This window comes from Coregonus clupeaformis, chromosome 29, assembly GCF_020615455.1.
Source record: "Coregonus clupeaformis isolate EN_2021a chromosome 29, ASM2061545v1, whole genome shotgun sequence".
NCBI classification, from domain to species: Eukaryota; Metazoa; Chordata; class Actinopteri; order Salmoniformes; family Salmonidae; genus Coregonus; species Coregonus clupeaformis.
In genome coordinates, this window is record NC_059220.1 from 31,468,999 (window position 1) to 31,541,087 (window position 72,089).

The 72,089-nt window shown below is 42.1% G+C and overlaps 1 long non-coding RNA gene across 3 annotated transcripts; it reads left to right on the forward strand.

Annotated features, from left to right (window-relative positions):
- The first annotated feature begins 30,242 nt into the window (after positions 1 to 30,242).
- LOC121545036 lies at positions 30,243 to 47,246 on the forward strand. Of its 3 annotated transcripts, none has more exons than XR_005996188.2 (6): positions 30,243 to 30,337; positions 37,617 to 37,743; positions 37,962 to 38,106; positions 42,721 to 43,152; positions 43,905 to 44,088; positions 46,617 to 47,246. It is a non-coding gene; the product is annotated as an uncharacterized LOC121545036 (long non-coding RNA). The 3 variants fall into 3 exon arrangements; XR_005996186.2 differs by lacking the exon at positions 30,243 to 30,337 and adding an exon at positions 36,670 to 37,060; XR_005996187.2 differs by lacking the exon at positions 30,243 to 30,337 and adding an exon at positions 37,071 to 37,479.
- Positions 47,247 to 72,089: the final 24,843 nt, after the last annotated feature.

Below are 72,089 nucleotides of genomic sequence, written 5' to 3' on the forward strand. Positions count from 1 at the left end.
CCATCGAGAGCATCCTGACTGTTTGCATCACCGCATGGTATGGCAACTGCTCGGCCTCTGACCGCAAGGCACTACAGAGGGTAGTGCGTACGGCCCAGTACATCACTGGGGCCAAGCTTCCTGCCATCCAGGACCTCTATACCAGGCGGTGTCAGAGGAAGGCCCCAAAAAATATCAAAGACTCCAGCCACCCTAGTCATAGACTGTTCTATCTGCTACCGCACGACAAGCGGTACCGGAGCGCCAAGTCTAGGTCCAAAAGGCTTCTTAACAGCTTCTACCCCCAAGCCATAAGACTCCTGAACAGCTAATCATGGCTACCCGGACTATTTGCATTGCCCCCCCCTGTTATTTTATTTTACTGCTGCTCTTTAATTATTTGCTATTTTTTAAAACTGCATTGTTGGTTAAGGGCTTGTAAGTAAGCATTTCACTGTAATGTCTACACCTGTTGTATTCGGCGCATGTGGCAAATAAAATTTGATTTGATTTCTCTATGATACTACAGGCTCTCTGCTAAGGAGGAGTGGGAGTGAGCAGAGAGTCGTCCACCTAAGAGGCATCGCTATAGATGACAGGGGTAATGTCATAGTAGTCAACCACAGCGCTGGAGAGGTGGTTGTTCTCAGTAGTGAGGCGAGGTGGCTGGGCTGGGCTGCCAGAGGGTTGACAGGACCTCAAGGACTGGCACTGAGTAATGACAGGGTGCTTTTCATTGCAAACAGCCAGAACAACAAGAACATTATAATATTCCCTTATCAATATGAAGATACAGTAACTAATTCTAGCTTTAAAAAAACATTGACTATCACTAAATGCACTAGCACTTTTTAAGGACATGCACTATAATAAACCTACAGCACAAAAGCATTCAATAACTCATTTTGATTTATGAGCACAATGAAATATCTTACTCATAAATCTTCATCATCATCCAATCCAGAGTGTCCATGTCCCCCCTATAGGAGTTGAAAGGTGAGTAAGCAATATAGATGGGTATGTCGCAACAACTCTACTGCGGCATTGCTTTGGGAAATGAATGGTTTCTGGAGCCCTCATGCAAGGTAATAATGGGGCCCTTCGCTAGCCTAGTGCAAGAGAGAAAAAGTCACAAATCCTGTAAAAGTACATGTAAACTGGGGAAGAGCCCCGACCAGGTACCTGAGTATATCTCCCTGCTCTTCAATTTCATCAGCCACCTCTTCACACCTGCAACAATGATGTGAAGAAGCCCGTCATGCGCAGGGCAACGTTACAGTAGCCCTGAAACCGGTCAAGGCAAGGCAACACACTAAGGACCTTCACACAGGAGACTGCCAGTAATACAGTGGTTAACATACAGAGCAGCAACAATATTAGATAATTTGCTTATATAAAATCACCACCCATCCTAACCCCAAACTGAACAACATTTAAAATACCTGTTACAGTTTCAAATAAGCAGAAGCCTTCTGCAGTAGCATTGACTACACCCATCAGCATATATTTACACTCCCAGCTGAGAGGAGACAGAAACAGCAGGTCTGACAGTACGTCAACATCTGTCAGATAGAAGACTGTGATACTCCAGGGACCATGCAGACAGATATGAACCCCCCTCACCCCTTGCTGGCTGGCTGACAGTGCATCTCCCCCTGTCCTTCTCCCCAATCTGCCTCTGCTCTGAATTATGTGTTTGGCTGGGGCACCTGCTTTTACCTGTGTTCGTGTCAGGTAAGATACAGCAATGCTTCTGCAGGATGCTCGGCAGCACCTGTGTAGGGAGAGAGAGAGAGGGATAAAAAAAAATTAACAGTTGTGTCACAGCAGAATGGATGGGTATTAGTCCTGGGAGAGCATTCAGCCATACTATGGCCTACAATTACAGCAATAGGCAACAATTTCTCACCTCATTTGTATGGGCTGAGAATGATCCTCATGTTTATGTAAATGGTTATGTTATGAAGCCTTTGAATTATGCAGTAAGCCGTGAAATTGTGGTCCAGATACAGATGTGTGTGTGGGTGGACCATTTAATTCTGAGACAGTATTTTATCTAAACCTTGGCAGAGGTGGATTTAGTGGTGTGGAGAGGAGAATGTGATAGGATAACAAGTATCTAGCAGTACTGCTCAAATGGAGGAATAGAAGACCATCTGATCATTTAATCTGATGTGTTCACTACAAGAGTGAAGAAGCCTGATTTAGAAGCATTTTCTGCTACATCAACAGTTTGACAGGAAGCTATGGAACAAAAAAATAGAACAAGCACTTACTGTAATAACGATAATTTTTTTTTTTTAAATAAATAAAAGAAAAAACAACTATATACAGTGGGGAAAAAAAGTATTTAGTCAGCCACCAATTGTGCATGTTCTCCCACTTAAAAAGATGAGAGAGGCCTGTAATTTTCATCATAGGTACACGTCACCTATGACAGACAAAATGAGGGAAAAAAATCCAGAAAATCACATTGTAGCATTTTTTATGAATTTATTTGCAAATTATGGTGGAAAATAAGTATTTGGTCAATAACAAAAGTTTCTCAATACTTTGTTATATACCCTTTGTTGGCAATGACACAGGTCAAACGTTTTCTGTAAGTCTTCACAAGGTTTTCACACACTGTTGCTGGTATTTTGGCCCATTCCTCCATGCAGATCTCCTCTAGAGTAGTGATGTTTTGGGGCTGTCGCTGAGCAACACGGACTTTCAACTCCCTCCAAAGATTTTCTATGGGGTTGAGATCTGGAGACTAGCTAGGCCACTCCAGGACCTTGAAATGCTTCTTACGAAGCCACTCCTTCGTTGCCCGGGCGGTGTGTTTGGGATCATTGTCATGCTGAAAGACCCAGCCACGTTTCATCTTCAATGCCCTTGCTGATGGAAGGAGATTTTCACTCAAAATCTCACGATACATGGCCCCATTCATTCTTTCCTTTACACGGATCAGTCGTCCTGGTCCCTTTGCAGAAAAACAGCCCCAAAGCATGATGTTTCCACCCCCATGCTTCACAGTAGGTATGGTGTTCTTTGGATGCAACTCAGCATTCTTTGTCCTCCAAACACGATGAGTTGAGTTTTTACCAAAAAGTTATATTTTGGTTTCATCTGACCATATGACATTCTCCCAATGATCTTCTGGATCATCCAAATGCACTCTAGCAAACTTCAGACGGGCCTGGACATGTACTGGCTTAAGCAGGGGGAAATGTCTTGCACTGCAGGATTTGAGTCCCTAAGCGGCGTAGTGTGTTACTGATTGTAGGCTTTGTTACTTTGGTCCCAGCTCTCTGCAGGTCATTCACTACGTCCCCCCGTGTGGTTCTGGGATATTTGCTCACCCGTTCTTGTGATCATTTTGACCCCACGGGGTGAGATCTTGCGTGGAGCCCCAGATCGAGGGAGATTATCAGTGGTCTTGTATGTCTTCCATTTCCTAATAATTGCTCCCACAGTTGATTTCTTCAAACCAAGCGGCTTACCTATTGCAGATTCAGTCTTCCCAGCCTGGTGCAGGTCTACAATTTTGTTTCTGGTGCCCTTTGACAGCTCTTTGGTCTTGGCCATAGTGGAGTTTGGAGTGTGACTGTTTGAGGTTGTGGACAGGTGTCTTTTATACTGATAACAAGCTCAAACAGGTGCCATTAATACCGTAACGAGTGGAGGACAGAGGAGCCTCTTAAAGAAGAAGTTACAGGTCTGTGAGAGCCAGAAATCTTGCTTGTTTGTAGGTGACCAAATACTTATTTTCCACCATAATTTGCAAATAAATTCATTAAAAATCCTACAATGTGATTTTCTGGATTTTTTTTTCTCAATTTGTCTGTCATAGTTGACGTGTACCTATGATGAAAATTACAGGCCTCTCTCATCTTTTTAAGTGGGAGAACTTGCACAATTGGTGGCTGACTAAATACTTTTTTTCCCCACTGTATATATATATATATATATATAAAACAAATGAACATTAAAAATATACTCTAGAAATAGAACATTTGAAAAATATAAAAAAATACATTGTAAAGTGGTTGTCCCACTGGCTATCATAAGGTGAATGCACCAATTTGTAAGTCGCTCTGGATAAGAGCGTCTGCTAAATGACGTAAATGTAAATGTAAATGTAAATGTACTATTTACATTATTTGTATGATATAATTAAGCAACAAGGCCCGAGGAGGTGTTGGCCATATACCACAAACACCCGAGGAGCCTTATTGCTATTATAAACTGGTTACCAATGTCATTAGAGCAGTAAAACTAAATGTTTTGTCATACCCGTAGTATACGGTCTAATATACCATGGCCTTCAGCCAATCAGAATTCAGGGCTGAAACCACACAGTTTATAATGATCAATAACACATTGTAGACTATCCAATGCCTGCTACTCGATTTCACCTCTATTTCATCTTTTAAAATGAAATATATGATCTAAACACAGCATAGTGAAATGACTTCCCTCAGCACCAGCAAATTCAAACTATTTTCATAGTCTAAACTAAAGCTTCTTATGTAGCATTTTCACTGAAAATAACACAAAACTAGAGGCAGGAATTGGGGTAGAGCAAATCTTGGTTAAACCAGAACAAAGATCTTGCTAATTTGGTTTACGTAGCCTGTCCATGAGATATTAGTGTAGAGCAGGTGTCACAGCAAACAGCAGGTGTCTGTTTATTGTCATGACTACTGATTGACAGGTTCATTGTCATCAAAATGACTTTCATAATAACGACCGCTCGGCGCTCTCCCATTTACCGATGGGAAGAGCAGTGGGAAGGGAAGAAATAATATTCCCTTTATTTGCTCTTCTTTGTAACTTCAAACACGTCAATCTACCAGAGTTATATCAGGTCATGCTACTGGGTATTGGATAGGCATATCTTATTTAAAACTGAAACATATCAAGTTCCAATTTGACAATAGGGAGAGTCTAGGGAGAGATGGGGGGGCGGCGGCGGATGGGGTCTTCCTGGGGCATACATCTATACATAATATAAAATAATAATATAATATGCCATTTAGCAGACGCTTTTATCCAAAGCGACTTACAGTCATGCGTGCATACATGTTATTTTTTTGTGTATGGGTGGTCCCGGGGATCGAACCCACTACCTTGGCGTTACAAGCGCCGTGCTCTACCAGCTGAGCTACAGAGGACCATCTACATTATAGAAAAAATACATATACAGTTGAAGTCGGAAGTTAACATACACTTAGGTTGGAGTCATTAAAACTCGTTTTTCAACCACTCCACAAATTTCTTGTTAACAAACTATAGTTTTGGCAAGTTGGTTAGGACATCTACTTTGTGCATGACACAAGTAATTTTTCCAACAATTGTTTACAGACAGATTTCACTTATAATTCACTGTATCACAATTCCAGTGGGTCAGAAGTTTAAATACACTAAGTTGACTGTGCCTTTAAACAGCTTGGTAAATTCCAGAAAATGATGTCATGGCTTTAGATGCTTCTGATAGGCTAATTGACATCATTTGAGTCAATTGGAGGTGTAGCTGTGGATGCATTTCAAGGCCTACCTTCAAACTCAGTGCCTCTTTGCTTGACATCATGGGAAAATCAAAAGAAATCAGCCAAGACCTCAGAAAAATAATTGTAGACCTCCACAAGTCTGGTTCATCTTTGGGAGCAATTTCAAAATGCCTGAAGGTACCACGTTCATCTGTACAAACAATAGTACGCAAGTATAAACACCATGGGACCACGCAGCCGTCATACCGCTCAGGAAGGAGACAGGTTCTGTCTCCTAGAGATTAACGTACTTTGGTTCAAAAAGTGCAAATCAATCCCAGAACAACAGCAAAGGACCTTGTGAAGATGCTGGAGGAAACAGGTACAAAAGTATCTATATCCACAGTAAAACGAGTCCTATAGCAACATAACCTAAAAGGCCACTCAGCAAGGAAGAAGCCACTGTTCCAAAACCGCCATAAAAAAGCCAGACTACGGTTTGCAACTGCACATGGGGACAAAGATCGTACTTTTTGGAGAAATGTCCTCTGGTCTGATTAAACAAAAATAGAACTGTTTGGCCATAATGACCATTGTTATGTTTGGAGGAAAAAGGGGAAAGCTTGCAAGCCGAAGAACACCATCCCAACCGTGAAGCACGGGGGTGGCAGCATCATGCTGTGGGGGTGCTTTGCTGCAGGATGGACTGGTGCACTTCACTAAATAGATCGCATCATGAGGAAGGAAAATTATGTGGATATATTGAAGTAACACCTCAAGACATCAGTCAGGAAGTTAAAGCTTGGTCGCAAATGGGTCTTCCAAATGGACAATGACCACAAGCATACATCCAAAGTTGTGGCAAAATGGCTTAAGGACAACAAAGTCAAGGTATTGGAGTGGCCATCACAAAGCCCTGACCTCAATCCTATAGAAAATTAGTGGGCAGAACTGAAAAAGTGTGTGCGAGCAAGGAGGCCTACAAACCTGACTCAGTTACACCAACTCTGTCAGGAAGAATGGGCCAAAATTCACCCAACTTATTGTGGGAAGCTTGTGGAAGGCTACCCAAAATATTTGACCCAAGTTAAACAATTTAAAGGCAATGCTACCAAATACTAATTGAGTGTATGTAAACTTCTGACCCACTGGGAATGTGATGAAAGAAATAAAAGCTGAAATAAATCACTCTCTACTATTATTCAGACATTTCACATTCTTAAAATAAAGTGGTGATCCTAACTGACCTAAGACAGGGTATTTTTACTAGGATGAAATGTCAGGAATTCTGAAAAACAGAGTTTAAATGTATTTGGCTAAGGTGTACAGTGAGGGAAAAAAGTATTTGATCCCCTGCTGATTTTGTACGTTTGCCCACTGACAAAGAAATGATCAGTCTATAATTTTAATGGTAGGTTTATTTGAACAGTGAGAGACAGAATAACAACAAAAAAATCCAGAAAAACGCATGTCAAAAATGTTATACATTGATTTGCATTTTAATGAGGGAAATAAGTATTTGACCCCTCTGCAAAACATGACTTAGTACTTGGTGGCAAAACCCTTGTTGGCAATCACAGAGGTCAGACGTTTTTTGTAGTTGGCCATCAGGTTTGCACACATCTCAGGAGGGATTTTGTCCCACTCCTCTTTGCAGATCTTCTCCAAGTCATTAAGGTTTCGAGCCTGACGTTTGGCAACTCGAACCTTCAGCTCCCTCCACAGATTTTCTATGGGATTAAGGTCTGGAGACTGGCTAGGCCACTCAGGACCTTAATGTGCTTCTTCTTGAGCCACTCCTTTGTTGCCTTGGCCGTGTGTTTTGGGTCATTGTCATGCTGGAATACACATCCACGACCCATTTTCAATGCCCTGGCTGAGGGAAGGAGGTTCTCACCCAAGATTTGACAGTACATTGCCCCGTCCATCGTCCCTTTGATGCGGTGAAGTTGTCCTGTCCCCTTAGCAGAAAAACACCCCCAAAGCATAATTTTTCCATCTCCATGTTTGACGGTGGGGATGGTGTTCTTGGGGTCATAAGCAGCATTCCTCCTCCTCCAAACACGGCGAGTTGAGTTGATGACAAAGAGCTCGATTTTGGTCTTATCTGACCACAACACTTTCACCCAGTTCTCCTCTGAATCATTCAGATGTTCATTCGCAAACTTCAGACGGGCCTGTATATGTGCTTTCTTGAGCAGGGGGACCTTGCGGGAACTGCAGGATTTCAGTCCTTCACGGCATAGTGTGTTACCCAATTGTTTTCTTGGTGACTATGGTCCCAGCTGCCTTGAGATCATTGACAAGATCCTCCCGTGTAGTTCTGGGCTGATTCCTCACCGTTCTCATGATCATTGCAACTCCACGAGGTGAGATCTTGCATGGAGTACCAGGCCGAGGGAGATTGACAGTCTTTTGTGTTTCTTCCATTTGCGAATAATCGCACCAACTGTTGTCACCTTCTCACCAAGCTGCTTGGCGATGGTCTTGTAGCCCATTCCAGCCTTGTGTAGGTCTACAATCTTGTCCCTGACATCCTTGGAGAGCTCTTTGATCTTGGCCATGGTGGAGAGTTTGGAATCTGATTGATTGATTGCTTCTGTGGACAGGCGTCTTTTATACAGGTAACAAACTGAGATTAGGAGCACTCCCTTTGAGAGTGTGCTCCTAATCTCAGCTCGTTACCTGTATAAAAGACACCTGGGAGCCAGAAATCTTTCTGATTGAGAGGGGGTCAAATACTTATTTCCCTCATTAAAATGCAAATCAATTTATAACATTTTTTACATGATTTTTTTGTTGTTATTCTGTCTCTCACTGTTCAAATAAACCTACCATTAAAATTATAGACTGATCATTTCTTTGTCAGTGGGCAAACGTACAAAATCAGCAGGGGATCAAATACTTTTTTCCCTCATTGTATGTAAACTTCCGACTTCAACTGTATATCTTTATTTATTATTTTTTATTTTTTTTGTGGTGGCCACGATTTAATGCATATAGGGGAAACACTGAACAGGTAGTCTTTATCCTGTCACCTCTGCTTCATAAGCGCCACAAATCATCGTGACCTCCTCCTCTCAGCTTCATTCATCAATTAGCAGCTCATGTCATTGGCTGCTGCTCCGTCAGGCTCCGCCAGGCATTTAAAAGATGACCTAAGTGGTTAAGTGGATAAGGAGCAAGAGAGGAGCATTGACACCAAATGAGAGGCTCCACAAAAGTGAATGATAAACAGTTTGGCCTGCGTGGATTAAACTCAGCATAATGGGCTAAGTGATGGGGATGGCTGCATGGTGCTGGCTGGCTGGCAGGACTGGCAGACCTTGTATTAGGAGGGGGAGAGACAAACTGTCAGGATGATCATTAATGTTTCACACCCAGAAAGAGGAGTACTTCTTTCTCATTTTCGCTTTAAAGCGATCGTTGGGCCTGAAGGCATATCGTCTAATTTTCATATAAACGTGTTAGACATCCATTTGTCTTTAAGCTCATCTTGGGCTGCGTACCAGAGAGAGGATTTATGTTGCTCTGCTTTAACAAGGCAGATTTACAAGAAACACAAATAGTACAGTACTCTAAATGGGACAACTGGGAAAAACATGTCAAGAATCAGCTTTAGGATGTGTTTGATGTAGACTCATTCAAATAGATGTGATTGTGGAAAATTCCAGTTGGGGGATAAATAGAAGGTGAAACTAATGAAAAAGCACAGTCACAGCTGATCTGTTATTTTAGTTCTATACTGTATGTGCTAAGTTATTTTTAGCTTCAGGTCCAATTTTAATAGGGAACAAGGAGCTGATTGGCACAGACTTTTGCTCTGGGTAGCAAATAATTACATGTTTTTTGTGGTGGTCCACAGTTTCTATAAAACTAATGAATAGGCATGCATGAAACAAGATTGTAAAAGAGAGTTTAGTACGTTACCATCGGGACTAAAGGACAGATCTTGTGAATGAACAGTCTTAATCCACTGTGCCAATGTGCTATTAAAAGGTACCATTTAGCATAAGTGCTTTCAAATCCTCTGTGCTACTGCCAATATTATTCAATGTTATATTTTTTGCTTAATTACTCTTCAGGGCTGCAAATGAAATAGAAAATAATTATTTGCCTTCTGGATGCCTCCTGTACTTCTTCCCTCATATGCCCCTGCAGCCAAAGAGAACACACAACACAACCATGTCCTGTGTTTCCAGGCAAAGCCAGCAGGTCACAGGAGAGGGCTTTTCTCAGAAGAGAGAGAAAAGATTGCATAGCGGAGAAGGTACGGAAGGTACGGTGGGATTCAAAATGGTTGGTGATCTGTTTGTTAACTTGGCTTTCAAATACTTTCGAAAGAGGGCAGGATGGATATAGGTCTGTAACAGTTTGAATCTAGAGTGTCACCCCCTTTGAAGAGGGTTTATTGATTTGTAGGGGTCCAGATTTTGCAGCTCTTTCAGAACATCAGCTATCTGATTTTGGGTGAAGGAGAAGCGAGGGGGGGGCAAGTTGCAGCTGAGGATGCAGAGCTGGTGGCCGGGGTAGGGGTAGCCAGGTGGAAAGCATGGCCAGTCGTAGCAAAATGCTTGTTGAAATTCTCGATTATTGTAGATTTATCGGTGGTGACAGTGTTTCCTAGCCTCAGTGCAGTAGGCAGTTGGGAGGAGGTGCTCTTACTCTCCGTGGACTTTATAGTGTCCCAAAACATTTTGGAGTTAGTGCTACAGGATGCACATTTCTGTTTGAAAAAGCTAGCCTTTGCTTTCCTAACTGATTGTGTATATTGGTTCGTGACTTCCCTGAAAAGTTGCATATCGTGGGGGCTGTTCGATGCTAATGCAGTACGCCACAGGATGTTTTTGTGCTGGTCAAGGGCAGTCAAGTCTGGGGTGAACCAGGGGCTATTTCTGTTCTTAGTTCTGAATTTTTTGAATGGGGCATGCTTATTTAAAGTGTTTTAGGGAGTGTTTGACAGTGATGAGGGGTGGTCGTTTGACCGCGGACCCATTACGGACGCAGGCAATGAGGCAGTGATCGGCTGAGATCCTCGTTGAAGACAGCAGAGGTGTATTTAGAGGGTCAATTAGTCAGGATGATATCTATGAGGGTGCCCATGTTTACGGATTTAGGGTTGTACCTGGTAGGTTCCTTGATAATTTGTGTGAGATTGAGGGCATCTAGTTTAGATTGTAGGACGGCCGGGGTGTTAAGCATATCCCAGTTTAGGTCACCAAGCAGTACGAACTCTGAGGATAGATGGGGGGCAATCAATTCAGATATGGTGTCCAGGGCACAGCTGGGGTCTGAGGGGGGTCTGTAGCAAGCAGCAACAGTGAGAGACTTATTTCTGGAAAGGTATGATAGAGCTCTGCAGGCTATCTCTACAGAAGATTGCAACTCCGCCCCCTTTGGCAGTTCTATCTAGATGGAAAATGTTGTAGTTGGGGATGGACATTTCTGATTTTTTGGTGGCCTTCCTAAGCCAGGATTTAGACACTGCTAGAACATCAGGGTTGGCAGAGTGTGCTAACGCTCCTTCCTGAGCGGTATGATGGCTGCGTGGTCCCATGGTGTTTATACTTGTGTACTACTGTTTGTACAGATGAACGCGGTAGCTTCAGGCGTTTGAAAATTGCTCCCAAGGATGAACCAGACTTGTGGAGGTCTACAATTTATTTTCTGAGGTCTTGGCTGATTTCTTTTGATTTTCCCATGATGTCAAGCAAAGAGGCACTGAGTTTGAAGGTAGGCCTTGAAATACATCCACAGGTACCGACTTGCCAAAACTATAGTTTGTTAACCAGAAATTTGTGGAGTGGTTGAAAAACAAGTTTTAATGACTCCAGCCTAAGTGTATGTAAACTTCCGACTTCAACATCTTTCATGGCTCAAAGTGGAGGAGAGATTGACTTCATCACTACTTGTTTTTATAAGAAGTGTTGACATGCTGAATGCACCAAGGTGTCTGTTTAAACTACTAGCACACAGCTTGGACACCCATGCATACCCCACAAGACATGCCACCAAAGGTCTCTTCACAATCCCCAAGTCAAGAACAGACTATGGGAGGCGCACAGTACTACATAGAGCCATGGGTACATGGAACTCTATTCTACATCAGGTAACTGATGCATGCAGTGGAATCAGATTATAATTTTTTTTACTAATAAAAATACACCTTATGGAACAGCGGGGACTGTGAAGAGACACACAGGCACAGACACACATACACGTGTAGCTCAGTTGGTAGAGCATGGAGTTTGTTTATTTTTTAAATATTTTTTATTCTTTAAAAAAAAAAAAAAATTGGGGGGATGGATCAGCTTAATATTGCAGATAGATTGTATCTTCTATCAATGTAATTGTCTGCATCCTTCCAATCCCCCATGTTTTTTATATATATATATATATATATATATATATATATATATATATATATATATATACTCCCCTTTATTACTTTTCAACCCCACCATCCTTTCCCTACTTGGAGTAAATTAGTGAACAACAATGCCCAGGCCTCTACTTCCGGTCTATACTTACTATCTACACCTTATGGACAGAGTTAATTTTACAATAATTCTATTATATATATATTTTATTTATTTTTTGCTCCTGAACTTCTTCTACTCTCAACCTCTCCGATCATTTTCATGATGTCCATCCGGTTTGCTTCTATATGCCATATCTTTCTAACTGTGCTCTTTCCCAAAAGCTCCCAACATACAACCTATATACTTATTATGGACACAGTATGCTTACATTTTTAGCTATCTTTGTTATAGCTATCTTTGTTTTAGCTATCTTTGTTACGACATAACTCCACCAGTCCTACCGATGATATCATTTACGAAGATTATACCTTTTTTAAACATTCTGTCAAAAAATAAAGGTTTTTTGTCAATTAGTATATTTGAATTTAACCACAATATTTGTTGCATTATTTGTTCTGTCGTTTCTGGAGGATTAAATTGAAATTGCAACCAACTTTCTATGGCTTGTTTTAGAAATAGTGACATTTGGGAGATTATTTCCTTTTCAAATAACTGAAAGTGAGAGGTTGTAATCTGAATAAAGGGAAAAAGCCCTTTCTTGAACATTGGGTGAGACAATCTTACTAATTTGCTTGAGAACCAGTTCGGATTTAAGTATAACTTTTGTATGACTGAAGATTTTAGTGATAGGTCTAATGCTTTAATATTTAATAATTTCTGTCCTCCGAATTCATATTCATTATATAAATATGCTCTTTTAATTTTGTCTGGCTTGCCGTTCCAAATAAAATTGAATATTTTTTTTTCATATCATTTAAAAAACTGTTTGCTAGGCGTAGGCAAAACCATAAGCAAATAGGTAAACTGGGATAATACTAAAGAGTTAATCAGGGTGATTTTTCCACAAATTGACAGGTATTTTCCTTTCCATGGTAGTAAGATCTTATCTATTTTTGCTAACTTTCTATTAAAATTTATTGAAGTGAGATCATTTATTTCCTTTGGGATATGTATTCAGTATATCCACATCACCATCAGACCATTTTATTGGTAAACTACATGGTAATGTAAAAATTGTATTTTTTAGTGATCCAATACGTAATATAGTACATTTGTCATAATTTGGTTGTAATCCAGAGAGGTTAGAAAATGTATCTAGATCCTCTATGAGGCTGTGGAGGGATTCTAGTTGTGGATCTAAAAGAAAACATGAATCATCTGCGTACAATGACACCTTTGTTTTTAAGCCCTGTATTTCTAATCCTCTGATATTATTATTGGATCTGATTTTAATAGCTAACATCTCGATGGCCACAATAAATAGATATGCCGATAGTGGACAACCTTGTTTCACTCCTCTTGACAGTTTAAAACTTTCTGAGAAATAGCCATTATTTACTATTTTACACCTAGGGTTACTATACATGATTTTGACCCATTTTATAAGAGATTCTCCAAAATTGAAATGCTCCAGGCATTTATATATAAACCCCAGTCGAACTTTATCAAATGCCTTTTTCGAAGTCTGCTATGAATAGCAGGCCTGGTTTCCCATATTTTCCATAGTGTTCTATTGTTTCCAATACTTGCCTTATATTATCTCCAATGTATCTTCCATGTAAAAAACCTGTCTGATTAGAATGAATAATATCCGACAATACCTTTTTAATTCTATGCGCTATACATTTTGCTAGGATTTTTGCATCACAACACTGAAGTGTAAGGGGCCTCCAATTTTGTAAATGGACTGGATCTTTATATTTCCCACTTGTATCCTGTTTCAGTAATAATGAGATCAGACCTTCTTCTTGAGTGTCAGATAATCTACCATTTACATAGGAGTGGTTAAAACATGCTAATAACGGTCCTCTTAGTATATCAAAAAAGGTTTGGTATACCTCGACTGGTATGCCATCCAACCCTGGAGTTTTCCCGGACTTAAAGTCTTTAATTGCATCCAGAAGTTCCTCCTCTGTAATTTTACCTTCACATGAGTCTTTCTGTGTGGCTGTTAATTTGACATTATCAATAGAAAAAAAATCTCTACAATTAGCTTCAGTTAGAGGAGATGGAGGCGACTGAAAAGAAAACATATGCTTAAAGTACTTTGTTTCTTCCTTCAAAATATCATTTGGTGAATTATGGGTGACTCCGTCAATTGTAACCAGTTTCATTAAGTTCTTTTTGGTAGCATTCCTATGTTGAAGATTAAAAAAGAATTTTGTGCATTTATTCCCCATATTCCATCCAGTTTGCTTTATTTTGATAATATATTACACTTGATCTTTCTTGAATAAGTTTCTCCATTTCTTTTTGTTTTTCCTCTAATTTATTCGGAGCCTCTATGTTACTTTCCGAATGCACTGTACATGAGGTGTTGATTTGATTTGAAAAAGTCGCAAAAAAAAGCATACACTGTTTCTGCCCTTACTGCACACAAGCTGGGCATCATTCACAAGTGATAATATATAATTCACAAGTCATAGGCTAATATTGACACCCATCCGACTATTCTTGATTTAATCTTGTCTTTAAATATACTAAATAATATATGTGTGAAATTTGTTTTGATTTACAATGGACCATTATCAAGCACCTGTCTCAAAACAGGGGCAGGGGGGAAAAAGACATGTCATCTATGCACTTAAATAGAGAATGGAGGATGCTTTTCCCGTGGTTTATTTTCATGCCAGCCAGGTAGGCTATACTCCTGTTGTAAAGAGAAGCAATGTGCTTAATATTAGGAAAGTTGAGAAATAAATATAGTAGACCTAGTCTATAGAAAGCTGATGGGATCCTCCTCTTTTTAAAAGAGGCCATCATGCTGTTTTCTCACACAATTGCATAGCCAGTAGAAATGTTGCACAACATGAGCTCATGGGCTCTCATGAAGTCTTTGAATCGATTTTTGATTACATTTGCCTTGATGTCAGAGTGATTAGAGGGACAATAGAGTGCTGAGTACCAGGCAGTCAGCAAGTTTGGTAGTCTAATAATGACCATCAGCATCATCAGAGCTTGGAGAAGTTACCGTGACTAAACGGTCACGTGGAATTTGACTGCCATCATGACTCAAGACCGCCGGTGTGGCGGTAATACGGTCACCGTAACAGTCCTGGGCTGGCATGGTTACACGTGGTCTGCAGTTGTGAGGCCAGTTGGACATACTGCCAAATTCTCTAAAATGATGTTGGAGGCGGCTTATGGTAGAGAAATGAACATTAAATTCTCTGGCAACAGCTCTGATGGACATTCCTGCAGTCAGCATGCTAATTGCACGCTCCCTCAACTTGAGACATCTGTGGCATTGTGTTGTGTGACAAAACTGCACATTTTAGAGTGGCCTTTTATTGTCCCCAGCACAAGTTGCACCTGTGTAATGATCATGCTGTTTAATCAGCTTCTTGATATGCCACACCTGTCAGATGGATGGATTATCTTGGCAAAGGAGAAATGCTCACTAACAGGGATGTAAACATATTTGTGCACAACATTTAGAGAAATTGCTGTTGTGCGTATGGAACATTTCTGGGATCTTTTATTTCAGCTCATGAAACATGGGACCAAGACTTTACATGTTGCATTTATATTTTTGTTCAGTATAGTATTTTACTGGGTGACTTTAACGTGAGTCAATGTCTATTAAGGTATCTTTTCTTTTACTCAAGTATGACTATTGAGTACTTTTTCGATTGTTGGTTTCACAATCATGTCTTAACTGAATAGGAACACTCTCAATAGAAATACAAGCATAGAATGTAGACTGCCAATTAAAAGAGAGCTTGGCCAGTGGTAATTTCACACAATAAGAAAGAGCGAACAAACACCCAAAATAAAAGGAGAAAAAGCCAATACAGACCAGAAAAGTAATACACTGTATCAGTTTTTTTTTTTTTCCACTGATGGCATCTCATATAAAAGGAACTGATTGCCTATTCTCTGAATGGCCATTTGGGGAGTAGAAAGCAAAAGTAATGTTTGGCCATGCCAGTGGATATGACTGCTGAATAGAAATCAGCAGCAGCCTGATTATCCCTCAATAGGACACTGATACAGCAGCTTTAACATGAACCCTCCCAGTCATAGATAACAGAGTAGCGTACATGTTATAAAAGTCTTGGGTTGTTTTCCACCCAAGACCACAAACAGGAATGCATCTCCACTGCCACACTTATTTAAAGTCTAAGCCTTTGGGGGAGGGGGGGGGGGTTCTACTAAGCTAACATATGGAATTGTCTGTCCTATATCTGAGAAATATAAGAAAGCTTATGAAATAGTTTTGATTTATTTCTTTGTGATATTTACCACTTTTTGGGGGCCACAAAACTACTTCCATTCATTTTTTTTACCGGTACCGGTACCGTGTTATCTTCAGACAATTCTTGTGAGGCTTGTGGGCGTTGTAGAGCAAAACAACCGACATGTATGTGTTTGTGAGAGTTGATGGTGGGGTCATATTAGTTTGTAGCCGGAACCGTTTGGACGCAACAGACGTTTTCATGAGAAGACCAATTTTCGGGATGTCTCCTGGTCTGACAGACAATGCTGTGGATCTGCCACCTTCCACCGCAGATCTCTAAACGCTTAGAAAAAAAGATGCTATCTAGAAGGAGAATAACACTTTTTGGTTCCAGGTAGACTCTTTTGGTTCCAGGTAGAACTCTCTTGGGTTCCATGTAACACCCTTTCCACAGAGGGTTCTACATAGAACCCAAAATAGTTAAACCTGAAACCAAAAAGGGTTGTCTTATGGAGACAGAAAAAAGGGTTCCAAAAGGGCTCTTCGGCTAAGAGTGTCGCTTAAACAAACAGATTTTGGTGGGGATTTATTTTGGTATGGTAATTACATTTCCGTGCGGCGCGGACATCGACTCTAGTAAGCTGAAGTAAGTTGAAAACTCCCCTGAATACAAGACATGGTTGGATGCACACACTGTCCCAGTTTCATTTAACGCCTCAGCACTGCATGCAGGGGAAATGCAACGCAGTTTACCAAGAGGAGGGTAGTCAACAGAAATGCCTATCGTCCCAGCAGAGACTCAGATCCACTGACACTGTCAAAGCCAGCCTCACTCATGCACGCACGCATTCGCACACACACACACACACACACACACACACACACACACACACACACACACACACACCACAATCACTGCAGCACACAGACAATTATGAAAAGAAGCAGTGTATAATGAGATATCTTGGCACAGACTACTGGTGGGTGGCTGGGGAGCAACTCTTCCTGCAGCTGAGAAGTGGAGTAGATTCAATGCATTTCAAAGTGTTTGCTACTCTCCCCTATTTGGTCCTGTTTGCTCAGTCAAGCTGTCAAGATCACTGGTGTGTAGATCAAATGTTAGATAAGTGCCATGTTTAATCAGAATCCCCTGAGGAAGTTAGAGACTTGAACCAATAAACTGCAGCTTAGTCTGCTGAGGAACGGCTTATCACGTAATGATAGTATTACAACCAGTGAACTGACTGAAAGGGACCTAAAGGGAATAGTACCATAAGCTACAGTTAAAGTCGGAAGTTTACATACACCTTAGCCAAATACATTTAAACTCAGTGTTTCACAATTCCTGACATTTAATCCTAGTAAAAATTCCCTGTCTTAGGTCAGTTAGGATCACCACTTTATTTTAAGAATGTGAAATGTCAGAATAATAGTAGAGAGAATTATTTATTTCAGCTTTTATTTATTTCATCACATTCCCAGTGGGTCAGAAGTTTACATACACTCAATTAGTATTTGGTAGCATTGCCTTTCAATTATTTAACTTGGGTCAAACATTTCGGGTAGCCTTCCACAAGCTTCCCACAATAAATTGGGTGAATTTTGGCCCATTCCTCCTGACAGAGCTGGTGTAACTGAGTCAGGTTTGTATGCATCCTTGCTCGCACACGCTTTTTCAGTTCTGCCCACAAATGTTCTATAGGATTGAGGTCAGGGCTTTGCGATGGCCACTCCAATACCTTGACTTTGTTGTCCTTAAGCCCTTTTGCTACAACTTTGGATGTATGCTTGGGGTCATTGTCCATTTGGAAGACCCATTTGCGACCAAGCTTTAACTTCCTGACTGATGTCTTGAGATGTAGCTTCAATATATCCACATCATCTTCCTTCCTCATGATGCCATCTATTTTGTGAAGTGCACCAGTCCCTCCTGCAGCAAAGCACCCCCACAGCATGATGCTGCCATCCCCGTGCTTCACGGTTGGGATGGTGTTCTTCGGCTTGCAAGCACCCCCTTTTTCCTCCAAACATAATGATGGTTATTATGGCCAAACAGTTCTATTTTTGTTTAATCAGACCAGAGGACATTTCTCCAAAAAGTACGATCTTTGTCCCCATGTGCAGTTGCAAACCGTAGTCTGGCTTTTTTATGGTGGTTTTGGAGCAGTGGCTTCTTCCTTGCTGAGCGGCCTTTTAGGTTTTGTCGATATAGGACTCGTTTTACTGTGGATATAGATACTTTTGTACCTGTTTCCTCCAGCATCTTCACAAGGTCCTTTGCTGTTGTTCTGGGATTGATTTGCACTTTTTGAACCAAAGTACGTTAATCTCTAGGAGACAGAATGCGTCTCCTTTCTGAGCGGTATGACGGCTGCGTGGTCCCATGGTGTTTATACTTGTGTACTATTGTTTGTACAGATGAATGTGGTACCTTCAGGCGTTTGGAAATTGCTCCCAAGGATGAACCAGACTTGTGGAGGTCTACAGTTTTCTTTCTGAGGTCTTGGCTGATTTCTTTTGATTTTCCAATGATGTCAAGCAAAGAGGCACTGAGTTTGAAGGTAGGCCTTGAAATACATCCACACGTACACCTCCAATTGACTCAAATGATGTCAATTAGCCTATCAGAAGCTTCTAAAGCCATGACATCATTTTCAACGTAGTGTATGTAAACTTCTGACCCATTGGAATTTTGATACAGTGAATTATAAGTGAAATAATCTGTCTGTAAGCAATTGTTGGAAACATTACTTGTGTCATGCACAAAGTAGATGTCCTAACCGACTTGCCAAAACTATAGATTGTTAACAAGAAATGTGTGGAGTGGTTGAAAAAGAGTTTTAATGACTCCAACCTAAGTGTATGTAAACTTCCGACTTCAACTGTACCTACAGATGTAGGATCTTAATTTGAGCCAGTTTGCTACAGCAGGATAATAATCGTGCAGCAACAGGAAATGTGAATTATGGATTATAATTAATTTACATTTTTGTAGGGGTTGATACATTTTTCGTAAGGGAAAATCAAGTCTGAAATTTCAAAGTTCAGAAGCCTTATTAAACCTAAAATGCACTACAAGTAAAACATGTCCTGAATTGCAGGAAAGTTCTCCTGCACCAGGTAGACTACCCCCACTTCACATGTAGATGCTTTCAGTTTCAGGACATGTGTACTCATGCACCCTAAAATGAAGATACTGTATTTTACAACACTTATGTCATGTTTGTATCACCCCTAAAGGTTCACACCCAAATATCCACGCAAAACCGCTTCGTAAAGATTTACAGTGCATCACTCACAGGCAGTTCACTGTGCATTCTTTCATGTTGAACCGTGGTCATTTAGAGTGGACAGCACTGCACTTCACTGCATATATCTGCACATAGAGATATTAAATATGTTTTTAACTGCTGGAGGTGAGATCACCAGTGGATGTCCATCTGCAGGCAGCCCTCCATATCAGAGGAGCAAGCGGTGAGGTTGAGGAGAGGTCGATACATCCCATAGACATAGCATGGTTGGTTTTGGCAAAGGCACAGGTGGCCAGTTATACAGTGCTTGTGGTGCACAGCAGGGTGAAGAGGTTGGCTACAGCATCTGAAGCTCATGTTAGATAGAAGGGGGGCAGACAGAGGCAGAGCCAACAGTTCATATCAGGGAAGAAAATAGAGCGAGAGCGAGAGAGAGACTTTCTGAATGAAGGTTAAAATGAGATGAAGTCTAGGCTAGACTTCAGGAGGAGGATTTGAACATGGTAGCCTCTCTCACAAAACAAACTGTAGAAAGACAGTTTGTAAATAGGTTATCACATTATCGCTACACAATATGACAATAAATCAGGTATAGCAGCCACTTTCCAGAATGATATGCTATGTTTTTTGGTTTTTGGTTCCAAATCCACTACCTATAGCATGCATTAAAATTTGCCAGCAGATGCTGCTGGAAGTGGTGTTGGAGGGCCAGTAGGAGGTACTCTTTCCTCCAGTCCTAGATAAAATATCCCAAGGCAGTGTTTGGGGACATTGCCCTGTGTAGGGTGCCATCTTTCGGATGGGACGTTAAAAGGGTATCCTGACTCTCTGTGGTCACTAAAGATCCCATGGCACTTATCGTAGGGGTGTTAACCCCGGTGTCCTGGCTAAATTCCCAATCTAGCCCTCATACCATCATGGCCACCTAATCATTCCCAGCTTCCAATTGGCTCATTCATCTCCTCTCCCCTGTAACTATTCCCTAGGTTGTTGCTGTAAATGAGAATGTGTTCTCAGTCAACTTACCTGGTAAAATAAGGGTTAAAAAAATATCAAATGTTCCTATTTCAATTTGCTTCTCTTTCAAGTTCAGTAAGTTCCTAGTAACCTAATATTGGTTCATCACCCCTCCATTAAGTTCCCACAGTAGAGTTGAAGTGTTTTTCTCACATCTGTATGACTGTTAATCTCTTCCCCCGCTTAGCTTTCAAAGCAGAGCAGAGCACTGCAGAGCAGAGGAGCCGACAGCTTGGTGACAGAGTTTGTTCAAGAAAACTGCACTCACATTCTCGATCTGCATCAGCAAACTACACCCACAGACAAGATAGATTACTAGGTGGACCTCCCGAGTGGCGCAGTGGTCGCAGGAGTCACTACAGACCCGGGTTCGATCCCAGGCTGTGTCACAGCTTGCCGTGACTGGGAGACCCATGAGGCGGTGCATAATTGGCCCAGCGTCGTCCGGGTTAGGGGAGGGTTTGGCCGGATGGGATTTCCTTGTCCCATCACGCTGTGGCGGGCTGGGTGCCTGCAAGCTGACTTCGGTCGCCAGCTGGACGGTGTTTCCTCCAACACATTGGTAAGGCTGGCTTCCGGGTTAAGCGAGCTGTGTGTCAAGAAACAGTGCAGCTTGGCAGGGTCGTTTTTCGGAGGACGCATGGCTCTTGACCTTCGCCTCTCCCGAGTCCGATGGGGAGTTGCAGAGATGGGACAAGACTGTAACTACCAATTGGATATCACAACAACAAAAAAGATTGACTACTATAGCTGAAGAACTGTATTGTACTAGGGCTACACGATATGGGACAATATTACCAAACAGTGCGATATTGCCTAGATCAAAACACTTGGGTGAACTGTTGGAATCATAGAAATATAACGACTTATAATAAGAAGCAAAGTGGAAAGGAGCATCGTTCTTGTTTGGAACAATCAGTTGACTGCATTTGACCAAACAGCATTAAATGTATAGTGATCTAACAGTGAGGAGGAACTATGCTGCTTGAGTGACAGGGGACGGGGCTTGGGAAGCAGCAGCTAGATGAGAAAGAACATGTAGTAAACTATAGAAACTATAACTAAACTATAATCCAGTTGTGGAAGGCTCTTAGAGACTTACCCAGAAAGACTCACAGCTGTAATCGCTGACAAAGGTGCTTCTACAAAGTATTGACTCAGGGGTGTGAATACGTACAGTTGAAGTTGGAAGTTTACATACACCTTAGCCAAATACATTTAAACTCAGTTTTTCACAATTCCTGACATTTAATCCTAGTAAAAATACCCTGTCTTAGGTCAGTTAGGATCACCACTTTATTTTAAGAATGTGAAATGTCTGGATAATAGTAGAGAGAATGATTTATTTCAGCTTTTATTTCTTTCATCACATTCCCAGTGGGTCAGACGTTTACATACACTGAATTAGTATTTGGTAGCATTGCCTTTAAATTGTTTAACTTTGGTCAAACATTTCGGTTGCCTTCCACAAGCTTCCCACAATAAATTGGGTGAATTTTGGCCCATTCCTCCTGACAGAGCTGGTGTAACTGAGTCAGGTTTGTAGGCCTCCTTGCTCGAACACGCTTTTCAGTTCTGCCCACAAATGTTCTATAGAATTGAGGTCAGGGCTTTGTGATGGCCACTCCAATACCTTGACTTTGTTGTCCTTAAGCCATTTTTCCACAACTTTGGAAGTATGCTTGGGGTCATTGTCCATTTGGAAGACCCATTTGCGACCAAGATTTAACTTCCTGGCTGATGTCTTGAGATGTTACTTCAATATCTTCACATAATTTTCCCATAAATTTTGGTTTTGGAGCAGTGGCTTCTTCCTTGCTGAGCGGCCTTTCAGGTTTTGTCGATAGAAGACTAGTTTTACTGTGGATATAGATACTTTTGTACCAGTTTCCTCCAGCATCTTTACAAGGTCCTTTGCTGTTGTTCTGGGATTGATTTACACTTTTCGCACCAAAGTACGTTCATCTCTAGGAGACAGAACGCATCTCCTTCCTGAGCGGTATGATGGCTGCGTGGTCCCATGGTGTTTATACTTGCATACTATTGTTTGCACAGATGAACGTGGTACCTTCAGGCGTTTGGAAATTGCTCCCAAGGATGAACCAGACTTGTGGAGGTCTACAGTTTTTTTTCTGAGGTCTTGGCTGATTTCTTTTGATTTTCCCATGATGTCAAGCAAAGAGGCACTGAGTTTGAAGGTAGGCCTTGAAACACATCCACAGGTACTCCTCCAATTGACTCAAATTATGTCAATTAGCCTATCAAAAGCTTCTAAAGCCATGACATCATTTTCTGGAATTTTCCAAGCTGTTTAAAGGCACAGTCAACTTAGTGTATGTAAACTTCTGACCCACTGGAATTGTGATACAATGAATTATACGTGAAATAATCTGTCTGTAAACAATTGTTGGAAAAATTACTTGTGTCATACACAAAGTAGATGTCCTAAACGACTTGCCAAAACTATAGTTTGTTAACAAGAAATTTGTGGAGTGGTTGAAAAACTAGTTTTAATGACTCCAACCTAAGTGTATGTAAACTTCTGACTTCAACTGTATGTAAATGAGACATTTCTGTATTTCATTTTCAATACATTTGAAAAAATGTCTACAAACATGTTTTCACTTTGTCATTATAGGGTATTGGGTGTAGAAGGGTGAGAAAAAAATATATTTAATCCATTTTGAATTCACAACAAAATGTGGAATAAGTCAAGGGGTATGAATACTTTCTGAAGACACTGTATATAAAGTGAAATAATAATAAATAAATGTAATGTTTTGTTAGGATGTAGTGACTGGCCTTATACTATTCAGGCTACCTGTAGTTATTCAATCCTAAAGTATAATGCTTTCTGCTGACCTTCCAAATGACAACAAATGTGTCTAAGGTTTTAATGTCTATGTCAGACTATCTTCAGCCAAGCCTTTCCTTCGAAATGGCTAGCCATGTTTTGACGGAAGACTTACAATCTCACAGACTTTTGCTAAATATGTTCAGTCTCCCCAAAAAGCTTGTCCATTTCATGTAACATCCATAATGCTTCTTATTTATAATTAATAATAACCAATAATTAGAAGTCTGCTTTCTTGGGTATACACTCCCCACAAGGGGTGCTATTGACACACACATCAAATGTTTCATTTATATTTAGTTTCTCCATTCTGTGAGACCTTAAAGATTTTGTGTGCAAATGTGATTTCCATAATGCTGGAATTGCTTGCCTGATAAAAACCAATTTTATTAGAAGTTTATACAAAGTCTTTAAGTACATAGTTAAGTCATTTGAGTACTGTCTGTGTTTTTACACTATCTCCCGAGTGGCGCAGTGGTCTAAGGCACTGCATCGCAGTGCTAGCTGTGCCACTAGAGATCCTGGTTCGTAGCCGGCCGCGACCAGGAGACCCATGGGGCGGCGCACAATTGGCCAAGCGTCGTCCAGGGTAGGGGAGGGAATGGCCGGCAGGGATGTAGCTCAGTTGGTAGAGCATGGCGTTTGCAACGCCAGGGTTGTGGGTTCGATTCCCACGGGGGGCCAGTATAAAAATGAATGTATGCACTCACTAACTGTAAGTCGCTCTGGATAAGAGTGTCTGCTAAATGACTAAAATGTAAATGTAAAAGGGCTGGGCCCGTATCCACAAAGCATCTCAGAAAAGGTCCTAGGAATCCTGTTAAAACCTGTTCTAAGACTACTCCCAGCTCAAAGTAGATTTTAGGATGATGTTAAGACACTGCCAAGACAAACTCTGAGCCAGGAGTAAGCTGTTACCCACGACAGTATGAGGTACTCCAAAAGAAACCTAGTGATAACACTCATTGACATTGTTGCAAATGATGGGGAATAACCAATCGCGATGAGGGATCGCCAGCTGTGAACTCTATAGCACGCTTCAGACAACCACGGTGAATGTGACTGTCCATCAAAATGTTGCAATGGTAAAACTTTTGATATAATTTTTGCCTGACACGATAACTTAATTAACATGTTTTTTTACCCCCTTTTTTCTCCACAATTTTGATCTTGTCTCATTGCTGCAACTCAAGTCATGCATCCTCCGAAACATGACCAAAGCCAAACCACGCTTCTTAACACCCGCCCGCTTAACCCGGAAGCCAGCCGAACCAATGTGTCGGAGGAAACACGTTCAACTGACGACCAAGGTCAGCCTGCAGGTGCCCGGCCTGCCACAAGGAGTCGCTAGAGCGCAATGAGCCAAGTAAAACCCCCCCGGCCAAACCCTCCACTAACCCGGATGACGCTGGGCCAATTGTGCGCTGCCCTATTGGACTCCGGATCACGGCCGGTTGTGACACAGCCTGGGATCGAACCCGGGTCTGTAGTGATGCCTCAAGCAGTGCCTTAGACCGCTGCGCCCCAACTTAATTAACTTAATCTTGATTATTTCCTAATATGTTGGCATGCATAATCCTTTAACAAATTCTGATATTTTGAATAATGTGATGAGCATATTGTACTGAATCATACAGTATGGTTGTTAAAAGTGGAATTTTGATTACCGTTATATCAACACACTTGTCTCTCCGTTCAACAACTCTCTAAACCACTTTTCACACAGTAGGCTAGGCATCAAGTCACTTGCCGATAATGTTGCATAAAACATTTGAAAGGACTTCCATTAATCACCAAACACATAGGCCCTACATGCTGTCAATTGCCCAATTTATAGGCATGCCCAATTTAGGCATCTTTTTTAACAAAATGATATTGCACATTGAAATAACAAGATGTAGGTTAATTAAATAATAAAAATAAAAATATGTGATTATTTATTAGCCTAGTAGATCAGCTTTAATATTGCATATATATTGTAAGTTCTATCAATTTGATTGTTTGCATAATTTCTAACCCCCCTTATTCGTTAATTGTTTTTATTTTCTCTATACTTTTTTCCCCCCTACCCTACCATCCCTACCCTAATTGGAGTAAACTAACAGACAACAATATTTTTTCTGCTACTTACAGCTATTTCGCTCACATCTATGTTACCTGTAGTTAAATAATTATGCATACAGTGGAGAGAACAAGTATTTGATACACTGCCGATTTTGCAGGTTTTCCTACTTACAATCCCTGTGTGTGTGTGTGTGTGGGGGGGTGTGTGTGTGTGTGTGTCTAAAACAAAAATCCAGAAAATCACATTTTATGATTTTTAAGTAATTAATTTGCATTTTATTGCATGACATAAGTATTTGATCACCTACCAACCTGTAAGAATTCCGGCTCTCACAGACCTGTTAGTTTTTCTTTAAGAAGCCCTCCTGTTCTCCACTCATTACCTGTATTAACTGCACCTGTTTGAACTCGTTACCTGTATAAAAGACACCTGTCCACACACTCAATCAAACAGACTCCAACCTCTCCAGAAAGACCAGAGAACTGTGTAAGGACATCAGGGATAAAATTGTAGACCTGCACAAGGCTGGGATGGGCTACAGGACAATAGGCAAGCAGCTTGGTGAGAAGGCAACAACTGTTGGCGCAATTATTAGAAAATGGAAGAAGTTCAAGATGACGGTCAATCACCCTCGGTCTGGGGCTCCATGCAAGATCTCACCTCGTGGGGCATCAATGATCATGAGGAAGGTGAGGGATCAGCCCAGAACTACACGGCAGGACCTGGTCAATGACCTGAAGAGAGCTGGGACCACAGTCTCAAAGAAAACCATTAGTAACACACTACGCCGTCATGGATTAAAATCCTGCAGTGCACGCAAGGTCCCCCTGCTCAAGCCAGCGCATGTCCAGGCCCGTCTGAAGTTTGCCAATGACCATCTGGATGATCCAGAGGAGGAATGGGAGAAGCTCATTTGGTCTGATGAGACAAAAATAGAGCTTTGGAGGAAGAAGGATGAGTACAACCCCAAGAACACCATCCCAACCGTGAAGCATGGAGGTGGAAACATCATTCTTTGGGGATGCTTTTCTGCAAAGGGGACAGGACGACTGCACCGTATTGAGGGGAGGATGGATGGGGCCATGTATCGCGAGATCTTGGCCAACAACCTCCTTCCCTCAGTAAGAGCATTGAAGATGGGTCGTGGCTGGGTCTTCCAGCATGACAATGACCCGAAACACACAGCCAGGGCAACTAAGGAGTGGCTCCGTAAGAAGCATCTCAAGGTCCTGGAGTGGCCTAGCCAGTCTCCAGACCTGAACCCAATAGAAAATCTTTGGAGGGAGCTGAAAGTCTGTATTGCCCAGCGACAGCCCCAAAACCTGAAGGATCTGGAGAAGGTCTGTATGGAGGAGTGGGCCAATATCCCTGCTGCAGTGTGTGCAAACCTGGTCAAGACCTACAGGAAACGTATGATCTCTGTAATTGCAAACAAAGGTTTCTGTACCAAATATTTAGTTCTGCTTTTCTGATGTATCAAATACTTATGTCATGCAATAAAATGCAAATTAATGACTTAGAAATCATACAATGTGATTTTCTGGATTTTTGTTTTAGATTCCGTCTCTCACAGTTGAAGTGTACCTATGATAAAAATTACAGACCTCTACATGCTTTGTAAGTAGGAAAACCTGCAAAATCGGCAGTGTATCAAATACTTGTTCTCCCCACTGTATCTTCCTTTTAAGAATCTCGTCTGATCGTGATGAATAATGTTCAGTAGGACCTTTTGTATTCTACCCTATCTGAAAAGAATCAATTGCAAACCATAGTTTGTCATGTGTAATTATAATTTTTTGTGTCGCAGACAGTTTAACATGATTTTTTGGGAGAAGGATATCACAAAATCTATCATTTACATTTTAGTCATTTAGCAGACGCTCTTATCCAGAGCGACTTACAGTTATTGAGTGCATACATTATTTTATTTTTCATACCCCCCGTGGGAATCGAACCCACAACCCTGGCATTGCAAACGCCATGCTCTACCAACTGAGCTACATCCCTGCCGGCCATTCCTATCATCAAGTGAGGTTGGAGGAACTTGACAAGAGAACATTTGTTTAAAATATTTTACTTCCTCATTCAAAATCTCTGTTAGTGAGAAGGATTTCTCCATAATTTGTAAAAAAAAGTTGTAGGTTATTTTTGGTTGTTTCTATATTGAAGATTTAGGAAAGACTTGGGGCATTTTTGTTTTGTTTTGCATCTAGATTATTCAGTGCTTCTGTAACATGTATCTACACTATTGATGTGTAATGTCAGATTTTCTATTTCTGCTGTAAGTCTTTTCTCTGTTGACCGATACAGTTTTTGTGATGAAAATGTAATTGAATGGCCTCTAAAAGGCATACTTAAAGGTATCCAATACGATAAGTGGGTCCGCTGAACCTGTATTGTGCAAGTTCTTGTTAAGAAAGTAGTGTCAGTCAATAAACCCTGGTTAAATTTCCAATATCCCCGCCCTCGTGGAAAGCCTATCATAGTTACATGGATGGCTAAAAGCTGATGGTCTGATTGCATTCGATCCTCACTCCTTGAACGCCAGAGGGTGATACTTTGTAGTATGATTACCTTTACGGTCCATTGTGTGACGAGTACTGAGGATACGAAGAGGCAGGACACAGACGCAGGAATCAACAATGTAAAGGTTTACTTAACACTGAGCAAGAGAACAACAAAGAGCGAGTACACGACAAGACACTAACAATCACACACAACACAACACTGAACAGTCCAGTGCTATATAGGGGTGGTGATGAGATGATGAGGTGCAGGTGTGCTGGAGGTGATTAGGGTGCGTTGGGTTTCTGTAATGATGTCATGTCATAGTATTGTGTGGACCAGGGAAGAGTTGGGGGACAATTTACTTGGTTCCACTGAGTCTACATTCCTTATGTCAAAGGAGATTAGTGATGTTTATGGTAGTATGATTGATGGACAGGATATACTGACTTGGGGCAAAGGGTAATAACAACAGCCGTAGCCGACCGGGAGACACATGGGGCGTCGCACAATTGGCCCAGCATCGTCCAGGGTAGGGGAGGGAATGGCCGGCAGGGATGTAGCTCAGTTGGTAGAGCATGGTGTTTGCAACGCCAGGGTTGTGGGTTCGATTTCCAAGGGGGGGGGGACAGTATGTAAAATAAAAACGAATGTATGCACTCACTAACTGTAAGTCGCTCTGGATAAGAGTGTCTGCTAAATGACTAAAATGTAAATGTAGAAAATAGTAAAAAATTAAGAAAAACCCTTGAATGAGTAGGTGTTCTAAAACTTTTGACTGGTAGTGTACTTAAAACTGTATTGTAGTCCCCTACCATTATAATAGAGTTATTTGTATATTGGAGACTAATTCAATAATTCAAAAAGTTTGGATCGTCATTATTCGGTCCATATAGATTTATGAGCCATAACTGTTTATCATCAAGTTGTATATTCAAGGCAATCCATCTTCCTTGAGGATCTATTTTAACGGATTGTACCTCAAGATCCAAATAGTTTTTGAATCCTTTTTCTATAATCAAGACACCTGCTGGTTACTCTTAACTGGTTAGGACAGCTCATGAGGTAGGGTTGGGCGATATGGCCAAAATATCATATCACAGTATTTTAAAATAATTAGACGGTATGACAGTATTACATGATATTTTATGTTTCTGAATAATAAAAGTTCAACATTTGCTTCATGAGTAATGCGTGACCCTAGGGTGGCATTACATACATTCTAAGTGATTTCAAATGGGTCTTTCTCCATTCTGATTGTTTTATACTGTTCAATTCATCTTCAACCAAAAATAATTTTCTGCCTTTTCATCAATTTCTGCACTCATCAAGCAAAACACTTGGGTGAACTGTTGGAATCATGGAAATATAATGATTATTCAAATTCTATAATAGTGGGCACTTTGAAAATAGTGTTTGACATGACAACAAATGAAAATGCCAGGGAGGAGTTATGGTGACAGGGTAGGAACCTAAGTGTTGACAAGTGTTTCCTAGGGACCTTTTAATCTTTGGCTACATTTAATGTTTTCTCATAGATACTTTATGCAGATAACATATTCTTGCTTCGTGTATTGTTCTTTGATTTAGAACATTGGTGCCCAGGACGTCGATGGCGAACTTCTTTCTAGTAGACCACATCAAAAAAGTTTTCAAAATGTATGCACAAAGAATATATATTTTGGCAATTCACACCGTTACCATCGAGTCTGCTTTAAAATAATGAGGTCCACTGTTCTGAAGCACCGTATGCTTTGCTTACAGGTTAGCTTCTTTGTCGAATATTACTGCACAGACAAAATAAAAAATTAACTGCTTGATTGACATAAAATGGGACCAACCAAAGGCACTATAGTTGCTACATTTGTTTTCCAAATTGTAGCTACCATAGCAACCATCTGCAGTTAGTACGTTTACTTAGACCTGTAACAGACCTATAACATAATATTATTTGTTGTTCCAGTGGTAGTTGTTTTTTTAATACGTTTTTTTTCTATGAAGTTGCGGTTAAGTTTTTAATGAGTGCTGGACCAAGCAGCAAGAAACTGAAAATCTACCACTTTCACAGTCAAAATGTGTGTGTCTGATCTGCCATTCTAACGTAGCTCTGGCTAAGAAGGGAAATGTCGAGAGGCATTTCAAAACTGTTCACAAGAAATATGAGTGACTTTCCAGCTAAAAGTGAACTACGTAAGAGAGAACTTTTGGAACCTTATCGTGGAGGAAAAATATCCAAACATGAGAAAAGTTCCCATGTACTTGACAGCATTTTTTGTATCTACCTGCCTTTGCGAGTCAGCATTTTCAGACATGAAGATCATCAAGTCAAAATACCAATCCACTCCAACAGATGATCACCTGGACACCTGCTTGAGGCTAGCAATCAGTAGCAACAACCCAGACTATAGCAACAACCCAGACTATGCAAAGCTTGCTGACAGCATGCAGTGCAAATCATCCAATCAATAAGGTGAAATGTTATTTAATATTGGCGGGGGGAGGTGGGGGTAGACCGCGTTAGGAAGAGGGTGGAAAAAGTAGATCCTATGTAACTAAAGTCTGGGCACCCCTGATTTAGAAGATACTGTTGCACAAAAAACATGCAGATGTAGGTGTACACCATCACTGGTATTATCAGGCTGTATAGCTAGTTACGTTTGCTTTGACTCAGTACATATATTAGTTAGCTAGCAATTAGCATTAGCAGCTAACAAGAATTAGGCCCATTTTACTAAGAAAATACAAACTAGCTGTTTGCAGATGTAAGAAACACTAACTAATAGTGTAATTATAGAACACTAGTGGATTATATTAAGAAGCAAAGTGAAAACAGCATCGTTGTCATCAACATTGTTTCATATGCTGCATTGACCATGCAGAGACTGAACGCAAGTGTCTCGTGGTAGAGGAACAACAAATGCACTCCTTGAGTGACAGGGGGCGGGGCTAGGTCTGTGTGGAAAGCGGCATGGAGAGAGAAAGAGCGGAGAGAGATGACTCACGTAGCGAAGTAAACTATAAAAATGGACGTTACACACGGCGTATCACATTTAACAAACCAAACATTCAAATACCTTTATACATTTTTACATTTTAGTCATTTTAGCAGACGCTCTTATCCTTTTTCTTTTTTTTTCATACCTTTATATAAGGTAAAGTAAAAACCCAAACTGGTCCGTGCATCAATACCGGTATATACCGGTATATCGTAAAATATGGTATACCGTCCAGCCCTATCACGAGGTGTCCTAAATATCTGTCGAATAGGTGGAACTCTTATGACAAAAGAAGCTTCATGCCTAGCTTTCGTTTTTACCCATAAGAGTAGGAATAAAATGTCTCCATTCTCTTATGACCAATTCTCTAGTCTGAGAGGCTTTGTGGATAGGGCCCTGGACTAGGCTGTAAAAGAACTGGGCTTGTAGCCAATGATAATGGTATTACAACTATAACCAGCCTAGTACAATAGAGTACAATCATTCTGAAGTGCAGACAAGCATGATTTTGCTTGAGTGTTGCAGTGCCATCAAATATATAGACCAAGTATTAACATTGCATTGTTACCAATAAGACACACATCCAATTTGTTGACCTTTGCTGACCTCTACCTCTTCCCAAAGTAAGTCAACTATCCAAATGACTAATACAAATGCAGATAAGAGAAAATTGTCCTTTCACATAACTTTCAATGTGATGGTTGGTTTTATGATGAAAAGGGTCATAACACCCTCATAACAACCTCATCATTATGTGTTGTTCTGATCAATCTGCCTCTATAAAGGGCTGTGTAATTAGTGTTAAGAAAATGTTACAGCTGGGACAGCCTGTAATGAGTCAGCTGTGATCTTAGCGCTACAAGCCACCGCACTTACACTTACAGTCACGCTGATCCTCAACACGGGGCCCCACAGGGGTGTGTGCTCAGCCCCCTCCTGTACTCCCTGTTCACCCATGACTGCGTGGCTATGCACGACTCCAACTAGATCATCAAATTTGCTGACGACACGATAGTGGTAGGCCTGATCACCAACAATGACGAGACAGCCTATAGGGAGGAAGTTAGAGCCCTGGCGGAGTGGTGCTAGGAAAATAACCTCTCCCTCAACATAAAAACAACCAAGGAGCTGATCGTGGACTACAGGAGACAGAAGATGGAGCACGCCCCCATCCACATCAACGGGGCCGCAATGGAGAGGGTCAAAAGCTTCAAGTTCCTTGGTGTGCACATCACTGAGGACCTGAAATGGTCCCACCATACCGACACCGTGGTGAAGAAGGCGCAACAGTGCCTCTTCAACCTCAGGAGGCTGAAGAAATTCGGCATGGCCCCTAAGACCTTCACAAACTTCTATAGATGCACCATTGAGAGCATTCTGTTGGGCTGTATCACCGCCTGGTACGGCAACTTCATCGGCCTCAACCGCATGACTCTCCAGAGGGTGATCCGGTCAGCCCAACGCATAACCGGGGGCACGCTGCTTGCCCTCCAGGACATTTACAGCATTTGGTGTCAAAGGAATGCCAAGAAGATCATTAAGGACCTCAGCCACCTGAGCCACGATCTGTTCAATCTGCTATCATCTAGCAGACAGAGTCGGGACCGAGAGACTGAGAAACAGCTTCTATTACCAGGCCATCAGACTGTTGAACAGACATCACTAGCCTGGCTACCTGCCCTGTACTCAGCCCTGCACCTCGAGATTAATAACCCATGCACAGTGCCTTCGGAAAGTATTCAGATCCCTTGACTTTTTTCACATTTTGTTACGTTACAGCTTTGTTCTAAAATTGCTTAAATTGTTGTTTTTTCTCATCAATCTACACAATACCCCATAATGACAAAGCAAAAACAGGTTTTGCGAAATTTTAGCTAATTTATATAAATATATATTTTTTAATCACATTTACATAACTATTCAGACCCTTTACTCAGTACTTTGTTGAAGCACCTTTGGCAGCGATTACAGCCTCGAGTCTTCTTGGGTATGACGCTACAAGCTTGGCACACCTGTACAAGCTTGGAACACCATTGTTCTCTGCAGATCCTCTCAAGCTCTGTCAGGTTGGATGGGGGAGTGTTGCTGAACAGCTATTTTCAGGTCAGGTCTCTCCTGAGATGTTCGATCAGGTTCAAGTCCGGGCTCTGGTTGGGCAACTCAAGGTCATTCAGAGACTTGTACCGAAGCCACTCCTGCGTTATCTTGGCTGTGTGCTTAGGGTCATTGTCCTGTTGGAAGGGGAACCTTTGCCCCAGTCTGAGTCTGTCCAGCTTTCCCTCAATCCTGACTAGTCTCCCAGTCCCTGCCGCTGAAAAACATCCCCACAGCATGATGCTGCCACCACCATGCTTCACTGTAGGGATGGTGCCAGATTTCTATCACGAGGTGTCCTAAATATCTGTTGAATAGGTGGAACTCTTATGACAAAAGAAGCTTCATGCCTAGCTTTCGTTTTTACCCATAAGAGTAGGAATAAAATGTCTCCATTCTCTTACGACCAATTCTCTAGTTGAGACGCTTTGTGGATACGGCCCTGGACTAGGCTGTAAAAGAACTGGGCTTGTAGCCAATGATAATGGTATTACAACTATAACCAGCCTAGTACAATAGAGTACAATCATTCTGAAGTGCAGTCAAGCATGATTTTGCTTGAGTGTTGCAATGCCATCAAATCTATAGACCAAGTATTAACATTGCATTGTTACCAATAAGACACACATCCAATTTGTTGACCTTTGCTGACCTCTACCTCTTCCCAAAGTAAGTCAACTATCCAAATGACTAATACAAATGCAGATAAGAGAAAATTGTCCTTTCATATAACTTTCAATGTGATGGTTGGTTTTATGATGAAAAGGGTCATAACACCCTCATCATTAGGTTTCTCTGACATGCACTGTCAACTGTGGGACCTTATGTAGGCAGGTGTGTGCTTTTCCAAATCATGTCCAATCAATTGAATTTACCACAGGTGAACTCCAATCAAGTTGTAGAAACATCTCAAGGATGATCAATGGAAACACGATGCATCTGAGCTCAATTTTGAGTCTCATAGCAAAGGGTCTGAATACTTACGTAAATAATGTATTTCTGTTTTTAATATATTTGCAAAAATGTATACGTTTTTTTTCTTCACTTTGTCATTATGGAGTATTGTGGGTAGATTGTGGATTTTTTTTATGTAATCCATTTTAGAATAAGGTTGTAATGTAACAAAATGTGGAAAAAGTCAAGGGGTCTGAATACTTTTCAAAGGCACTGTATAACGACATGTTTGATGTTTTATGTACAAGATGTATATTTGTATAGACTACACCTAATATAGAATAGAATAATTGAATTGAATTTCACTGATTTCAATTATATTTCCTTTAATGCAAATTCGAATTGCAATTCTGTATCCTGTTTACTACTTCAATTCAAAGTCAATTCAAATGCAATAATTCAATTCTGAATTGAGCCCAACCCTGACGCACACACGAACGCACACACACACACACACACACACACAAAGACACACACACACACAATATCACACAAACACATGCTGATAATTTACAGTTGCCAATCTTGATAACTCCCTGCTCATTTGACGCCAGGTCCGCCCCCCTCTTCCATTCACTTCATCTCATTACACACTGCTGTCCTCCTGGCTGTCACTACAGGGCTCTGCCAAACCACTCTCTCTCACACACACTTGCATAATAAATGAACACAGAACACTTTGCAAGGACGTGCCCTCAGCTTGCTTCCACATCGTAGAAAATGCAGTTTCCATGTTGCGACTGTAGCGGACCTCTTTGTTCCTCATCCAGAGAGAAACACACAGGATGCTACCACAAAGTTTCTGCTGCGCAGCTGGTTGTCATTGAAGAAAGACACGTTGGCTATTATGAGCTAAAATAAAGACAAGCTCTTTGTTTTATTGAAGAGGCAGGGTGTAGCGTATTTGAACTGTTTAGGAAATATAAGGTTTGAGGGATCGCAATGTGCCATTCAGCTTTTAGGAGAGTGATTACATGCAAATTACAATGCACACCTATTTTTAACCTTACTCCTATGACGTATGTGGAATACTTACAACCCACTGGGCAAAAACTTGTTGACTCAATGTTGTTTCCACGTCAGTTCAACAAAATAATTCAACGTGGAAAACTGATTCGCAAAAAGTAATGAACATAAGGGAATTTCATATTTTTTTCACCCAACTTTTAAACTAAATCCAATGACATGGTGACATTTTTGGTTGATTTCACATTGAATTCACATTAGTTGACAACTCAACCAAATGTAAATCAAAACTAGATGTTGAACTGACGTCTGTGCCCAGTGGGAACTCTCTGTCAACCACTAGCCTATGTGCAGTCTCTGTGCAACCAGATAATTGATTGTACTGTACCAATGGTATACCAGGCATTTCCCATCACTTCTTCACATTGTGTTCAATAACCCAATTTTGCACACAAAAAACAGCATTTTTGTTGGCATCAATACTTGCATCTGCAAACTGTGAATCCTAACTACTGTGGCCTTTGACTCATCATCATACCTGACAATAGCACATCATACTATATGCATTTCCAGTATGCCAGCCGCAGCCCAAGTGATGTAACCTAATTCACAGATTCTATACACATCACACAGGAATACATCTAGTCTTGCTGCTATTGCTCTGTGGCGAAACAAAAAAAATATACAGTGTACTAGTAGAGTATTATTGTCCCAGATAGTCTTGTTGAATACTTGACTTTTCTCACAGTGTCCTCAACACCCGATCATTACATAACATGTTTACCCAGGTTTCCTCCCAGCTCCTCACAGACAGAGAAACTGACTATTCAAACACGGCTGCCTGCCTCCCTTCCCTAGCTGAGTCGAGCTCTCCCTTCAAAGCCTGCAAGGCAACCGGGTACCCACCACTATTTCCACTGAGCATAGTCCACACAGACAGATAGCAGCAGCACATTGCATGTCTGCAGGCTGTTCACAGAAGTGTGTGAGATGAGATGCACTGTGAGAGATCAATTTCAGAGGTTCACATCTCACAAAAAATTGCTGTTTTTTGCCTGGAAAGTTCTCATCTCTCACTCTCCTCCTCCGGGACAAAGTTGTGCATGTATGCAGCAGCAACCAGAGAGAACACAGGTGTGTTTGTGAACAAAAGCATGTCAGGTGCACCACAGTGCAAAATCATTCCAATGAGAATCATTCCAGGAAATATGCTGGGGGAATTAATAATTGCAGGTAACTAAAAAGTAATGCATTATATTTTCTACCAAAATCACCTATCAAAATTCTTAAACAGTGGATATTACATAAGACTGATCAGCCCTACAGCACATTTATTTGGGAGTAAGATGCTGAGACCCACCCATTTCCCAACTGAACACTTCATCAATGGGTATGCTAAAAGCACTGACTGTTCAAACACACCGAAATCCATGTGCTACCAACATTGCTAATCCGACACACTCATACTTTTCGAATAGGGTATAACTATGACATGAGGGGTAGATTATCAAAAATGATGTTACCTTCTTCAGAGCTGACATTCTAGGTAATTCCTCCTCAAATCCCGTTCACATGCTGAGGTTTCCAACGAAGTTTAGAGGGTGCGCGCATTCCAAACTAGGCTCACTCTGGTCCTGATGCTGAGCCATCCGTACCTATTTGATATTCACATCGCGGTTCCCATGCGCTGCTGTCAAACCCTTCTTCACATCTGGTTTAGTTTGCGCATGTCAATGGAGTTGATCTTACTGGATGCGACCAGAGAGGGAGCTGTTGTGTTGGTCAGGATACAGGGAGTCACTGTCAGACAGCGGCACTGAGGCAGGCAGTACAACTTCTATCAGAGAGTTTCTAAACCATACTGTTTTTGGTTCCATTCTCGTGTGGATAGCTAAGTGAGGTCTGTGCTCCAGCTTGCTTGTTTTTTTTTTCTGTAACCGCTGTGCACACAATGATATTTGGCGAAATTATTTCAGTGGTAACGGAGCACGCTTAGTCAATGCAATGATGCAAATTATGGGGTGTCATTCCAGAAGTTGTTAAAAGCTGCAAAACACCCACTAGCAGGGTAGCTAGCTATGCTAACTAGCTATCTAGCTGGTAGCTTTAGCATTTATCACAGGTGTGTTTTAGCTAATGGTGCATTTGAGTTAATTCTCGTGATATGGCACATAGGAAAGAAGGTATGTCCATTTCGCTTCTATCGTTGCTCAAACGTGAAACCGTTAACGCCAGACATAGCTAACGTTAGTTGGTTTTTACTAGTTTGTACTTAGCTAGCTATCCTGCTAGCATTGTAGCAAGGCAACTACTCACCTCGCGCAACTCACTGGGTGTCAAACTCAAGTGGCACCCAGACCTGTCATTCCCTTGTTTTTGTTACATCATTGGATACATTGTATTCCTTTTGTTGTTGTAAGCTTCTAATTTTACTCAAGTTTTAATGCTTACTGTCCCTTTACTTGTATCTATCAACTTCTATTGTGATGAAATTATTTCCATTTGTCCATTAGCTAAATTTTTATTTGAAGCCTATGGCTTGTACTTGACATGGACAGCAATGTGAAACAAAAGTTAAAGGTGCTACACAATATTTTAGCGGGTAAGTAATACTGTGAAACCCTATCATTCCACTATTAGCGCCAGATATAGTATATATATTTTCAGACATTACAATGCAAAAATGCAAAAAAATTGAATGTGTAGCACCTTTAAGAATGTTAGTTAACTTTCTTTCAGTTTTCCAGTCTAAAGTTCTTCGGAGGCTGTACCATAACTCCCAAGCCTGCGAAAGAATCCAGCTCTCCACCCCCTGAGACCTCTATGAAACAAAACGTAGGCCTAGAGGAGGAGGGCACGATCACTGGTAAGTAGAGTTTCATATGACATTATACAAGTTATTCTCAATTGAAATAAATATTGTTTCCGGAGCTGAGCGAAGTGAGACATCACCCGCTTTTTATTACTCCCAACTAAGTTGGTGTCACACTCAGGAAATGATATAGCTACAAACACCTCCAAACCAACTGCCAGAACTTACAGTATAGCTAATGTTCTTTCTTCCTCATTTGCTCTGTGTCTCAGGAGGTAGAGGGATAACACTGTCCTCAGCCCAGCCAGGCAGACGAGTGTACACAGTCCTAGCTCCCCCTGCAGATTACAAGATGGGTGCAGAGGGATCTGTCATGCTCTCAGCCAGCAGGCATAAATACTGTGGAGGACCCAGTTGGTAAGAGGGCTATAATCTTACATTTATGGACTGTCTGTGGGGACAGAGATGCGCTGTAAAGCAGGGGATTTACTATCGGGGCCTCTCCCTGGTTCGGCTCAGTGCTTAGTGTTACTATCACTCTCCTTGATTGTCTTTTCCAGTCCAGTTGTGGGGGAAAATAATGGGTGCGTGCGCAGTCCTCTTTTTTTTTCCTGTAGTCCACAATCATCTCCTTTGTCTTGATCACGTTGAGGGAGAGGTTGTTATCCTGGCACCACACGGCCAGGTCTCTGACCTCCTCCCTATAGGCTGTCTCATCGTTGTCTGTGATCAGGAAGTCCAGGATCCAGTTGCAGAGGGAGGTGTTTAGTCCCAGGGTCCTTAGCTTAGTGATGAGCTTTGAGGGCACTATGGTGTTGAACGCTGAGCTGTAGTCAATGAATAGCATTCTCACGTAGGTGTTCCTCTTGTCCAGGTGGGAAAGGGCAATGTGGCGTGCAATAGAGATTGCATCATCTGTGGATCTGTTGGGACAGTATGCAAATTGGAGTGGGTCTAGGGTTTCTGGGATAATGGTGTTGATGTGAGCCATGACCAGCCTTTCAAAGCACTTCATGGCTACAGACGTGTGAGTGCTACGGGTCGGTAGTCATTTAGGCAGGTTATCTTAGTGTTCTTTGGCACAGGGACTATGGTGGTCTGCTTGAAACATGTTGGTATTACAGACTCAGTCAGGGACATGTTGAAAATGTCAGTGAAGACACTTGCCAGTTGGTCAGCGCATGCTCGGAGTACACGTCCTGGTAATCCGTCTGGCCCTGCGGCCTTGTGAATGTTGACCTGCTTAAAAGTCTTACTCACATCGGCTACGGAAAGCGTGATCACATAGTCATCCGGAACAGCTGATGCTCTCATCCATGCTGGATGAACAACCTGCTCTAAGCCGTCCTACACTACATTTACCCCAGTCCATCTCACTCACACACCGTCTGCCTGCTGGAGAGGTAGAGGGTTTAGGCTACCTGACTGAAACTGATGAGATTAGTAGTTGCCACTAGAGAATAGCCTAAGGCAACACCTTAATCTGTACACTGAATGGGTTGTACTAGTATTTCCACTTTACTAGCACCCTGCAGCAATTGTGTTAATGAATTGGAAGACATAATGTTTTTCTAGCAACTCAAGAATTAATGACATCGAGGCATACTCAATTCAGCTATATTTGCCCGTTACAATGGTTTAGGCCGAGTCAGCAATTTAGGCCTATTAATACTTTCTCTTAAAGCTGCAATATGTAACTTTTTGGGTGACCTGACCAAATTCACATAGAAGTGTGAGTTATAGATCTGTCATTCTCATTGAAAGCAAGTCTAAGACGCGGTAGATCGGTTCTATGTGCGCTATTTCTATGCTTCCCGTTCTTAAGTTTTTTGTTTTTGCGTCTTTCGGTTTTGTACACCATCTTCACACAGCTGAAAATACAATATTTTTGTTTATTGAAAATATATTTCACAGCGGTTTAGATGGTACAATTATTCTCTACATTGCTTGTTTTGTCACATAAACTATTAGAATTTTAGTAACCAGGAAATGGCTGAGCGATTTCTACGTATTGCACCTTTAATGCTTGGCCATTAGATTTTTCTGACAAGCAACACTATTTTAGAAGTAGTAGAGGTTAGCAATTACAGGATAGGCCTAATCTTGTAGCAGTACACATGGAGTAGTAGAGTGATTTGGAGTGGATGTTTGTGTCTGTGGCTCTGTGCTACGCTTGCAGGTACAGTAGGCCTACCGCTTTAAATATGTGTTGTTACCATGGAGAAAGTAAAGAGCACAATGACAACCTCATAGTCATGAAAATACATTACCATTTTTGTTACTTCAAAGTCCCTTAACATTTACCGTGGCAGATGTGTCTATTTTGAATAATAGCTTAAATATTTCCATGTAGAGCAGTTAAGCCTATACACATGATGCAGTTCTCTATTTTTAATTAAAATCTTAACAAGGAATGAAGTCATCATAAGTATTGCATATTTGCAAAGGCCCACTTACGGGAAAATCTCAATGCACAGTGCACACCAAAAACAAGTAAAGAGGCATGGAGAGAAGCTCAGCAATACTCAAGTGACGGAATAATGAATTTTAATCTGACACTGTAAGAGCAATGTTTACAGCTGTTAGGCTAGTTAATAACAACTCTACTGCATTGTATTTGGGCTCCCCAGCCCACTGGAGCTAGTATGTGAGTAGTTTTGGGCCTGTGTGTGTGTGTGCATGTCACAAGGAATTTGTTTCAAAAAGCCTAATTCCTTCAACCACCCGCAAGGCCTTGGAGTTCTTAGAAAGTAAAAGTGTGACGTGAGGGACCAACTCAGCCAAGAATGATAGTGGTTTAGATTTACTCATTAGAGAGACCTTGGATGACCATACTATTCATCCCTCCTTCATCCCTCCTGTCAACATTACAATGTTGTTTCTAGATCACTAATAGACTTTGCCTACCTGACCACTAGAGGGAACAGTGTGACTCACATTCCTTAGATGACTGCAGTTCACCTGTTGCCTGTTTAAACAGACCATTTTCTCATGACTAATACTATGCGTGCGTGTGAATGTACCACACGTCCGTCCTCATTCTACAGGACAGCCTGTCTTTGAGCCACTATTGATTGACTGGACCATGCTGAACCACATTTGCTGCATTAAGCATCTATTATGGAGCCCATGTCCGCTTAGCCCCATATCTGCCGCAGAATTCACATGTTGCCTCCAAAAGCAAATCGCTTCCTACATGCTTATTATGATTAGTTTTATGGAAATGCTGTGAATAATAATTTACCAGCTTTTTATTTGTGCTGTTTTCCTTTCACAGCTGAAAATGGATAAATAAGTCAACTTAAGATAATTAAAATGCAACTTTCTCTATCTCTGCACAGCTGCCCATATGGTAGCTGCTTCCCCTTCAGACTAATAAGCTATCGACGCTCTGCTGAAAGCCTAGAGAAAGAGTGTGGTGTGTGTGTGCCGCCAACCTAACAGTGTGTGCATGCATGCTCTGCGGTAGGGGTGCTGGAGTCTATAGACTGTGGTTGAGTTGCTGAATTCGAGACAGCCTCTCTACCTACACAGCCTCTCTACCTACCAGTTACCCTGGGGAAAACCTCCACTCTCTGCTGTGTGTAGGCAGGCCCCACCTTTACCACAGTGGATAGGGATCAGGCGATTCAGTCAGCTTTGACCACTGTGCTCTGTGATCCTGGACAGTGGACATTCACCCATCCTGGAGCGTCGATCCAGCCCCTCAGCTACAGAGAGGTCTGTAGGCAGGGTCATCCAAGGGGTGCTGCTTGGCTGAATTAGCTTGATCTGCTACCAAATAAACAAAGTCTTGTGTCAAAGGCCGGGTAGACATGGTGTTGAAGGTGGCGGATTCCAAGTGCTATGAAATTGATACTTTTGATGAATATGGATCACAGAGACTTACCATAGCACAGTACTACAGCCAAATGGGATGCTTGCCTTAAAGGCCCAGGGCAGTCAAAATGTTTTTCCTGTGTTTTGTATCATATTGTACAACAGCTGATGAAACTAACATGGTAACAGTGTGAAATCAATGTTATTTCTTGATAGTTGCTGGTTGAAAATGCAATCTACACAGGACCTTCTAATCAGCAGGTTTGCATGGGCATGAGTTTCTGCTTGCCTGGGGAATTAGTTAATAGACCAATAACAAAGAGAGTTCCAAACTTCTAGTTTTCAGTTTTCCCCTCCCCACTCAGACCACTCCCAGACAGTCCTAGCTAAATTCTGCTTGAGAAATCGTTTTTTTGCTAATGTGACGAGGTGTGAATGAAGGAGTCAGGCGCAGGAGGTAAAACACCGAAGTCCAGAGTTTATTCCGTTTACATAAATAAAACACACCCAGCGTCAAAACGAAACTGTCACAAGGGAAATATTCCACCTTGGCAATAACAAATGGAAGACTAGCTCAACCGAGCTACTCGCTCTCATAATGAAACAATCACTCACAAAGACAAGGGGAACAGAGGGAACACTTAAATATATTCTAATTAGGGAAATGAGCACCAGGTGTGTGTGATTGACAAGACAAGACATGACAAGTGGAGTGATGAGAATGGGATCGGCAGTAGCTAGGAAGCCGGTGACGACGAACGCTGAAACCTGCCCGAACAAGGAGGGGAGGCAGCCTCGGCAGAAGTCGTGACGGCTAAAAAGTTATTTTTGTCCATTTTAATGGAAAAACTATTACAGTAAGATACGTAATTGTTACCTAGAATGGATTTGATATTGATATAAAACGGCTGCATTGGAATCCGCAATATGGGGAAACAGCGCCATGGCCGTTGTTATTGTTTTTGTTGGCGAAGCAGAGTTGGGGAGTGTCGTGCATGGTAGTTCAACAAATTGCGCTACATATGCAGCTGCATGCGATGATGTCAGAGGGGAAAAACTGTGTTTGTTGTTTGCAGTAACTTCTTTGTTGTTCTAATATCGCAAAAGGACGTGGCAGTTTTACAATTGAGGATTCCAGCTTTAAGGGATTAGACACTAGTTTGTGAAAGTCATGAAAGTTAACAAGCTCTCACTTTTCCTTGTTCCCTTCAGATGAGAACACTCATGAGTCCAACAAAGATGGAGAGGGAGAAGAAGAGGTAGAAGAAGACAACGACGGAGGAAGTAATAATAATAATAATAATAATAATAATAGGAACTACAGCTCCAGGAGGTGAGACAGTGGTGGACGGAGCGGCCCAGGGTACAGACTCTAATCCTGGGGATACAACCATGCCTCCGACCCCCATGGAGGAAGGAGTGTGGCTCAGCAAGAAGAGGAGGAAGCTGAAGAGGAAACATCACAAACAGAAGCTCTTGTCTCTGGGTCTGGTGCCCCATGCTGCAGCTCTGGAGTTCACCTACGAGAGAGGGGGGGGGAGAAGAAGAAGAAGAAGAAGAAGAAGAATAGGAGGAGGAAGAGATGAGGCAGAGAAGAGCAGCTGAAGTGATAGACTTCCTCAGGACCACACAAGAGATCTGATCGTGAGTGTGTCATACCAGGCCTGGCTGCTAATCAACCCAGATAATCAATCAACCCAGATACAGTCACATATAGCCTAGGCTGTGTTTCAGTCTTCCTAAGAGCTGGCCAAAAGTGTTGAAGCATAGTTAATTTTATAGCTTTCGGATTGGCAGAAAATTAATAATTTGAACAGCACTGTGCAGAGCATGACTCAAATTGAAAGTGAAAGTACAGCTCATTAATCACTAGCCTATAACAAAAACTTGAGGACCTTGAGAGATTTAGGAATAGAGGTGCAGAGGTGCATTGAGGTGCAGAGGTGCATTGAGGTGTAGAGGTGCATTGAGGTGTAGAGGTGCATTGAGGTGTAGAGGTGCATTGAGGTGTAGAGGTGCATTGAGGTGTAGAGGTGCATTGAGGTGTTTGGATTTACTTCATCATGCTCAAGCGTAATGGACAGGCTCAGTCATCTGGTCTGTCATAATCCCTCCATGACTTGCCTCTGGAGGACCAGACAGTCAGTCAGTCCAAAGAATCCCATTGGTTCCAGGGTTGAAGGTTTCTCTGTTGGTGAATTACTGTGGAAGGATAATAAGAAAGACCTCTAGAAATGTCCACTGTAATTCAGTTAAAGGGGCCAGATGCTCCTCTCCCTAATATGCACCTCAGTCTAGAGATAGACCAGGTGATTGGACACAGGCCCATTCAGCAACGGAGTTTATAATGGTTGGTGGAGTAAGAGTATCTCCTACTCTTTCCTCACACTCTCCAGGCTCATCGCCTGCAAGCAGGCTCCTCTGTGGTAGTGGAGGGCCTTCTGAGCCTGTCCACTGGAACATTCCCCCCTGCTGTTTTGGCCCAGCTCCACACCCTCAAGCTCCTGGTGCAGCAACAGGACACAGCAAGGATGGCCAAGGCTCTGCAGGAGCTCCAGAACAGCTCTATCATGTCTCCTGGTGAGTAGTCTTATCTGGTTTTACCTCAGCTGGATTAACCTAATCTTTGTCTGAGCTCGCCATTCACGTGCATACAGTCACCGGTCAGTATCGTCCCTCACCTGTCAATACCTGTCTTTACATACCAGACCACACCTGTCCATACTATCCCTTACCCATACATGCTCTCACCTATCCAAACACTAAGCCGTTTGAAAATCACCAGGAGACCACACTTTGTACAGGTCTGGAAATTGTGAATGAGATGGCCTCAGGTGTGTATTTGGGTCAGTTCAAATCTGTCTGACTAATAGTAGGTTGTCCACCCACTCATGAAATTTCACTTCCTTATGTTATAAAGTAAATTTTACCAAGACAAATATGATTTTTCATGTTCTGAATCGTTCAGTGGAGTCTTTCTCTAACATATCCTTAACATTATATTCAAAAAGTTGGATTTCGTAACTTAATACGTCCGATAATAAGCACCGAGCTCTGTTGACATACAGTAGCGCCGACGTTTTCTCGCAGCGACTTTATATCTTACCTCGATATAGTTTTGTGTCCTCCGGATTCGAGAAGAAAGGTGACGAGTTCAACGGTGAGACTGTCAGTTTGCCTCAATTCTCGCACAGCATTCAGCCTAGCTGACGCGATTCTATTTAGCTGATTTTTGAAAGAAAGAAAATGTCTGGCCTCCTTAATTTTGGCTATCCAACAAGGGTAAAAACGCCAATAATTTTTGAACAGATTATGATAAAGACATGAGGTTTGGACCATTGGTTTTCTTAGAGGAGCATCTACATTTTACCCATTGGTCAAAATATGCGTTTTTGATTGGACACCCTACTAATAGTGATGTGAGGGAAAATCGATAAAGTTACATATCGCAATATTATTTTTGGCGATATTGTATTGTTTTTTTTGACCAATTAGCGCTACCTACAGATAGTCGGCTGTACCTGAGCCAACATGTTTACATAATAATAATTATAATTATAATAATAATATGCCATTTAGCAGACACTTTTATCCAAAGCGACTTAGTCATGTGTGCATACATTTTTACGTATGGTTGGTCCCGGGGATCGAACCCACTACCCTGGCGTTACAAGCGCCATGCTCTACCAATTGAGCTACAGAGGACTATGTAGGGAATAGGGTGACATTTGGGATGCAGAAACAGGTTTGGGGTCAATTCCATTTAAATTCCATTCAATTCAGAAAGTAAAACAAATTCTAATTCCAATTCCACATGTTCTACATTGAAAAGCATTGAAGAGAATTGGAATTACAGAGTACTTCCTGAATTTACTGGAATTGAAATGGAATTGACCCCCAACATCACTTTTATTTCCATGACTGATCAAAACTCAGTGGTCATGGTCTCTCTGCAGCGGACCAATATGTTTGGAACATGAAATAGCAATAAAATCGCGGCATCGAATCGCAATGCATATAGAATTGTGAGAATCACAATACATATTGTATTGGCACCTAAGTATTGTGATAATATTGTATCAGGAGGTCCCTGGCAATTCCCAGCCCTACTGACTAATAGGATCAGTGGATACCTGGCTGTCCCTGGTGCAGAGTGTACTACTCTGGTGTATTATATGACTGTTCTGTCCAGGGGATTCAGGGCATGGTTGAGCAGGTGGCTATAGTGACACACATCTCTCCGTTCTCATCGCTAAGGCAACGCTGAGGAGGAAAACAGGCTCCAGTCCAAACCAGTGATCAGTTCCAACAATAGACTCTGAATAGACTCAAACCACACAGCATATTCTTGCTGGTCCCTCCACCTGCTCCCCAGATGTGGACACGCTTTGTGGATTTCCCTGAAACTTAATTAGTCATTAAAGGGGAAATAAAAAAGTATGTTAAAACAAATCTATTCCCACCTGTGTATTGTGTCAGAGCGGCAACATATTCCCCCATATTATTTTTTGCTAAAAGCACATTTCCATTAAACGGAATGTCAAACAATGGGGTATGATAAATGCTTTACTTTGTTTTAGGTGGCAAATGCAAAGTGGGATATTCATCTAGCTAAACACAAATGGAAATGGCCACCAGTGGAATAAAGCCAGCTGCTTCTGGCCACCCATGCTTGAGCCCAGTAAGCCTGCTGTGTGCTGTTGGTTTAGCCTGTTTTAAAGTCCTTCAAGTCTTTTTACAGTTCACTGCAGCTTCTCTTCAGCACTGAGAGAGAGGAGGAATCAATTCACCATGGGGCAGCGCTAAAGAATATCCCACAGCTTATATTTCACTGTTTCACCCAACACCTCTCGCTCAGGGATGACGTCTGCTGCCTGCCTGCTGGCAGTTTTATTTGATGACTTTCATGCACCGGCTGAATGGAATCTCCTTTGAATTTTTGCTTGAACGAAACAGTCAGATGAAAGCCATATCGCAGGGGGAAAGGGAAGCTGTTAGGAAACAGTGAGGTACTGTAGGTGACAGGAGTACACTGGCAGTACAATAATGACCTCATTAAATAACTAACTAACTAATTGTAATGTAACATTTGTCTCTTGTCTTTCCAGATGATGACACTGCAGTTGTGTCACTGTTTCAATACTGGATCACAGACATTCCGCCCATGCAGAGAGACTGGAAAACAGGCCAACCTACAACACAACCTTCCTAGTCGAGCCAACCAACAACGCAGCCTTAGACTTTCCTAGATGTTCAGGGTTTTAAACAATACTGCTGATGGAAAACGTATCTGACTTAATTCATTGTGAGCCCATGTAACGGAGTTAAGAACATACCGTAAGCTCACTCCACAGCTAGCTTGAAATGTCGCGGACGGAGCCATCCAATTGGTACCTTTTGGGTAGCTCAAACCGTTGGAATGTTGTCAAGGAGGGCGGTCACGTGTGTTAGCAAAGCAGAGGTCCCGAGTTCGAGCCAGGTACGAGCTGAATCAGGGGGAAGTGATACTCGCTAAGCAAGCAACGTGATATCTGTAACACCAACAACCATGAACAGTAAAGCTGTGAACTGTTTGAGAAGACTACTGTCTTGATAATGCCACTATTGAGTTACTGTTCAAGTTGTTTCAACAGCATGTTTAATAATTTTTTTTTAAAGAAAATTATTTTGGACATATTTATTTTAATGCACACTCGTGAAGCTGTTCATTATGACTTGATATACATGGAAATGTCTGTGTGCGTATTAAAATGTTTGTTTTGATAAATATTTTGTATTTATTTGTATTGTTCACCTGATATACAGTACGACATTACACCCTAATTACTTAATTGACAGGCTGTTGGATCATTATACCTTCTATGAGTAAGCATGATAATGCCACTATTGAGTTACTGTTAAAGTTGTTTCATATGACAGCATGGATACCTAATGGGAGTAGCATCACACAGCGTCCTCCTTCCAAATTACAAGAGACGGAAATGCCAAGTTTGGCCCAATTATTGGCTTTGTTGTTGGTTTGTTGATATGACATTTGGACCAACTTGATAGCTCACCAATTACTGTACAGTGTAGTCTTCACAATCCATGTTAAATAAGGTCAGAACCTACACCTTTTGAATAAGCTAACTGGGCGACAATTTACTTCACTTATCAAGTCAAGGTACACATATGACGTCAGAACATAGGGCCAGGAGTGTTTCCTGACCAGGAGAACACTGAGCCCTAGCAACAGGCTATTGTTGCTGATCAGATCGCATGGTCAGGAAAAACTCCTGGCCCGAGGGACAAACACAAAGGCCACCCTAAATCTACATGTGTTCAGTCTCCATCCACACACAATGTTACGGACATTCTGTTTGTGAGTGAAGTTCAGTTGATAATCACCTATTGTCACAGAGCCAACAGCTTATCCACTAACAACACAGCATCTGACTTTAGCACTGAACATCCCAATCTAATACAATTGGTGGTAGCGTGTGTGTGACAGGAGGGGATGAAGGGAATTAGTTTGGTTTGTGGTTGCCCAGCATTCAATAGTATATTTACACTAGATTAAGAGGAATTGATTTCATTCTGGTGCTCAGATGCTGATTTAAAACTGAGTGGCTTTATGAGATCAGGAATAGCCCAGACTGGATCAGTAGCTACCTACCACAGCAGTAGTGAATGATTAACACAAGGGCCACCATCTGTGGCGCCTATTCATAGGAGATCCACCAGGTTTGTGGTGTCTGGTTCATGCTTATAGTCCCATTCTGGAGTCATTAGCCAGAGGGGACGATGAGGTCAAACACAACATTGCCATTATGCTGTAATAACAGTTAGTGTTAGCAGCAAACCATTAGCACATTTCTTCTGGTGGTGCTGCTAAAATTCAGACTTTTATTTCAGGCTGGCTTGTCATCTTTTGGGGTGATGTGACATGGACGGGTTATCGTAACCCCTCTTAAATACTTTTGTAAGTTACAAGCAACTCAGATTCAGACATGTCATCTTTTGGGGTGACAATCTACTTGGTCTAACCTTGGGGATGGTATGCTCTGAAAGATCAGTGGCCTAGTTGAGTGAGTGTGAACACGGGTCAGAGGTTCCTTCCCTCCTTGTCCACTGAGGGGGATGTTATCAACCTATCAACCTTCTCTTTGTTATTGAGGGTTCAACTCACAACTAATGATAGTCATCACAATCACTCTAACCTTGGGAAGGGGAGAGTAGCTAACCAACTGGTGTCCATGTGTCCAAATGCCCATCCTAGTGACCATACATCATTACTCAGTGGTTAAAGTACTTAAGTTAAAATACTTTAGAGTACCACTTAAGTAGTTTTTGGGGCATATCTGTATTTTACTATTTATATTTTTGACAACTTTTACTTCACTACATTCCTAAAGAAAAGAATGTACTTTTTACTCCATACCTTTTCCATGACACCCAAAAGTACTCTTTACATATTAGGAAGGTGTTCTTAATGTTTTGTACACTCATTGGAAAAACCATCCAGGACATCTACTTAAATGCTGGCTGAGGAAGGGCCGCAATATAATCAAGGACACCACACACCCCCACCATGAGCTGTTCACTCCCTTACCGTCAGGCAGACTGTATCGGAGCATGAGGTCTGATACCAACAGGCTCAGACAGTTTGTATGTACAAGCCATCAGACTGCTGAACACATGAACTGGACTGACCACCTGCTCTGACTCTCCGCACCTTAGCACACATGCACTCATGCATACACCCTCACAGACCACAGGAGGTTGGTGGCACCTTAACTGGGGTGGACGGGCTCGTGGTAATGGCTGGAGCGGAATCAGGGGAATGGTATCAAACACATGGTTTCCTTGTGTTTGATGCCATTCCTTTTGCTCAGTTCCTGCCATTATTATTTGCCGTCCTCCCCTCAGCAGCCTCCTGTGACACAGACATACGCACATCTACACACACACATACAGTACATTCATGCTACACACACATCACAACTGCTGCTACCAGACTCTTATTATGATTCCTAAATACTGCACTATTTAAACACTTGCCCCCCAATCCCCCCTTTCCCAAAACACATGTAAATATTGGACAATAAATTGTGCCTTCCTGTATTATACTTATGCTAAAATGTTTACTCTATTCTACTGAGCCATTTACTTTATGTTCCTACTTTTATATTTTCTTATTTCTTATTTACATTTTAGTCATTTAGCAGACGCTCTTATCCAGAGCGACTTACAGTTAGTGAGTGCATACATTTTTTTTTTTATACTGGTCCCCCGTGGGAATCAAACCCACAACCCTGGCGTTGCAAACGCCATGCTCTACCAACTGAGCTACACCCCTGCCGGCCATTCCCTCCCCTACCCTGGACGACGCTGGGCCAATTGTGCGCCGCCCCATGGGTCTCCCTGTCGCGGCCGGTTACGACAGAGCCTGGATTCAAACCAGGATCTCTAGTGGCACAGCTAGCACTGCGCTGCAGTGCCTTAGACCACTGCGCCGCTCGGGGACTTATTGTTGTTGCATTATTGAGAAGGAACCTGCAAGTCAGCATTTTGTTGGACGGTGTATCCCATGTGTATCCCGTACATACGACTAATACAACTTGAAACTGTATGCTGTGTTTACATGCTTGATCTCTGATAAATTTGACCCATGTCTCACCTGGATCTCTAGCGATTGACTTGTGTCTCCCCATTGATGGCCTTGTGTATAACCCCCCCTGTCTGTTTACTCCTAGGTGATTGTCTTTGTGCCAGCAACTCCCATAATCCACTCAGACGCACCACCTGTGCCCTATACTGTCCTGTGTTTGAGTGGTTATGTAAAGAGGCTATATAAGAGCTTCAGAGACTGAACCACACCAGGTAGACAACAGCAGGTCCACACATCCAGATCCAGTCCTCTCTCTTACAGAGGGTTCCCCATTGGAGAAAAAGAGAGGGAGTCTAGGAAGACTGAGAGGAAACCGTTTGAGAGGAGTTGCCCAGCAGAGCTGTATTTTCACTGTCAGTCTCTAAGCAACCAGTTGAAACCCTGTACACCAGCAGCAAGATGTTTTTCAGACTCCCAAGATTAACTCCTGGGTACATACGATATCTACAGGTGAGTGGCCAGTAAAATGTACAACATTTTACTGTTTTTACATGTCCTTTTAGATAAAATCTTATAAAATTATACAAAGAACTGTATTTACATTTACATTTCAGTCATTTAGCAGACGCTCTTATCCAGAGCGACTTACAGTTAGTAAATAATATGCCATTTAGCAGACGCTTTTATCCAAAGCGACTTACAGTCATGCGTGCATACATTTTTTTTTTTGGTGTATGGGTGGTCCCGGGGATCGAACCCACTACCTTGGCGTTACAAGCGCCGTGCTCTACCAGCTGAGCTACAGAGGACCATTCATTTTCATTTAATACCAAGGAAACTTTTTACGATGAAATTGGCCCCAACTCCCAACTGTTCATTGTGTCCCCTAAATCAGGTAGGCACATTCCTTCATATGATGTGGGAGTATCCTGCTGTTAACTTCTACTGGGGCAAAGTTACAATAGAAGTGCAGGAATTTAAATATTCAATGCTTTGCAGCTATTATGTTACTTAACGATGATAGCCTCTTGAATCTCTCAATCAATCAGAGAAGATTACTGCTGGCAGGCAGCACTGCTGCGAAAAACAATGAGGCTAGGCGGGGTGGGAGGCATGGTTTCCGGGTGGGGAGGGAGGATGCGGGCCGGTGGGTGGATGGGGACTGAGGAAGGAATGGGTTGGGGTTATCTTTTTATATGCATTGCTTAGATTGTTTTGTTTTTTTGTACCTGTAACCTGTCTGCTACATCAAGTAGCTCAGGTCCAGATTATCTCTCTGGCTGAGTCACTGGAAACTCTGTCCTCGACCCTGGATAGCATGAGGCAGTGGATTCTGCTTTGTTTGGCCTGACTTGGCCTTGCCTGTCTTGATTGAGGACCTTTCAAACATAATGCCTGGCAATATCTGCTGATGTTGTAGTATAGATGACTTGGTCCTTGGCATTCTGTGGCTTTAGGAGTCTCTAGGGAGTACATGGGATGTAAAGAAATGGAATGAACTTGAGATGGTGTATTGACGTATGCTGTATTGCCTGTAGTTGTGGATGGGTGGACAGGTACGGCTCAGCATCTAGGTTTATATCTCATCCATAGATTGCTTTACTGAGCCTAACGTTATCATTTATTACTAATCCATTGCACTTTATATTAGGGCAGTTTGTCTCAAATGGTTTTATGTTTAGGTCCTTGTAAGAAAGTTCAGCGGCCTTGCAATTTGATAGACCTGCTGTTTGTGTCTCTGTTTCTATCCAACCGGTCTAACACAGTTGGTCAGCTTGATCAAATTGCTGTTCCCCTTATCATTCAAATTTGAGAGTGACTGCAGGCAATGACAGAGAAAAAACACAGTGAGGTTGCAATGTGTGATAGACCACAGTGCAGTTTACATTTCTACTTCCATCAAAAAAACGTATTCTCTGTTTTACTTATTAGCTAAAAGTTTGAGGAAGTCTTTTGTTTTAGCACACAAAACTTTATTTGACGTATTTACTGCTGTTTACCGCAAGCTAGTGTGGGTTAAAATCCATGACATGTTTGGTTGAATTCTGATTACAAATAACTCAGTGAGGGAGCATCAGGAATGGGGCTGGGACTCAGAGCTCAGGGTCCTGTTCTTTCCTCTTCTCTGCTCTTTATTATTGTCTAGGGCTTGCGCGGAAATTGCCCGTCTCGCAAAATACGAGAGCCTTTGTCACAGATAATTTGGCAAATGGGAGAAAGTGGGTTTTTAATTTCTTGGGTTGGTGGTGTGGGGGTAACGGGGGCATAATTGTGGCTGACTCGATTGGTGCATAGGGAAGTTGGAAATTCTGTCGCAAGAGACTGGGAGATTATATTATGTTTCTCAAGTTATGTTCTGTTTAAGCGACTGCAACCCACAACATCCCCCCATCTATCAGTATATAAAATAATTGCATTATATATGTGATTTTGATTTAGTTGGCTTATATGGCCACAATGCACAGTACATTCAGCACATTAGTCGTAGTCTCAGTGGTTGGCATTGAGCCAGTATTGAAAACCTGTTCTGGTTATCCTATGGATGCCAATGCCATGCAATCTACCAAGACAATTATTAATGAATAAGAAAGCTTTCCCCTGTAACCACATCATGTTGCTTTGTCTCCCACTCAGACCCAGGCTGTGGGGAGTGAGACCCAGAGTGCTGGGGACCTGGCCATGCCCCGTCTGGCCATGTTCCTGGGGGCCTTGGGGATCGGGGTTTGTGGCTACAGCTCCAGACAGCTGGCACTTTACCACCGGCCCTCCGCTCGCGTGCTGACCTGGATGGACGTCGGGAGCACCCCGGTGAAAGGGAAAGCCACCTCCTTCATGGACCTGTCTCAACGCCACAGTGTCTGTCAGCACATCCCGCCTCCATCATTTGCTGGGCAGAAAGTGCCTTAGAACAACAATCAATCAACATGAATCCCTCAGTATGCAGTAGCTTTCTAGCCAGGTATGGTGGAGCTTTACTCCACTGTGCAAGCACTTTAGTGTTAACAAAAGTTTAACCCTAACCTAGTGATCAATAATCTGATAATCAATGATTACTAGCCACACCTGTGTAAAATTCTTCATTGGCATACAGTATACGAGCTGCTATACCAGGTTATGGATTTGAGATTACTGATTGGATGAGTAGTTCAACCTGTTGCTACAGTAGCCCAGAAGGTTTAGCTGTGGAAGTCTATCTGAATAGCTACATATTGTGTGCCTGTGAAGGCTGGTAAATTGACATCATGTTTGGCTCGGCCCCCTGGTACACAGATGGTTGGCAACCCCCGCTCCCTCAGGCAGATTGCCATCCATAAGTGCTGGGACAGCTCATCCACGTCCAACTACTTTCATTGATTTCAATGGATAAGAAACAAGAGGAGCCATCCGTCACTATAGCTTGGCATTGACTGTCAGGTCCGGTCTGGACTAGAGTGAAAGACAGGCTTTTATTGCACTGCGTCTTCAAACGATAGCACTACAGTCGTCCTCTCTGAGGGTGTCAATTCTCTTACATATTGATACTGTATGTAATGAGGTACATTGTACACTGTAATGAGGGATGTCCAAGGGTGTTTTGGGCGATTTTTCAGACACAGTCACTGAAGCAAGGTAGTGATGCCTCCGGTTGTATAGGATGGACCAGACTCTCAATATGATTTGTCAATTGAGGACAACATCCAGACTGCAATGCCATATAAATAATGCCACTTTATTAATACTGCTCATTAGATTACAGTTCCTATTTTCAAATCAAATCAAATTTTATTTGTCACATGCGCCGAATACAATTGGTGTAGACTTTACCGTGAAATGCTTGCTTACGACCCTTTCCTAATGATGCAGAGTTGAAAAATAATAATACAAATAAGGATAAAATAGTAACAGAAGAGGAATTAAATAAAATACACAAGAATGGAGCTACAGTATATCCAGGAAGTACCAGTACCAGATCAATGTGCAGAGTTATGAGGTATTTGAGGTAGATATGTACATGAAGGCAGGGTAAACTAACTAGGCATCAGGATAGATAATAATAAGAGTAAAATAAAGAACAGAATAGCAGCAGCAAAATATGAGTGTAAAAGTGTGTGTGTAATATGTATGTACAGTACCAGTCAAAAGTCTTTATTTTTACTATTTTTTTTACATTGTAGAATAATAGTGAAGACATCAAAACTACGAAATAACACATATGAATCATGTAGTAACCAAAAAAGTGTTAAACAAATCAAAATAGCCACCCTTTGCCTTGGTGACAGCTTTGCACACCTTTGGCATTCTCTCAACCAGCTTCACCTGGAATGCTTTTCCAACAGTCTTGAAGGAGTTCCCACATATGCTGAGCACTTGTTAGCTGCTTTTCCTTCACTCTGCCGTCCGACTCATCCCAACCATCTCAATTGGGTTGAGATCGGGGGATTGTGGAGGCCAGGTCATCTGATGCAGCACTCCATCACTCTCCTTCTTGGTCAAATAGCCCTTACACAGCCTGGAGGTGTGTTGGGTCATTGTCCTGTTGAAAAACAAATGATATCCCACTAAGCCCAAACCAGATGGGATGGCGTATCGCTGCGGAATGCTGTGGTAGCCATGCTGGTTAAGTGTGCCTTGAATTCTAAATAAATCACAGAGAGTGTCACCAGCAAAGCACCCCCACAACATAACACCTCCTCCTCCATGCTTTACGGTGGGAACTACACATGCAGAGATCATCCGTTCACCCACACCGCGTCTCACAAAGACACAGCGGTTTGAACCAAAAATCTCAAATTTGGACTCCAGACCAAAGGACAAATTTCCACCGATCTAATGTCCATTGCTCGTGTTTCTTGGCCCAAGCAGGTTTCTTCTTCTTATTGGTGTCCTTTAGTAGTGGTTTCTTTGCAGCAATTCGACCATGAAGGCCTGATTCACACAGTCCCCTCTTAACAGTTGATGTTGAGATGTGTCTGTTACTTGAACTCTGTGAAGCATTTATTTGGGCTGCAATTTCTGAGGCTGGTAACTTTAATGAACTTATCCTCTGCAGCAGAGGTAACTCTGGGTCTTCCATTCCTATGGTGGTCCTCATGAGAGCCAGTTTCATCATAGCGCATTGTTTTTGCGACTGCACTTGAAGAAACTTTTAAAGTTCTCGAAATGTTCCATATTGACTGACCTTCATGTCTTAAAGTAATGATGGACTGTCATTTCTATTTGCTTATTTGAGCTGTTCTTGCCATAATATGGACTTGGTCTTTTACCAAATAGGGCTATATTCTGTACCTTGTCACAACCCAACTGATTGGCTCAAACACATTAAGATGGAAATAAATTCCACAAATTAACTTTTAAGAAGGCACACCTGTTAATTGAAATGCATTCCAGGTGACTACCTCATGAAGCTGGTTGAGAGAATGCCAAGAGTGTGCAAAGGTGTCATCAAGGCAAAGAATCTGAAATCTAGAGGCGCTGACATGCCCTCTTCACGACTGTGTTGGTGTGTGTGGACCATGTTAAGTCCTTAGTGATGTGGACCCCAAGGAACTTGAAGCTCTCGACCCGCTCCACTACAGCCCCGTCGATGTGGATGGGCGCGTGCTCTCCCCTCTTTTTCCTATAGTCCATGATCAGCTCCTTGGTCTTACTGACATTGAAGGAGAGGTTGTTGTCCTGGCACCACACTGCTAAGTCTCTGACCTCCTCCCTATAGGCTGTCTCATCGCCATCTGTGATCAGTCCTACCACCGTTGTGTCGTTAGCAAACTTGATGATGGTGTTGGAGTCGTGCGTGGCCACGCAGTCGTGGGTGAACAGGGAGTACAGGAGGGGTCTATGCCTACCCTCACCACCTGGGCCCGGCCCATCAGAAAGTCCAGGATCCAGTTGCAGATGGAGGGGTTCAGTCCCAGGGTCCCTAGCTTGGTAATGAGCTTGGAGGGGACTATGGTATTGAACACTGAGCTGTAGTCTATGAACAGCATTTTCACATAGTTATTTCCCCTCTTGTCCAGGTGTGAGAAGGCAGTGTGAAGTGCAATTGAGATTGCGTCATCTGTAAATCTGTTGGGGCGGTATGCAAATTGGAGTTGGTCCATGGTGTCTGGGATGATGGTGTTGATGTGTGTCATGACCAGCCTTTCAAAGCACTTCATGATTACAGATGTGAGTGCTACAGGCCGATAGTCATTTAGGCAGGTTACCTTGGAGCTCTTGGTAACAGGACAATGGTTGTCAGCTTGAAACATTGTGATTGTGATTTTTAACCTGTTTAAACGTTTTGCTCACATCGGCCTCAGAGAGCGAGATCACACAGTCCTCAGAAGAGGCTGGGTTTCCCTTTGTAATCCGTTATCGTCTACAAGCCCTGCGACATACAACGCGCGTCGGAGCCGGTGTAATAGGATTCCACCTTCCTCCTATATTGTCCTTTTGTACATTTTATGTCTCGTTGGAGGTCGTAGTGGGCTTTCTTGTATGCGTCCATGTCCGTGTCCCGTTCCTTGTCAACAGTAGCTCTAGTCTTTAGCCCAGTGCGGATATTGCCTGTAATCCACGGTTTTTGGTTTGGGTACGTTTGTATAGTCACGTTTGTATAGTCTAATTTTACCCATGTTTAAAATGATGCTGGCAGAGACAGAGACAGAGAGAGAGAGCAGGATGACGAAGCTACTAATCACTAAGCCAATTTCCTCTTGTAGGATTTAACCAGGTGGAGTTGGCACATCACTCTAATCTGGTATTAGGGATGATGACCAATGAGGACAGGAGACTGGTTCCTGCACTGAACTGAGGCTGGGTACCAAAGAGATCATATTATGGGAGCTCTTTATCCAGTCTATGTTGGGAAATGAGAAATTCAAAATCACCAGCTATTGTAGAACCACTGGAACCACTAAATGTCAAATCAATACTCTTGTCCTTAAACAAAGAGGAGGAGTGATATTAAGGAGAGCAGGTACAGTAGAGGTCAGCAGAAACTGATCCCATAATATTTTTCCACAGCAGCCGAGCCAGTTTCCTGAGTCTGCCAAGATATACATTTTTAGCAGGACCAGATTAGCTTTGCTAGCCCTTTCACTGCATTGTAGGTCTCTACAAATGGCCCTAATCCACTCAGCAGATGTGCTAATTGGCCGAGCTGGCGTCAGAGAGCGACCGGCAGTCCCCTCAACTCGGCTGAGACTGACACTCATAAACAACTTGTCAATGGACTGGCTAATGGTCTTACACAGAAACATGACACGGTGTGTTCCCGTTGGGCGCAATTTGGAAACCACATATGTGGAAACAGCACAAAACTCTAATGCCTCCTGTTATGTATAGGTATAGAATACATAATGTTCCATTTCCCTCGAAATACATTATGTATTCTATAGCTATACATGTTGTATGAAATGGCCTTGTAAGGTATTTCTGGGACAAAGAAATTGGGCAATTTTGCACTTTTGGCACTTTTTCCTTCTCTGATCTATCTTGTTTCTACAAATGTGTCACTACTATTTTAAGTTGTTAGTACTATTGACTATTGTTGACTTTTACTACCCCTGTAATCTGTATGTTATATCTACATGTACAGTAGAAAGTCAATAAAATGTTTTTCAAATGGATTAAACAATGTATTATATTGTTTTGTCTGATCACTTAGACATAATAAACTGTACCAAGAACCCTAACAGGCATAGTTAGAACGATTGATATGCGTCTTCATGTTCCCAATTTCAGACTTGTTTCCTGTGGAGGCTTCAGGCTCTTTGGCTGTATAATAAAGACTTGGGCCTGAAACACCATTCAGAGGCATTAGCTCTACATTAGCTCTGTTAGCTGTGGTCCATAGAGCACATGTTGCTGATGTATTCCCCATCCGACTCACTATCATCATCCAACTAGATACCATAAATTATCTTAATGAACCCAAAGGTTGTAATAGAGTAATGTGCTTTTACACTGTAGTAAATTCCAAATGGATTCAACTCGGTTTTACCAGGGAGATATTGAGTCATTAATTATATTTAGCGAGGAAAAGTGCCCTGTGTGTGACAATATAAAGCGCAATTAGGAATTAGAATAATAGAATGGACATGAACCGTATTTTGCAACCTGGTCTCAGAGCATTTCGTATTATTCTGTACGTAAATCCGAGATACTCCATTTAGTAGAATATGTTACATTTAGTAGAATATGTTACGTTTCGTATGGTATGTATTAATTTGTGGATGTCCATCACCCCATGTCGTATAATATGTTACGAATTCTAGCTAGGTGGCTAACGTTAGCTAGCTGGCTAACGTTAGCTAGGCTAGGGTTAGGGGTTAGGGTTAAGTTTAGGAGTTAGGTTAAGGGGTTAAGGTTAGGGGAAGGGTTAGCTAACATGCTAAGTAGTTGCAAAGTAGCTAAAAAGTAGTAAGTAGTTGAAAAGTTGTTAATTAGATAAAATGCTAAAGCTGTCCTGGATGAGATTTGAACTTGCAACCGTTGGGTTCCTAGACGTTCGTGTTATACTGTCACGCCTACACCCTCTTGCCGGTCGCCAATGCTAGGGTTGTGGGTTCGATTCCCATGGGTACGAAAAAGTATGAAAAGTTGCTCTGGATAAGAGCGTCTACTAAAATGGAAAAGGAATGAATAAACCATTTCAGTTTTCACATATAAATAAGTTCCATTTGCAAGTATTTTTATATTCCACAAATGTTATCAGATTAACTGTTTTGTAATATCAGATTAACTGTATTATACAGATAATTATCAGACTTAAGATAAAAATGCTGGTAAACACTCAAATAAAATTTTCACAAAAGTAGTGCACTGGGCCTTTACTAGTCCTGTATTAGTGGACCGACGTAGAAGTCTTCAGCGTGGGCAATTTATTTTTCTGCATTCCCTTCATTCCAATTAGATCGGTTTTGGATTTCTCCCTGACCAAGATGGCTGCAATTTTCACCCCATTATGGAATTAAGGAACTTTGAGGGTTTACGACACAGCCCCTCTAGTAATTTAATAGGATCTCTATGATAAAGTGTGAGTTCTTCAACCAAGGAGTGTTTTCATATAGCTGGGTTGTTTTCATTCATGTTCTTCATAGAGATATATAGGGATATTTGGTTGTTAATTATATTATGTAACTAAGTATGGCTGTTGATCCTGTATCAAATCAGTTTATTGTGCTGAACAACAAGCAAAGAGAAATCATGATGTGTCCCTAAGATGTAAGGCATTGTCATGGGGCTATGAAGTACCTAGACACCTAGCACCTACACACCTCAATCATTCTTTCATGTATATCACAGTTAGACCTACATCTAGCCCAGGAACGTACTGTTAGGGAATGTAGGCAAGCAAGCCTACTCCTTTTACGTCCAAGGACCTTATATGTTATGTTCAGATGTAAACTGACTTTGGCAGCCAAAACCTCCATCTAAACGTGAATCGATTCTCAATTGCAATACGGTTCTAGAAACATAAAGCCCTCTACTTTCATATCCCATCAAAAATAATTTCAGAAATGCAAAATATACACTTACTGTACACTGTTTTAACCGGTTTTAACACAGTTGCAGCCGACAGTATTTCTCCGTTACAACACTGTTCTGGCGTCCTTCTTCCTTTACACACAGGTGTTCGGAGACGCTACCTAGCTAACTAGAAAAGGTGGTCGCCTCTGTCTTTCGTAAACAAGTGCTGTAACATGGAAATATGGCAGTGTGGGAACCCTAACCCTATTAAAGGGGTTTAATAATTTAACCTTTTGTTTTTTGAAAATAATTTCTCTATATGAAAGTTACATTCCAAATGTTTCCAAAACCGTATCGCAAGCGAGGCGTATTGAAGTTTAGACAGAGCTTCTGGGCACCGTCGGAGCATCGGTGCATTTGCCCCCGGACAGCAGACAGGTTTGTATACAGTATGTACACTCACCGGACAGTTTCTTAGGCACACCACCCGGTTCACGAAAATGGATCGCTCCTACAGACTGTGAGTCACGTGGCCTTGGCTCAGTGGAGGCTCCTCAGAGGAGGAAGTGGAGGACCATCCTACTCAGTGAATTTCATACAAATGTAAATAGTGAAACATTAAAAAAGTTCCTTTTTAGATTAAACTTTAGTAAATATATTCACGTCACCAAATAACTGATGAAGGTCTACAGTAGCCTCAACAGCACCACGGTGTAGCCGGAGGACAGCTATTTTCCTCGTGGTACATTGACTTCAACACAAAACCTAGAAGGCTCATGGTTCTCGCTCCCTTCCATAGACTTACACAGTAATTATGACAACTTCCGGAGGACGTCATCCAACCTATCAGAGCTCTTGCAGCATGAACTAACATGTTGTCCACCCAATTGATGAATCTAGTACTGAAAGCATAAGCTACAGCTAGCTAGCACTGCAGTGCATACAATGTGATAAGTAGTTGACTCAAAGAGAAAGACAATAGTTGAACAGTTTTGAACAAATTCATTTCTTAAAAAATTAAAGGAGAAGCAGCAGAGAGAGAACGAGAGAGAAAGATAGCTATATTTTGTTGTATTCTTTTCACTTTCACTTACTTAGCTAGCTAATGCAGCTAGCTAATTTAGCCTACTCAAACACCTGCCTCAAACAGAGAGGAATGCTATTTATGTTAACTAGCTAGCTAAGGCTATCCAACACTGGAACTCTTCCAAGTCAAGGTAAGCTTTCGGTTTTATAAATGTATTGCCACTGGGCCGCCGGTGTAACTGTTAAACTGCTTGCTGTAGCCTAAACTGTACTGTGTGATTGTAGCGGGTTTACTAACACCTTAGGTCTAGTAGCTATGTTGACTATGACGTTAGCTTATATGGTGACAATGGCAACGATGTAGGCTGTGTGTAGTGGTTAGCGGTTATGATATGAAGGTTTGGCTTGGAAAGGTTTTTCGCCTGGTCACAGACAGCTGTTGTGTTGTGTACTGAAATCCACGAGCGAAGGGAAAAGGTGAGAGGAGGAAAGCATGTAGATGCCAGAAGGAATTATACAACAAGCAAAGTGATGATGCTGTTTGTATGTGGCTGCTATGAAAGTTAACTTTGTTTCCAGGTGATCAGGGGTGTATTCATTCTGCCGATTCTGCTGAAAAAAGTTTCTTAAACGGAAGCAAACAGAATGAAATGGGGATAAACCTACCTGAAATTGTCCAGTAGAAACTCTTGTTTGCAACTGTTTGGACTAATGATTACACCCTAGATCAGCTGGATGCAGGCAAGAGTATGCAAAGCGGTATTGACTGTGTCACTATCAGTCACCTTGATGAATCCAATTTGTCTCTCGACCAGTGCAGCTACATTATAAACATTCATTTGTAGGCTTGGTTGTAGCAAACTCATGATGGATATAGGGACAATTCGAGTATCATGTAGTAGTGTGAACCTATCGATGTTACATTGAGCTGGGTGAATGGAAAATGAATGACAGTCATCCAATATGCTGTGATAGGTCCCATGTTGCTCAGTTGGTAGAGCATGGCGCTTGCAACGGGGGACCAGTATGAAAAAGTACGATAATGTATGCACTCACTACTGTAAGTCGCCATGCTCATTAAAAACAAGTCATCCTACTCTTAAATGGCACCGACCGGCACTGCCGTGGCCTGCTATATAAAGCAGGCAGACAGGCAGAGGCATTGTTACTGTTCAATTTAACATTAGAATGGGCAAAACGAGCAACATAAGTGACTTTGAGTGTGGTATGATCGTCAGTGCGAAGCACGCTGGATCCAGTATCTCAGAAACGGCCGCCCTCCTGGGCTTTACACACACACGACAGTGTCTAGGGTTTCCAGAGAATGGTGCGACAAACAAAAAACATCCAGTCAGCGGCAGTCCTGTGGGTGAAAACAGCTTGTTGGTGAGAGAGGTCGAAGGTGAATGGCAAGAATCGTGCAAGCTAACAGGCGGGCCACAAACAGACAAATAACGACGCAGTACAGCAGTGGTCTGCAGAACGACATCTCGGAATGCACAACTCGTCAATCCTTGTCACGGATTGGCTATTGCAGCAAACAACCACACCGGGTTCCACTCCTATCAGCTAAAAACAAGAAGAAGCGGCTCCAGTAGGTACACGATCACCAACACTGGACAATTGAGGAGTGGAAAAACATCACCTGGAACATGACAACGAGTTCAGTTTACTTGAGTGGCCTGCGATGTCCCCAGACCTCAACCCAATAGAGCATCTTTGGGATGAAATGGAACGGGCTGTTCGCAGCATGAATGTACCGCCCTCCAATCTGCAGCAACTGTGTGATGCTATCGCGTCAGCATGCACCAACATCCCTGTGGAACGTTTCCAGCATCTTGTAGAATGCCTGAAGAATTCAGGCTGTTCTGGAGGCAAAGGGGGTTCCGACCCGGTACTAGATTGATGTACCTAACAAACTGGCCAGTGAGTGTATATGTTTAGCATTACCGTCTATGAATGAGCAAGCCTACGTCATGTTGGGCGGCACACATCAGATAAAAATGTTGTAGGCCGACACTTACCTGTTTGTTAGCTCTGCTCACATAATCCATGCATCCATGTACTTTATTCTTACATTTTTAGCACTTGTTTCTAGTCGGGAAAGGCCTAAGATAAAAATGGCTAGGTATATGAACATTTGTTAGTTATAAGTAGGCCTGTCTTTGGAAAGGCCTATCGGCGCATTAATTGCTAGCGGGTCCTCACGCAAATCAGTGTATTGAGCTAAAGAACTACATGGTTTATTATAGTATTGCATATTATAGTTAATATATTGGTACGTGTAGGTTGCCGTACCTTAGTCAAGGTCAAAGTGCATTATGGGAATGCACATGTCAACGTTATTAAACTTGAGGCTAAACAGCATGGCTGTGTTTTGCCTGGGGCCCAGATGGTGAATTTCAAAACACATCTTCTGGAAAATGATAATGTTTGATTCTGTAAATGGTCCTTTCAGGTCCTCCACAAGCCGGAATGTTGAATAAGATAATATTTGAACTTACTCTCTGATTGTCCGTGGTGTTGGTCCTTCAGCTGCTAAAATAGTTTGACAAAATATCCACAGAAAAGTGTTGTTTACCCGACTTTTTAGAGCACCAGTACTGAAGTTGAACATGTGCAAAACCATGTAAACGCCTGATAGTCTTTGGTTAATATGCATGGTTTGCGTGCGTGTAATTCTGTATTGTGCACGTGCCTTCGGTCATGAAAAAAACACATCTTGACTGCCACACACAAAGAGCGCCGTTTTTAAGTCGGTTTAAAGGGGCAATCTGCAGTTGCTGCATCCATTTTTGGACTAAATTAATGATATGTACCCATTGATTCTTGAAGAATATAACTTAGAAATGCCTCATGAGCTTAGTTGAACTTTCGTCAATCATCAGAAACCAAAATATAAGCTTGTTTTACTCCAAATGTTATAAACAAAGTTAATGAAAACAAACACTGTAAACCACGTCTCAAACTCATTCCACGGAGGGCCGAGTGTCTGCGGTTTTCACTCCACCATTGTACTTGATTGATTAAGGTCACTAATTAGTATGGAACTCCCCTCACCTGGTTGTCTAGGTCTTAATTGAAATGAAAAACCAAAAACCCGCAGACTGAAGGAGCGCCATTTCAACAGTTTTTAACCACTCTTAAAAAATTGTTTTTATGGCTGGTCATTTTAACATGTCAATATAAGGGGCATCAGGGCAGACAAAGGTCAGTCTGTGGAGATGTGGGGAGCAATCACCTCCCCATTCTCACCTCCCTCTGCCTTCAAGCCCAGTCTGTATGCAGAATAATCCAACATGATTATAAAACTGCAGACTGGGAAACCTTTAAACTCACTACAATCACCAAGGCTCTTGTTCTGTCCCCCTGTGACCCAGACCCCCTATCCCTGGACCAGAGGGCCATCCAGATGGGCCCAATCCTCGTCATAGCCAGAGAGGTCTCCTTGAAGCCCAGGGGCGGCCCCAGGCGCCCCAGGAACCTCCCTCCTCCATTACTCTGTCTCATCCACCAGAAAAGGAAGCTGAAGAGAGAATTCATGATAACAAAGTCAAATGAGGTAAAACACAGAGTTAACCAACTGCAAGCACAAATAAGAACTGAAATGAAGAAAGAAAGGGAGAAAACATGGGACACATTTTACTGAGTCCTCAACAACGACCCCAACCCCAGAACATTCTGCCAGAAAACGGGAAGAAAAGCAACAGCAAGGTCATGATATTAAATCACCCAGGGAAAATAGTGGAAGAGGACAGGGAGAAGGCCAACTTTTTAAAGACCATTTGAAAAACGTCCACTCTTGCCCTGATGACCCCGTTTGACCATGACTGGAAGACAATCGTTGACCGTCAGGTTTGTATCCACACCCATCTACCCATAAGCCCCACCCTCGACACCAGTCACCCCCTCATCACTCCTGTCACCGTCACAAAGCTGCAGGAGTGCATCAAGACACTGAAGATCAAGGCGCCAGGGGAGGACACTATCGACAACAGATAAATCAAGGAGGCCTACCCTGAGGTGACAGTGGCTGTCTTCTTCAACATTGAAAAGGCATTCAATAATTTGTGGCACAATGGGCTCATCTATAGGCTATCGGATACAAACCTGAAACTCCCCACTCAGATGGGTACTCTTTTAAACACAATGCCACAGATGTCTCAAGTTTTGAGGGAGCGTGTAATTGGAATGCTGACTGCAGGAATGTCCACCAGAGCTGTTGCCAGAGAATTTAATGTTCATTTCTCTACCATAAGTCGCCTCCAACGTCGTTTTAGAGATTTTGGCAGTAACCATGCCAGCCCAGGACCTCCACATCCGGCTTCTTCACCTCTGGGATCGTCTGAGACCAGCCACCCGGACAGCTGATGAAACTGTGGGTTTGCACAACTGAAAAATGTCTGCACAAACTGTCAGAAACCGTCTCAGGGAAGCTCATCTGCGTGCTCTTCGTCCTCACCAGGGTCTTGACCTGACTGCAGTTTGGCGTCGTAACCGACTTCAGTGGGAAAATGCTCACCTTCGATGGCCACTGGCACGCTGGAGAAGTGTGCTCTTCATGGATGAATCCTGCTTTCAACTGTACCGGGCAGATGGCAGACAGCATGTATGGTGTCGTGTGGGTGAACGGTATGCTGATGTCAACATTGTGAACAGAGTGCCCCATGGTGGCGGTGGGGTTATGGTATAGGCAGGCATAAGCTACGGACAACGAACACAATTGCATTTTATCGATGGCAATTTGAGTGCACAGAGATACCGTGACGAGATCATGAGGCCCATTATCGTGCCATTCATCCACCGCCATCACCTCATGTTTCAACATGATAATGCACGGCCCCATGTCGCAAGGATCTGTACACAATTCCCGGAAGCTGAAAATGTCCCAGTTCTTACATGGTATGCATACTCACCAGACATGTCACCCATTGAGCATGTTTAGGATGCTCTGGATCGACGTCTATGACAGTGTGTTCCAGTTCCTGCCAATATCCAGCAACTTCGCACAGCCATTGAAGAGGACTGAGACATTCCACAGGCCACAATCAACAGCCTGATCTACTCTATGCAAAGGAGATATGTCACGCTGCATGAGGCAAATGGTGGTCACACCAGATACTGACTGGTTTTCTGATCCACGCCCCTACCTTTTTTAAAGGTATCTGTGACCAACAGATGCATATCTGTATTCCCAGTCATATGAAATCCATAGATTAGGACCTAATGAATTTATTTCAATTGACTGATTTCCTTATATGAACTGTAACTCAGTAAAATCTTTGAAATTGTTGCATGTTGCGTTTATATTTTTGTTCAGTATACATCTGTGATATTTATTACCCCCCACCCAAGAGAGACGATCTCTGTTATTGGGCCTCCTCCAAAAACTTTTCCCATGCTGGAAAAAAGCTACAGAAGAGCATAACAGAGATCGAGAACTGGGCCAATCTGTGGCAGGTCAAGCTCAACCTCCTGAAAACCCAGTGCGTCCTTTTCTCCAGGCACCCCAAAAGAACCAAGCAAGTGGACCTTAAACTGACACTTCAGACGACACCAATGACCAACGTGAGTAAAGTCTTTAATCAGGTCAATACCCACAAGGTCACGGGGCCCGATGGTATTCCAGGACGTGTTCTCAGGGCATGCGCAGAACAGCTGGCAGGTATATTCATAGTAATTTTTAACCTGTCTTTGTCCCAGTCTGTAATCGCCACTTATGTTAAGATGACCACCATTATTACTGTTCCCAAGATCTCTAAGGCTTCATGCCACAATGACTACTGCCCTGTAGCACTCACAGGGCCATGAAACCCATGTGTTTGATGTATTTGATACCATTCCACTCATTCCACTCCAGCCATTACCACGAGACCGTCCTCCCCAATTAAGGTGCCACCAACCTCCTGTGCCCTAGACACACCTAATTTGCATACCGACCCAACAGATCCATAGACAATGCAATCTCAATTGCTCTCCACACTGCCCTCACCCATCTAGATAAGTGGAATACCACTATGTGAGAATGCTGTTCATTGACTACAGCTCAGCGTTCAACATCATTGTCCCCTCCAAGCTCGTAACCAAGCTTAGGACCCTGGGACTGAACACCTCCCTCTGCAACTGGATCCTGGACTTCCTGATGGGCCGACCCCAGGTGGTGAGGGTAGGCAACATCACCTCCGCCACGCTGACCCTCAACACGGGGGCCCCACAGGGGTGTGTGCTTAGTCACCTCCTGTACTTCCTGTTCACCCACGACTGAATGGCCATGCACGACTCCAACACCATCATCAAGTTTGCTGTCGACACGACGGTGGTAGGCTTGATCACCGGCAACGATGAGACAGCCTACAGGGAGGAGGTCAGGGACTTGGCAGTGTGGGGCCGGAACAACAACCTCTCCCTCAACGTCAGTAAGATCAAGGAGCTGATCGTGGACTACAGGAAACGGGGTGGCGAGCACGCCCCCATCCACATCGACGGGGCTGCAGTTGAGTGGGTCGAGAGCTTCGAGTTCCTCGGTGTCCAAATCACTAAGACCTTAAAACGGTCCACACACGCGCACAGTCGTGAAGAAGGCGCAACAGTGTCTCTTCCCTCTTAGGATGTTGAAAAGGTTTGGCACGGGCCCTCAAATCCTTTAAAAGTTATACAGCTGTACCATTGAGAGCATCTTGACTGGCTGCACCACTGCACGGTTGCATAGCTCTATAGACGGTGGTGCGCCACAGCCCAAAACATCAACGGGGGCGAGCTCCCTGCCATCCAAGACCTCTATATCAGGTGATGTGAAAGGAAGGCCAGGAAAATCGTTAAAGACTCCAACCACCCAAGCCATAGACTGTTCTCTCTGCTTCCGCATGGCAAGCGGTACCCATGCATCAAGTCTGACACCAACAGGCTCCTGAACAGCTTCTGTCCCCATGCCATAAGAATGCTAAATAGCTAACTAAATAGCTAACAAAATGGCTGCACGGACTATCTGAGTTGACCTTTATATTTTATTCTTATTTATGCACACTCACTGGGCCCTACACACTACACACACTGATACTCCAACACACATACAAACACTCACTCCATCATTTATACTGACTCTTCACCCGCCCACTCACATACAATCATTATATACGCTGCTGCTACTCTGTTTATCATATATCCTGATGTCTAGACACCTTACCCCTGTACATATCTACCTCTGGCGATCCAGTATCCCTACACATTGTAAATATGGTACTGGAACTGACCCTGTATACAGTATGCTAACTTATTTTATAGTGTGTTCTTCTTATTTCTTATATTGTGTGTTTTTGTTCTATCTTGTTATTTTTAGAATTACATTGTTATTGATTACTGCATTGTTGGGGTTAGAGCTTGCAAGAAAGGCATTTTAATGTACTTATGCATGTGACATTAAAACTTGAAACATATGGAATTGTTTTAAGATGGTCATACCATGGATCATTTAGCTATTTGATTTTAAATTTTAGGATCTCTATATATATCCTAAAAATATATTTAAAAAAGTATTTGATAAAATATTGAAATTGGCCTTTACTACTATAGTGTCACGATCGTTGAACGGAGTAGACCAAGGCGCAGCGTGATGAGCGAACATACTTTATTATCTTTAGTGATAACACGAACAAAACAATAAACGATAACGTGGCGTCCTAGGTTAAACACAACCAACACGGAACAAACCACAAGGAACAAGATCCCACAACTACTGTGGGAAAACAGCCTGTTTAAATGTGGTTCCCAATCAGAGACAACCAGCAACAGCTGACACTCGTTGCCTCTGATTGAGAACCACTCTGGCCAACATAGAAACAGAACAACTAGAATAATTAACATAGAACACAAAACACATAGAATCTACACACCCTGGCTCAACATATAGAGTCCCCAGAGCCAGGGTGTGACATATAGCCCATTTAAACACATTGAATAACACATTCAGTAATGGCAAAAACACAGTCAAAAAATAAATAATAAGGAATGAGGTTTTGACATTTCTTTCCTATATCTAGGAGATATAAGAAAGCTAAGGAAATATTTTTTGGGACACATATTTAACCCCTTTGTTTTTGTTTGCACAAAACTACCTCCATACTTCCTTTCATTAGACCAAAACAGAAAACACCATCGTGTTTGTGAGAGTCTCATCTTTCCATAGAGTGGTCATATTCGTTTTTTCGTGAGAAGACCCATTTTTGGGATGTCTCATGGTCTGACAAACACCGCTGTAGCTCGTCCACCTACCACCGCAGATGTGGAAGGTGGATGCTGTGGATTGAGACGCAGTCCATGCACGATATCTCTAGCTTGGTTGCAAAATAGTTGGGAAGAGAATTTCAATGTGCCGATTCCATGGCACATGGTTTATGAACTGATACACAAAACAGCGGCACTGCCCATATGTAGCTTGTTTTTGGTCACGGGTTCAGGAATGGCTGATGAATTGCAACATTTACCTGGAGCTAAGTCTGCAAATAGCACTTCTGGGTGACTTGAAAAGCCATAGTCAATCGATCATTAATATAATAATACTCTTAGTAAAAAAGTGCATCTTTAATTTACAGTCTGTAGAAACTATGAGAATAGAAAGGTTCAGAACTTTTGTGAAACATTACAGCCACGTTGAAAAATATATGGCAATTAGAAATCAAAACTGTCTGGTTTTCAGAGATAGATGGGAGGGGTTGAGGGTAGCTGAAGGGTGGACCTAAAAATAACAAAAAAAAGATAACTAATGTAAAAGTACACAGTGTCCGTAAAATGTATTTAGTATGTATAAGCCGGATGTAGAAGCGTAAGTATTGTTGTCCATTAGTTTCAGTGGAGGCTGCTGAAGGGAGGACGGCTCATAATAATGGCCAGAATGGAGTAAATGGAATGGTATCAAACATGATTTTCATGTGTTTAATACCTTTCAATTCACTCCATTCCAGCCATTAGACTCCATTCCAGCCATTATTCCAGTCCTCCCCTCATCAGCCTCCACTGATTAGTTTACTCCAATTAGGGGAGGGGTGCCAGGGTTAGGGGAAAATAATAAAGAAGGAAAACGTATTTGTAAAAAATATATGGGGATTGGAAATTATGCAGACAATTAGATAGATTGTGGGTTCTATCAATCTGCAATATTGAAGCTGATCTACCCCATATTTTTTATTTATTTGTATCTCTAGCTTAAACTGATGGATTTTGATGAGGACTTTGTTTTATTATGTTACTTAGATTGACGCACGGGTGCATCAATAGACTCTTAACTTTTAAGAACAGCTTTTAAGAACGTTTTACATAAAAAAAGACATAATCCTATTTTTAAAATATGTATACTTACCTGGAGTGGCCTTTTAAAACATGCATGCCTTTTAAAACACGTATACATTCCTGGAGTGGACTTTAAAAAACATGAATACTCAACCTGAGCAGCCTTTTAAATTAATCATGCATGCCTTTTTAACATGTATACTTACCTGCAGTGGCCTTTTAAAACATGCATACTTACCCAGAGTGGCCTTTTAACATGCATACCCTTACCCTAAACCAGGTTCGTACCCTCTACCCAACCTCTCCTCCTCCTCTATTTTATTTGATTATTTTCTTTACTTCTTTACATTTTGAATCCATTCAAGTTTGTTTTAATCAAATCAAGTTGAGGAAGAAAGAAGGATAACTCCACCACCCTTGTACCTTGCCAAACCTGACCTTCAACCAGACAGATACATGGAGAAGAGGGATAGCACGAAGCCCTGAGATGTCCCTTCCAGTCCCAAAGTTTGTCGTCTCTTGGGTAGCCAACGGTAGACCAGACCATGGGAAATGCTTGATGTGATAGCATATAACTATTTTTAGGGCCCAAGCTAAATGGGTGTAGCCTAGCGTCATGTTTTCAAGTTCATGTCCTATTAGTTAATTTTGTCATGCACTTTGAATAATTCCTACTGGGACCTGGAACGCCACATCTTTTGGTGAAATAAACCAATAGGAGGCTACCGCGACCTCCGTTCCTATGCTTTCAAGCCCAGTGTTGCCATATTTAGCGAGTTTTTAGACCCCTCTAGCGACACATTTTCAAAAAAGCGACTAGCGACAAATCTAGCGACTCTTTCTGGTGTTATTGGAGACTTTTGGAGACTCTGACATGAAAGCACGTATCGTTCTTACTCTTCTCAACGAGCAGCGGGTGCTGCTGTGGGCCCCACCCTGGGCCCCACCCCTGTCCCAAAGCACTCACAGGCGGCCCAGTCCTCGCGCAGCAGTCCCTCCCAGCTGCAGTCAGAGCAGGAGATGTTCACCCCTCCGCGTCCAGACTGCAAATTAATCGCGCAAATGTTGGCTAATCACTGACTACTGTGTGTTCTACTGACTGGTCCTGCTGCTGCTGATGACGATGACCTTGACTCCAGCTTTAGTAATATAGAGATGAAAGCTTTCAGCCTGGAATAAGCTCAAGCTCAACATTATCTGCCTTTGAAACAAGCCAGGACAGCCAACGGTATTTATGAAATCACAATACCCTTTTGAGAAAACAAAATCACCAATAAACTAAACTGTCTACAAGACAACAAAAAAATTTAAATGTAAGTGCTCCTCAAATGTTCACACCCTTGCAGTCAGTTCTTTGGCATGGGAGAGAGGGGCTGTTAGTATACTCTTCTACCCTAGTCACTCTACTGTTGGCAGTGCTTGTCTACTCAACAGCACAACTGTAGGTGCTCACACACAACAATACGACTAGACTGTCTACAAGTCAAGCCCCCCCTCAAACTTTTTATATCTTTGCTAACAGCCCATCTCAATGCTCCATTATTGACTCTGAGTGTAACAAAACACATACCAGTCTACTATACCCTTTCTTGTTTACAGATGAACATGGTTTATTGTATGGTTACACATCCTCATGATCAGTCTTCATGTCTTTCCAGGAGACTTGCAGTACATACAAATCGTCTGCAAGAGGTCTAAGCAGTGGATGGTGAAGAACATTGCCACAGCGCCAAAGCCTGCAAAACCAGCTGCCATTACCCAACACAAGAAGAGGTTCACCAGCTGAAGAACATTCTGGAACCTGCCTGGAACATTCAACCAATACAACATCCATATTCAGTTAGACTGACGTTGTAGTATAATATAGAATGCCTAGTATGCTCACAACTGCATTGTGGTATAGATATTGCTAGCTGTTGTACATATGTATATAATGGTGTTTTATATCACATTTTTTTTACTGACAAGTGACTCAATTATTCTAGCTGCATCAGAAACCAATAAAGTGTTGACTTCAACTTCTGGATAAATTCATTGTGATATTAATGAAATGCTAAAACAAATGATGCAGGGAGTTGGTGTATCATTTAAACTTTAATGTGTTGGCAAGTAAATATGTTTAAATAAAACAGTAGATTAGTCTGTCAATATAGCAAATAAGTAGACGTGGCTTGTATTCAAGACAAAGTTTATTTGCTCTGAAGACAGGTGAGTTTACACAGCAGTATGCAGGAACAGTTATGGCAATATA